This window comes from Tursiops truncatus, chromosome 17, assembly GCF_011762595.2.
Source record: "Tursiops truncatus isolate mTurTru1 chromosome 17, mTurTru1.mat.Y, whole genome shotgun sequence".
Taxonomy (NCBI): domain Eukaryota; kingdom Metazoa; phylum Chordata; class Mammalia; order Artiodactyla; family Delphinidae; genus Tursiops; species Tursiops truncatus.
In genome coordinates this window covers 19174386-19246474 of record NC_047050.1, presented here as the reverse complement: position 1 = coordinate 19246474, position 72089 = coordinate 19174386, and the positions used below count along the sequence as shown (strand labels likewise).

The 72089-nt window shown below is 34.1% G+C and overlaps 1 protein-coding gene across 1 annotated transcript; it reads right to left on the bottom strand.

The window, feature by feature from the left end:
* Positions 1 to 20490: 20490 nt before the first annotated feature.
* On the bottom strand, positions 20491 to 44175 carry HNF4G (hepatocyte nuclear factor 4 gamma). Its single transcript, XM_019925423.3, has 10 exons — positions 44040 to 44175; positions 40820 to 40991; positions 37407 to 37501; positions 34604 to 34710; positions 32673 to 32828; positions 28748 to 28835; positions 26549 to 26701; positions 26184 to 26420; positions 25106 to 25228; positions 20491 to 20714 (listed from the first exon to the last, which is right to left on the bottom strand). Exons 1-10 carry the CDS (start codon positions 44173 to 44175, stop codon positions 20593 to 20595), a joined length of 1389 nt encoding a protein of 462 aa, XP_019780982.2. The 3' UTR covers positions 20491 to 20592.
* Between the last annotated feature and the right edge of the window lie 27914 nt (positions 44176 to 72089).

Below are 72089 nucleotides of genomic sequence, written 5' to 3'. Positions count from 1 at the left end.
CTTGGAGAATCAGCACTTTGCAGCTTCCACAGCCTCTGCCAGAGGTACTGTCCAATGCTCTTGTGGTCGCTGTTTATGGGTCGCTGGTGCGTTGCTGCTGACGGTGTCACTGTTGCTGCTGGCATAGTCACCGGGCACTGGGATGGTGGGTACATCTGCCATTTCCAGTGTCGCCTGAGTTTCGGGCTCTGCTTCCACTGAGGGCAGGGGAGCCAGGGCCGTGGGCGTTTCTGCTGTATCTGAGGTTGTTGGATTTGCAGGTGCTGCCACTGCAAGTGGTGATGCCACAGTTGCAGGTTCCTCCATGGCTGGAGAGGCGGGGTCACAGGTTCCACTGTAGCTGCTGCCCGACTCCTTGTGGCTGCGGGCACTGCTGTAGCTGGGAGGCTAAATTTGTGTGTATCACCGCTCCTGCTTCAACCACGTGCTCTGGGGCTGCAGGCTCAGCCACATAGCAGTCAGGGGGCTAGGATCACAGGCACCACTTCCACTGTTTCCAGGGTTATGCCTCCTCTATGTGATCCAGTCCACCCACCTTTAGATGTACAGATGAGTGGGACTCTGTGGCATCCTGGAATGTTGGGCAGAGAAACCTTTGTTGAGTTATGGATGTTTAGCTGGTTGTAGATTGAAGGGGAGAGACAAATGGAACATCTCATGCAGCCACGTTGCTGACTTAACGATTCAATTTTATTGCTTCTTCTCATATCATTTATACTTCTTTTAAAAAATATTTTACTGGTTACTCTAGAGTTTACAAAGTATATTTCAAAATAATGTGTAAATTAAATCTTCACATACTATACTGCTGTACATGTAGTGCAGGTAACTTTGAATATTCCCAATTCCTCCCTCTCATTCCTTGTGACATTGTTGTCATTCACTTCACTTATTCACGTGCTATAATCATCCATTATATTGTTACTATTGTTGCTTTAAACAGTTATCTTTTAGATCAATTTAAAATAAGGAAAATAAAACACTTCACCTTTATTTCTTCTCTAATGCTCTTCTTTTCTTTATGTAAATCCAAATTTCTGATTCAAGTTACCAATTTTCTTCCACCAGAAGAACTTCTTTTATCATTTTTTACAGAAAAAGTCTATTAGCAATAAATTTCCTCAATTTTTGTTTGTCTGAGAATGTCTACTTTTCTATCACTTTTGGAACATAATTTCACTGGCTATAGAATTCTAGGTTGGTGGAGCCTCCAGGATTTTTAGCGAGAATTCTTCTATACTTCTCAACCTCTTTCTTATAGAGGTAAATTTTTTTCCTTCAAGATTCGACAGAGTTATAAAGGAATATTTCTTGAGGTTCTATGAGAACCTCAGAGTGTTCTAGAGGGAAAACCCAGAAAAGTATGGGGCCCTCTCTAAAACCATGGTCTCCAGGAGTTTCTCACTTTTGTGCTAATCCATAATCAGCCTCCAGCAACTCATCAAAATTCTACTTTTGATAGTCCTACCCGTTTATGACTGTAGCATCTTCTGTTCCATATAAATCAATTTCACATGCTACGTGTCTCTTTATGAACCTGTCTCTCCGATTTTATGGTGTCAGTTTTCTGTACCTCCTTCCTCTCCAAGAAAAGCTGTTGATATTGTTTGTTCAGCTTTTTTCTTGTTGTAAGGATGGGAGTGATGACTTCCAAACTCTTTTTAATGTAATTAATTAATTAATTTATTTTTAAAATTTTTTGGCTACATTGGGTCTTCGTTGCAGCAAGCGGATCTTGACTGCAGCATTACAGGATCTTTCGTTGTGACACGCAGGCTCTTTTTTGTAGTGTGCGGGCTTCTCTCTAGTTGTGGTGTGCGGATTTTTCTCTCTCTAATTGTGTTTCACGGGCTCCAGAGTGCGTGGGCTCTATAGTTTGTGGCATGCAGGCACGCTAGTTGAGGCATGAGGGCTCAGTAGTTGCAGTGCGCAGGCTTCATTGCCCTGCGTCATGTGGGATCTTAGTTCCCCTACCAGGGATTGAACCCACATTCCAATGCATTGAACAGCAGATTCTTTATCACTGGACCACCAGGGAAGTCCCTAAACTCTCTTTATGTACGAGATGAAACTTAAAGTCCTCCTTCTTGTGTTTTTAATCTTGCTGTAAGATAGTTTTATTGGGTGAAATAAACATAAAATGGATTTCTGTTTCAGACAATCTAGATTCAAGTCCTGTTTCTCCACTTAATAAGTGAGTGACTTGAGACAAATTATTCTACCAAGCATCAGTTTCCTCATTTGAAATTGGGCTAAAAATTTGCACCTAGGACTTCTCTGGTGGGGCAGTGGTTAAAAATCTGCCTGTCAATGCAGGAGACACGGGTTTGAACCCTGGTCCGGGAAGATCCCACATGCCATGGACCAACGAAGGCCATGCGCCGCAACTACTGAAGCCCGCACACCTAGAACATGTGCTCCACAACAAGAGAAGCCATCACAATGAGAAGCCCGCGCACCACAGCGAAGGGTAGCCTCTGCTCTCCGCAACTAGAGAAAGCCCACGCAGCACCGAAGATCCAATGCAGACGAAAATAAATAAATAAATAACAAATAAATTTATTAAAAAAAACATATGTACCTAGAGTGTCTATTTTTGGCAATAGTGCACTAGATATTTGCAAACCAAATCTTCCACTAACAACACTAGAAAAAAGAGAGGGGAAAAAAAAAACATTTAAAAAAATTGAAGGCATTAAAATAGTGAGGAATTGTATGACTACAAGCTAAGAGGGAAGGGAAGCCAAAGAGGGACCACCTTTTCCCTCCAGGTAATTACTAATTCCAGAGGTGGTGGCTGAGAAGCTGAGAAGCTAAGCAGAATTTTTGTTAGATTCACAGACAGTGGAGACTGAAAATTGAGTTCAGGGCCCTACAAGCAAGAGGGGTCCAGGAAAATACTCTAGGAGTTCGACTGAGACCTTGAAGTTTATTCACTCCAGCCACAAGGGTAACTAGACTACTTTTCAATTGGCCTTCATCTATTATTGGATTAATGTTATTTTGGAATTCATTGTGTGGTTTCAAGCTAGCAGGCTTGTTCATTTTTGTCAATTTTGCTTGAAGGATGTAAAATTAAAAGCTTGTTGAAGTACTTGTTAGGAGGCCAAAAAAAGGGCATGTATATTATCATAGGGTTGAGGAATCTCACAAAGTTGTAACAGCCTACTTCAGTGCGCAAAATAAAATAGATTTTGTCACACAGTGATTTTGAAACTGTGATTAATATGCAACTGCTTTTGCATATTTGGCTTTCAGTCATTCTTCCCCCTAATGTAATTCCAGGTAACAGAATTATGAAGAACACTGGTACAAAGCTTAAAGATTAACTATGTTGCAGGATTTTATTAGTGGGATCTAAATGCCTAACACTTGTTATGGAAGAAAATGTTCAAAATGTTTCAAAGTTGAATTTGAAAAATCCAAGTCTATTTGGAGATCACTTCTACTCCTTAAACTTTTCCCTTTACTCCACCCTATCCAGGCCCTAACTTCAATTCTCTTTTTTATTTTGCTTTTCATGTATGCATATTACCTCATTATTGGGAAGATCATCTATACAGTTATTATGTAAATGATCATAATAAATGTATAATATATAATTATATTTATAAAATTGTATAAATAAAATAATATATATAATCATATATATGGCTTATAGATGTCTCAGATATTTAGTATCATATATAAAACCTTAACTTAATTGAACACTACGCAACCCAAAGTTTTCAGGACTGGGCACTCCCAAGCCCAAAGTCCAAATCTGACAAGTGAGTCACAACTGAATACCAAGTAATATTGTCAGAAGGCTATTTTTAAACCAATTAGTCCTTCTATTTTTATTCAAAAATTGTAAATTCACTGCTTAAAATTATTATGTCTATACATTAAACTAAAGCAAGCATCTGATTAATAAAGGAAAATACTTTTGATTTATTTGTGTAGCTATTTTCAATAAAGGCAATTACAAGGTTGAATTGCTGCAGTGATTATCTAGGTTTTCTAATAGTTTTACCTAATTAGACATCCAGTTTCGACTCTACAGAGTCCCTTTCACCCATTTCAGATCACTTCCCTTCCTGTTCTTGGTTTCTGTTATCTTTTACTCTCCAAATTAGAAAATCTCCTACTGGGAATTAGATACTAACAGAGATTCTTTCAGCATACAGTATTATAAGAACAAACATTGATAACTCTCTTGATCAGAATATTGGTATGAAAGGTTTAGCCTAAAGTTCAAAAAAGGAGAAGATTTATATATAGGTATAAAGAGCTTGAAAACATCTTACTGGAGCTACAGAAGACCTAGAGTGTACTTTAACTGTCAGTTGGATATGAGTGTATGACTCTTTACTTCATTCAATGATGAAAATACAAGATACATCTGAAAGTGAAAGCTGGATAATAGTAAAAGAGAGAAAATTATAGATTTAAGATATAGGCTTGGAAAAACAAAAGGATAACATTTCACAAATTCTTAATTAGCTAAAAAAAGAACTACTGCTAGTCAATAACTTCAGGAATTATTTTTTAGAATGCTAACAAGAATAAATTTTCTTTCTTAATTGTACATCCCTAGTTTTTCCAGTGAGATATGGTTTAACATTTGGAGTTACTTCAAGCCATTATGATTTCTTTGTTTCCTAATTTCAATTTATAACCACTGCCATTCAGTAAAATTCACACTGAACTTGGAAGTATCAAAACACTTCCAAGATGAAAGACTGCCAAATTCAAAGACTACTTTTTTTTTTCTCCTTAATGCTTGAGAGCCAGTTTTATTGTGATTTGTTAAATATCTTCATAGTTTTGAGTGTGTACATCCAAGAGTCTTGTTACAACTTCCATGGCTGCCAACACTAAAATAGTGTTATGAGCACATTGCTTACATGGGATGAAATTACTCAAGGTGGAAGATGATCTGATATATTATTTGGAGCATTATGTTTCTTTAAAATATGTTCATCAAATTGAGAAATACAGTTCTGTGCCAGTAAAGGAATGAGTAACTATTAATGCAATTCCTGGAAATTTAAACTTAAATTTACTAGTATTCCCAAATTCCTTAGAGTACTTTTTCCTATAATTAATAAAAGATCAAAGAATCATAGAATGTGAATCTGATTTTCAATATCTGTTTCATCAGCTTTATTTAAGAAGTTTCCAAAAATTTCACTCTTAAACTAACAAGACTTCCTGTTGGTGTGTATATGCTGTAATAAAACAATCAAAATCAGTGTATTTTTAAAATTAATGGCAATTGAATGACAATACCTTTAGTATTTACATAAAAATAGATACCAGAAAGAGGAAGTGATCCACAATGTCACGTTTTTATGTTTTCACCTATTGGAAAGTAGTATTTATTGATAAAAATTACAAAATGACATTTTAAAAGACAATGTCAACAAATCAGCTTTTACAATTAACATTTTTATCATAAGCATTACTGTAAGTGATGTAGACCACAAAACTGAACAAGATTTTACGTGTTCATTTCAGTTGATTTTCTTTAAAAATAGCTGGTCAATGATGACACACAATATATGAACTCAAATCAAACCACAGCTGGAGTACAGTGGGAATGAAGATATTGCCTTACTATGGTCTTGAACTGAGTTACTGGAAGCACACCGGCAGAAAATTAGCCAATTATTATTTGCTTTTTTACCTGCATGTTTCCATCGTGGAAACCTCCATCATTATACATTTTTCAAAAGTTTTTATTTTATTGTATTTTAAAGCAGGATTAAATCTTTATTTTTTAGTGCAATATTAGATTCACAGAAAGGTGGAACAGAAAGTACAGAGAGTTCCCATATACCCCTTACCCCCACTCTGAAAAACCCCCATCCCTTTTTAATGTCTCCCACTGCAATGGTTCATTGATTTGGTACAATCAATGAACCTATGTTGATACATCATTATCACCCAAAGTCCATATTTTACATTAGGGATCACTCTTGGTATATTCTGTGGGTTTTCACAAATGTGGAATGAAATGTATCCACAATCATAGTATCATACAGAATAGTTTCAATGCCCTAAAAATCCTCCCTGCTCTGAAATCCTTCGTGCTTTGCCTATTCATCCCTTTCTCCTACCAACTCCTGGCAACCACTCATCTTTTTTCTGTTTCCATAGTACATTTTGCCTTTTCCAGAATGTCATATAGTTGGAAATGTACAGTATGTAGCCGTTTCATATTGGTTTCTTTCACTTAGTAATGTGCATTTAAAATTCCTCTGTGTCCTTTCATAGCTTGATAGTTCATTTCTTCCTAGCACTGAATAATATCCCACTGCTTGGATGTACCAAAGTTCATTCATTTGCCTACTTGAAGGACATCTTGGTTGCTTCCAAATTTTGGAAAATTATGAATAAAGCTGCTGTGAACATCTGTGTGCAGATGGCTGTGTGGACAAAAATTTTCAACTCCTTTGGGTAAATACCAAAGAGCATGATTGCTGGATCACATGGTAAGAGTATGTTTGGTTTTGTAAGAAACTGCCAACCTGTTTTTAAAACTGGCTGTGTAAGTGTATATACTACCACAATGAATGAGAGTTCCCTTTGCTTTACATCCTTGTCAGTATTTGGTATTGTCAGTGTTCCAGATTTTGGACACTTTAATAGGTATATCGTGATATTTAATTGTTGTTTTGAAACGCCTTTCCCTGATGACACATGAAAGATATATCGTTAGGGAAAGGCGCCATATGTTTATCATTGCTTATCATCACCATATGCTTATTTATCATTCATATATCTTCTTTGGTGAGGTATCTCTCCAGGACTGTTGTTCATTTTTAATTGGGTTACTGGGGGGAAGTGTTGCATTTTAAGAATCTTTGTCTCTATTTTTGATGGGTCCTTTATCACTATGTTTTACAAATATCTTTTCCTAGTCTGTAACTTGTCTTTCTATTCTCTTGACAGTATCTTGCACAAAAGTTTTAAAAATTTAATTAAATCTAACTTATCAATTATTGCTGCCATGGATTATGCTATTTGTTTTGTATTCAAAAAGTCATTAACATACCCAAAGTCATCTAGATTTTCTCCAACATTATCATCTCAAAATTTATAGTTTTGAGTTTTACATATAGGTCTATGATCCATTTTGAATTGATTTTTGTGAAGGGTGTGAGATCTGTGTCTAAATTCATATTTTCCCATGTGGATGTCCAGTTGTTCCAGCATCGTTGGTTGAAAAGATTATCTTTTCTCCATTGTATTGGCTTTGGGACCTTTGTCAAAGACCAGCTGACTATATTTAAGTGGGTCTATTTCTGGAATCTCTATTACTTTTCCCTGATCTGTCAGTTCTTTCACCAACATGACACTCTCTTGATTACTGTAGCTTTGCAGCAAGTCTTTAAGTTGGGTAGTGTCGTTCCTCCAACTTTTTGTTTTTCTCTTTCAATACACTGTATTGCGTTGGCCCAGAATGTGGGCTGTCTTGGTGAATGTTCTATGTGAGCTTGAGAAAAGTGTGTATTCTACTGTTATTGGATGAAGTGCTCTATAGATATCAATTATATCCAGTTGATCAATGATGTTGTTGAGTTCAATTATGTCCTTACTTATTTTCTGCCTGCTGGATCTGTTCACATCTGATAGGGGAGTATTGAAGTCTCCAATACAACAGTACATTCATCTATTTCCCCTTGCAGTTCTAGAGGTTTTTACCATATGCATTTTGATGCTCTGTAGTTAGGTAAATACACATTAAGGATTGTTATATGTTCCTGGAGAATTGCCCCCTTTATCATTATGTAGTGCCCCTATTTATGGCTTATAATTTCCCTTGCTCTGTAGTATACATACTCTGTCTGAAATTAATATAGCTATTCTTGCTTTATTTTGATTAGTATATCTTTCTCCATCCCTTTACTTTTGATCTATGTGAGACTTTATATTTAACATAGTTTTCTTGAAGACAACATATAGGTGAGTTTTGCTTTTTGATCTACTTTGACGACTTCTGTCTTTTAATTGGCGTTATTTAGATCATTGACATTTAAAGTGGCTATTGATATAATTGGATTTGGTTGTCTTTTTTCCTGCATTTTGTGGTTTTAATGAGCAATTTATGTGATTCCATTTTCTTTACTATCTTAGCATATTAGTTATAATTTCATTTACTTTTTTTCAGAGGTTGCCTTAGTGTTTTCAGTATGCATTTAAAACCAATCTAAGTCAACTCTCAAGTAACACTATACCATTGCACAAGTAGTACAAGTACCTTGTAGTAACCAAAAAATTCCTAATCCCTCTCTCCTGTCTCATATCATTGCTCTCAATTCATTTAACTTATCATTTAGGTACACTCAGGGAATACTGTGTTGTTACTACTATTTTGAACAAATGATTTAGTATTATATCAATTAAGAAAAGAATAAAAGTTTTTATTTTACCTTCATTTATTACTTCTCTGATGCTCATCCTTTATGTAGATCTGAGTTTCTGACCTATATTCATTTTCCCTCTTTCTAAATAACTTCTTTTAACATGTCTTGCAAACTAGGTCTACAACTTTGTCTCTGAAGTTGAATGTCTCTGTCTTTTAATTAATTAATTAAACAAATATTTGTTATGTAAGCTACATTCTATGTTATTCTACTAGGAGTACAACGATAAATAAATTCAACATGATTTCTTATCCCAATAGCTTAAATTCTAAATGGGCTGGTGGGGGGAGAAAGAGTAGGCAAATGAACAAACAACATAATAAAATGATTGTTCGTTGAGATACATGTTTAAAGGCATTCATTATGGTAATGAGGAAAACGATACCTCAGGGGACAGAGTAAAGATTCTCTGAAGAGGTAACATATGAGCTGAAACACGAACTGTTAACAATGTATTAACCATATGAAGAGTATTCTGAATAGAAAAAAAAGCCCTAAATTACACTAAAATAAATAATAATGATGATGATGCAAGTCCAGTGTACTAAGTGAAGAGGATTGAATGGGAAATGATTATGTCGAAGAGATAGGGTGTGTAAATTATCTAGAGCTTGGTGGGGGCATGGCATGGAATTGAAATTTTACTCAAAGAGTAGTGGGAAACCATTAGAGGTTTCAGAGGGGTACTGCCATGATTATTTATGTTTAATTATGGCACACAAATCCGAACTTCCAACATAATGCCTTTTTCATTTAGCCTAACATTCGATTTTACAATTTACCAAGGCATCTTTCTGTGCTAGATTATCAGAGAAAAAAAATGGCTACCCCTTTCAAAAGATATTTTTGAACAAACCAAAATATTTTCATGTGTATTAATTGTAATTTCATTTATTAAAATATACCTTTAAGTAAATAACTTCCTTTTTATATTTATTGCTACTAAAATTTTATTATTTTTTAGCTGTTAAAAATGCACAAGTTGAAGAAATTGTTTTGTAGTTTTTCAAAGGGTTTTCTAGGGAAAACTTGTTTTTGTGTCTGATCTTATCTGAATCCACCTGGGAGTCAGGAGACAGTCTTGGCCCCAGAATGAACTGCTGTGAATACTTGGCTGGATCTCAAAATCCATGTGTGACTAGCACTTTGAGCTTTCTGTAATTACAGAAAATTCTCAACCTATAGGAATTAACTTAGAGTGATTCTCATTTATAGCACTCTTGCAATTGCACCTGTGTAATTATTTATGACACACAGAGGAACAAGAGCACAGACTGGCAGTCAGGCTGTCTAGATCAGGCTGTATTGCCACATAAAACTTGAACTTCTGGGCTATGTCCTTGGGGTCATTCTAGATACCTGGTTCAGGTGCACCATCAATTCCTGGATAAGAATTAACCACTTCCTTGCATGTTCACCATTCTCTTTCCAGCCAGGCATTTCTTATATTATAATAAAAATATGTATTAAAGTAGATATTGTATATCCTTTTTAAATTATTATTTATAAATTCAAGAAGCTTTTTGCTACTACATATACATATATTTGTTGGGCTTTTTTTCATAGTTCAATAATGATAGTGTTTGTAGTCATGTTGATAAAATGTTGGTCAGTAGGTCCTTGGGTATTTTACATAACTCTCTATTGCAATGCTTTACTAGAACATAACATTGTCACATTAGAGTGACTTATAAAAGAATACTCAATATATTTTAAAATTCCTGTATATATTCAAGTTATGATCAGTACAAGATTATGTGGATCACTTTTTAAAGGAGGAATATAACCTGAGTGTTTATTTAATTGGTTAAAAAAATGGATCATTCACCTATGTTCTAATAGAATTATTAAGATGACTTATCATAAATAGCCTGACAAAGAACCTCATTGTTTTTTAAAATGATATTTTAAAGATAAATTCCTCCAAAATATATTCTAAGAAACTAAGGGAAGGTCTATGTCAATGTCAAAATATACTTAAAACAAATATCTAATATTTCCATTAGATCATGATTTTGCATTAGTTTTTGATGCCTTAATTTATCTGAAAATAGAATAAACTCTCAGAAATGTTTCATAGTTTTCAGTGTTTCAGTGCAAACATTTTTCATTAGATTATTTTATAAATTTGATTTCTGATGTAATTTATATTGATTTTTACAAATCTGATTTTTACAAATTTTATTTTTAATGATAATATTTAATTTATATGGTTAATTAATTTTATTTTACCATTACCTATGATAGTATATAAATATGAATTAATTCTCTATGTTGTTTCAGATTGGGTTCCTAGGGATCAGACTCTGAATTTAGCATGTAGTATATTTATTAGGGAAGGCTTTCAGGATCTGAAACAGGAGGAAAGGGGACAGGGTACAACCTTTCAAAGAATGACGTAGCCACAGGACATGAGAAAAGATGGTTAGAACCAATTAGGTCCAAGATGGCGGAAGATTCGACTTCCAGTGGACCTTGAGCCTCATTATACACTCATTGTAATACATTAGCATATGCTAAATGACACACCCACAGGTGCCAGGATAGTTCTGAGGCCAATCATAAAAGGTCAAAAAGTGGGAGGTGGCCCAATTCCTGGAAATCTCCACCTCTTCCCCGAAATAGTTGGAATAATCCTCCCACTCATTAGCCTAAGAAATTACCCAGCCCATAAAAACTAACCACGTCATATTTCAGGGCCTCTCACCTTCTGAGATGGCCCACACTCTCTGGAGTGTATTTCTCTCAAGGCTGTTCTCACCTTTTGAGACAGACCACATTCTGTCTATGGAATGTGCATCTCTCTAAATAAATCCACTTCTTAACCTATCACTTTTTCTCTCACTGAATTCTTTCTGCGATGAGACATAAAGAACCTGAGCTTCATTAAATCCTCAGACCAGGGGTGTGATCTAAATTAAAAGACAGTGGGTTCAAGTCCCCTGAGTTGTGGGGTTTCAGATCTACACTCTTAAAGAGGATAGAGGTGGGCTTCCCTGGTGGCGCAGTGGTTGAGAGTCCGCCTGCCGATGCAGGGGACGTGGGTTCACGCCCCAGTCCAGGAGGATCCCACGCGCCACAGAGCGGCTGGGCCCATGGGCCATGGCTGCTGGGCCTGCGCGTCCAGAGCCTGTGCTCAGCAATGGGAGAGGCCACAGCAATGAGAGGCCACGTACCACTAAAAAAAAAAAAACAAAAAGGATAGAGGCAAACTTTGGGAAAGAAGAAGCTGTGATGCAGACTCAAAAAAGACCTCAGTCAATCCCATAATGAGCTCTGAAACTGGACAGCTGTCCAGAGTTTTCCTAAGTTGGGGGAGGAGGGCTAGGCTTCTATGCCCCTGCACTGACCAATCCTTGGATGCAGGCTGCTCTCGAGGAAGAAGGTATGGTGATGAATGAGGTGACTTTTCGTAATTTTCAGAGATCTCTGCCCACTGATTGTTCTTAGCCAGCTGCATTCCAGCAACTGGCAAAATACGTCCTTCAGTCTACGGTGTACCTTGTGCCTCTCTGGTGCATATCTTCCTCTAAATTTAGTTAGCAGCTCCTCTGTGATTCTGGAGAGCCCCTTTTCTGGGGGAAAATTAAGAAAGAAAGGTAAGTGGAGTAGATTTGATAACGATACCAAGCAGGACCTTCTGGGGGTCCTGGGAACAAAAGTCTTTCTGTGTCCCCCATTTCTTCATTACAGGAAATAGGCTTCATTCAGCCTCCGTGACCTTCCCTGAGTTCCAAAGAGCAGGTTCAAACATTTGCTGATTAGGGAAGGGAGGGGATGTGAGACAAGGGAGGAACAGTCAGAAGAAACAATAGTACAGCCTTGGGGTAGGGTCCCGGTTCCCCCTCAAGGGATACACATAACAATACCTTTGAGCTGTTTTGCAGATACTGAAACTCCCACCTGGTGGGAGAAGTTAACAGTGCGGTTGTCCACGAGCACGTAGACCAGTTGGAACCAGAAGGTTGATGATGCCGACTCCCACATACCTCACCACCAACCACTCAGAAAAATGTCCAGGAGCTGATAATGCCCTCTTCTTTGAACCATTACTGTAAAACTCCTCGCTACCCCTTCCAGGTCAGGACACATACTTGTGAGGGCATAAACCTGCTATGGTTCCCTCATGCCTGGCAAAGCAATAAAGCTATTTTCCAATTCACCCAAAACTCTGTCTCTGAGAATTAATTCGGTGTTGGATTACAGATGCCAGATTCAGCTTCAATAACCCACAAATGAAGATGTCCTTAAGGCTGCAGCTGATCATTGTGCCCCCTTCTTCTACTACCTAGAGTCTCCTCACCTTTGGTTGAACCACTGTAGTCTCAGTGGCTTGCATGGCTGGCGTGATCCAGACCTTCATCTCAGGGATCTGAGTCTCTAATTACCAAACTCTTCCCAGGCACTGGCTGTGGAACTTGTCCATTTTCGTTCACAGATGGGCAACGGGGCACCAAGAGATGCCCAAAGGATCACCTGCTCTCTGCTCCCACTCTGTAGCAGCAACCCTACTTCCTGATAATCAGGGGCAACTACCCCTGCTCAGATAGTGATTCTTCTTTTAGTGTCCTGGTCTCTTGGAAATCATATAAATAGAAAATATTTGTAAATGGAAGTCTTCTTCAGAATTACCTCTTTAGAGCCAATACTTCTAATCACTGAGAGCCCAGAGTTATGGGCACAGAGAGCACAAATTCCCCAAATGGGCTGGGAATCATTTTTCTACCATTTGATTTCCAGATCTAATGATTTTACTTTCTGGGGATACAGTTAGAATGTAATGTATCCTGAAGGATAGACTCCTATCCTCAGCATTTATTATCTGCAAGCTGTTTCCTCTGATGGATATTCAAGAAGCCATTTCTTCTCTCCGTAAACTCAACAGCTTCTGGCTGAATAGGAACCAATATCAGGTTTGATAAGATATCAGGCTGATCGAGATATCTTCTGACCATATTATGGCAAACGGCAGGAAAGTCAACATAGCCTTGGATCAACTCTGTCAATGTAGATCGTTGTCTGTTCCAAATGATAGGACTAAACAGTTTCTGATCCGGCATCCTGCTGCAGCTTGGAGCCAAGCTGCCCCGGGGGCAGGGCGGGGCCTGGCAGGTGGACAGACACACAGACCCTCGGACCAGGGACTGCAGCACCACCTCCTTCCTCCCCTGATCCTTTTTTTTTTTTTTTTTTTGGCGTATGCGGGCCTCTCACTGCTGTGGCCTCTCCCGTTGCGGAGCACAGGCTCCGGACGTGCAGGCTCAGCAGCCATGTCTCACGGGCCTAGCCGCTCCGCGGCATGTGGAATCTTCCCGCACCGGGGCACGAACCCGTGTCCTCTGCATCGGCAGGCGGACTCTCAACCACTGCGCCACCAGGGAAGCCCCCCTGATCCATTTTTGACCAGAATGAAAAAGAATGCATTCATTAGATCAGTAGCCACATACCTCATACCTGTAGCCATGTTAATCCACTGCAATTAAGGCTACTACTCTACTTGGTTGAAGTTTGTGGCAGTCTACTTATTCTCCAGGATTTCTCTGTCTTTTTAGGATCCATTTTGATGAATTAAATTGAGATATAACAGAGACTACTATTCTTTCATTCTATAGGTTTTTAAGGGATAATAATATTTGTTTCCTCCCCCTCTCCCACACCAGCTTCAAATATGATATCCTTTTAGTTACTGACGTTTTCTGGAGAGTGGGAACACTTTTCTAAGCTTCCTCTTGGCTTTCCCCACTAAGATAGTTTTTATCCAGCAGGACAAGGAACAGATGGTTGGATTCCGACAACCTCAAAGTATGTCCAACCCACTGAGGTACTAGAGAAATGATTATCAGATTGACCTTTGGACTCAGCAAAATCACTGTATCAGTTAAGATTCAATCATAGAAACAGAAACACAAGAAGTTATATACAATTATGAACTTATTTTAAGACTTTGATATTACATAGTTTTAGGGCTGGTTTAATACTCTACATAAAATTGCTGCTTCTGTAAATAGTTCTGTGGCCTGAAGTCAACAAGGTATTAGTTGGAAAGGAAATATGGACATAATGGGTAAAAGCAAGGACAGACTGGAGTGTGTGAAGATGAGTTGGAATCCACAAGGGCACATCAGAACTCTTACTGATGACTCCTTGCCTCTAAGAATCCAACTGCTATCAAGTGAATGACGTGCCTGAGGATCTCGTGTCATTTCTCAAGGAGCTAACCTTGCTCATGGCCTGGGAGTCAGAGAAACAATGGCAGCAAAATCAGCCAGAACTGAGGGAAGTGAACATGACTACTTCCCCACACAAACAAGGGCAGCCAGCGATTAAGTGACAGATGTATGAGCTGCAAATGCACCTGGTACCTCGTACTAATCTTCTGAGCATAGAAGGACATGGCTGCTGCTTCACTTACGCTTTCCCAATTCACACAAACAAATTTTCTCTTGTGGCCTGAACTAACTCAGAAATTCAGGGAAAGGAATTTTTGTAACATAATTTCAGTTAGTTATTTTGAAACAAATCCACCACACTCATTGTGGGCCGATCCTAGGCCATGGCTCTATTTATTATCCAGCTTCCTTATGCTACCATTCTAACAGGGGTCCATGAAGATGCTTCAGGTTTCCAGGTATCAGTGTCAAGCAAGAACCTCTTGCAACAATTCCAAAATGTTTATTTTCCTTCCTCCAGGGAATGTTTATCTGAGTAAATGGCCATAGGTCTGTTTGGAAAAGGACTGGGGGAATCCTTAAAATATATACCTGCTATAGAGATATAGGGCCTGTCTGTCCTGGGGGCTCTTTTTCAGTCAATGAATTCTGGGTTAGAAAATAGACCTAAGTCTGGGAACTTGGCAAGATACTGCAATTTAAAAATTTTGTTTGGCAACCCTCAGCTCATCATCCTTGTTTCTTCCTTCCTTCCTCCTTCTTTCTGTCTCATTTTTCTCTTCCTTCTCTCCTTTCCTTCTTCTTTCTTTCCTTCCCTCCCTCCCTCCCTCCCTCCCTCTCACCCTGCCTTCCTCTGTTCCTTCATTCTTTCTTTTTGATTGCATAGATTGAAAAATACCCTTGTTGGCTATTTATCTTGTTACCGCTATGGTCTCTTTGGGTCTAGCCACCATCTCCATAGCTCTTTGCAGATCAAGCCCCTTTAGGTACTACTGTAAACTTGGTGCTCATTAAAATGCTTGTGCTTGTCTGCATCACCACTCAGCCGCCATGATTTTAGGGTTCTTGCCAGGAGGCTAAACTTTGTATCCTAGTAGGTTGTTTCCATATTAATATAATCTCCCTTATTCAGCTTTTTGTTATGTCCCTCCTGGATCCTACTCCCTGGAATCCAGTTCTAACAGAACCAACTTCCTAACTGCTGGCATTATATCTCATTATGTTGGAGATATAATTCCCCCTTATTCTCTCAGCAAGCCTAGCATTTCCAAGACCCGGCAATGTTGTGACTTAACCCTCAATATTGGTTTAGTCAACAGGAGAGGAGGAGGGGATATGTCCTGAGGGGCATATGTCTTGTCTGAAGAAAAGGCCTTTGCTTGTCCTCAAGCAGTGAGTTCTCCTTACCAGAAAGAGTCTTACTCTCTTTTTTTTTTGCGGTACGTGGACCTCTCACTGTTGTGGCTTCTCCCGTTGCGGAGCCCAGCCTCCGGACACGCAGGCTCAGCGGCCATGGTTCACAGGCCCAGCCGCTCCGCGGCATGTGGCATCTTCCCGGACCGGGGCACGAACCCGTGTCCCCTGCATCGGCAGGTGGACTCTCAACCACTGCGCCACCAGGGAAGCCCTAGATTCTTACCCTTAACAGCAAGAGTAAGGCATTTCTGCAAAGAGTTCCAGAATATTTGGGAATTCAAAATTTTCTATAGAAGTTCCTATCTCAATTTCAAGGTCCCATTTTTCCCAGTCAGGGCCCTTACCCTGGTGTAGCTGACTTGCCTCGTTTGAGAATTTAACCTCTCTGGGAACTGTGCTTACACTTTTGACTAAATCGTGGGCATGGCTTAAACCTTCTCTGTCTGCCCGACTATTATAGTACTCTGAAGTTAAGATTTCTCCATCCTTTCTGTGACTGAATGCAACTCCTCTCACTTGGAAATTGCTGTGGCCCTGACCCTCCTTCATTGATCAACATTTCTGCCTCAAGGGAAATCAGATGAATCTCACTAGGGGCCCTCTATACTGGGTCACTGCCATAGCCCCTTATGTTCTTTGATTTGACCTTCATTGACTACTGCATGCTCTTCCTTGGTCTCAGCCTCTAGTGTTAAATCATTGAAGATTCTGAGGTCTCTATTTGCAGAATTTCACATTACTTTCCCAGAAGCACCATTATGCCTGTGCTTAATCATAGACTGGTCTACATTTCCTTTACTCTGATGTCATCACCCCCTATTTTTCAAGAAAAAAATTTTTTAAAGTTTCAGTACCTGTATAGCTTTTTCTTATTTTTGAGAAGTGTTTCTCTGCGCAATTCAGTGGGATTGGAGGGAAAGAAGAGACATAAGTTAAAAAAAATCATCTCAAATAATCAAGCTGAAATGGATGTCATGTCACACTCAAACATGGGGTTATGATAAACTTCACTATTAATATATTTGATGTGTTTTCTTTTTTCTAAGTCACATTCATTCTGTGAACTGGAGCTAGGACTATTCTTACTTCTGCTATAAGATTAGGGTATATATCTTCTATGCTCCACAGAGATATAAAAATTACCTGTTTCATATTTTAAATGATGGTTTGAAAATTATTTAAATTGTGACTACTAAGTAAAAATATTGATTTTTTTTTAAGAAATCGGGAGAATGTGGTGAGGATGAAGTGTCTGTATACAAAGAAACTCTAAAAATGAAAAAAAAGTGCAAAATATGATTAAAAAAAACATGTGCTTTCAAATCTTGGGGAAAAATATCAGCGAAAATAGCTGCAATAATTGAATAAAGTTACTAAAGAGCAGTACATGCAGAGCAGGCGAGTGATGGGATGGAAGATGGCAGGTTTTCATTTTACACCTTAAGTATAATTTGTGTTTTAAATGATGTATACATGTTACCCTGATAAGAGTGAAAATAAAATAAAACCTAGTAGAATTCTATAAAAATAAAATCACTGGTCTTAATAATATAAGAAATGGTACAAAGAAGCTTTAAATGTGAACGAAGGATACCAGGAATTAAAACATTTAGGTTAAAAATTTACATGCCAGGGCTTCCCTGGTGGTGCAGTGGTTGAGAGTCCGCCTGCCGATACGGGGGACACAGGTTCGTGCCCCGGTCCGGGAAGATCCCACATGCCGCGAAGCGGCTGGGCCCGTGAGCCATGGCCGCTTAGCCTGCGCGTCCGGAGCCTACGCTCCGCAACGGGAGAGGCCACAACAGTGAGAGGCCCGCATACCGAAATAAAAAAATAAAAAATTTACATGCCAAATTTATGTACAGTGTTTAAGTCAGCCTAGGGCATCTGTTTTAATTATTGGGACAAAACTTTCAAGCAAACCTACATAATTAAAGTGCAAATATGAGGCTCTTCCTTCAATCAGTGTCCCACTCTACAATTATTTGAAGATGTGCTAATTAATTTTGCTCTTGCCTCTAAAGACCAGTATTTTGCACACTCTATGTAAATTTAAGTGACAATATAAAAGACACCATCAGTATCTCTAAAATTATGAAATCATTTTTGAACCCTAAGGAAGGACCACATTTTAGGTTTTTTTTTTTTTTTCTCAATTTTTATTTAGAAAGTTCAGTGAAACAATATGGTATCACAGTTTAGAAATATTTTAATCTCACTATAATTTAACATTAAAAAACTAGTAATTTTTGATTTTCAACAATGAAATTTATAAAAATAATTTTACATTTATAAAATGAATCATTATTTCACAATAAATTATTCTTTTTTATTACCTGAAAAAAGGTTTGTGCTATATAAAAGCAATAACTTTGCTTATCGACATTTTGAAGACATGCTGAAAACTTCAGTTCCCCTTTGTCCAGCATTTTTGGCAGTTAAGTATACAAAAATATTATATTACACATTCCCTGACCATAGTATTTAAAACAAATTTGTTAGCAATAATTTCTAAAACATGGCTGTTTAGTAAATACATGCAGATAAGTTAGAAGGTTCACTAAAAATGAATTATATGTTTTACATTCTAAAGATTTTTTTAATGTCTTCTGAGAGAACAACACAAAAAATTAAACAGAAAACTACAAAATATATTTCCATTTATAAAAATCAAAAGCATTCTTATTCATGAAATAGAGATACTAGCGTAAATTTTTTAAAAAATGAGTTAATTTTTTTTTCTGTCCTCACTCTCTCTCAAAGATATATTTTACAGTTTCCAGGTACCAGCTCTGCAAGGAATTTTATTGATTCTATTAAATCAATGATAGCTTCTAAGTAATCATTTTGCCTTTTTAAGAGTTAATAAGTTAGTTATAGTTAACACAAGCTTTTTATTTGCAGGGTAAGTGGGGGGCTATGAAATCATAATCATAGAAATTTTGAAAGGTTCTGTAAAAATCATTTAATTCAGCCTCTTGCAGCTTGGAGAACCCTTTTTATATCATTAATAATTACTAAATCAGTTTTCCCCTGCTTCAGCAAATGAAGTGTGTGTGTGTGTGTGTGTGTGTGTGTGTGTGAATGAGAAAGAGAGAGGGAGGCATCACTGTTTCTTGAGGCAGCCTGTCAATTGTTTTAAATGAGCTCCAGATTTAGATAATATCAAATTGTCAAATAGTTTTGGGCTCCAATGAACTACATTCCTCAGTCCACTGGATTTTTTGAAAATGTGCTGAGCCACTGATTTAAATTTGTCTTTGCTTTCATCATAACCTACCTGTTATATATTTTAGTTTCTTTAATCCGTTCAAAAGTGTTTTTTTTTTTTTTTTGATTTGTTTTTAGGAAGAAGATTCGTTAAAAGTACAAAAGTGGTTTCTTATTCATGTTGCAACAAATTTACACTCATTTACATGTAAATATGTGTTAACAGGTAACACAATGGATAATATTCAATCATCACTCAATTGCATATATTTTAAAACCACAGTAAGAAGCTCACATTTTCATTCTATACCAAAGATTTAATCTCCTTAAACCAGACCTGGACTTGAATATGGCTCTCCTACTTTTTAGGTTAATGAACTTTGGTTACATTATTGAAACCCTCTAAGCTAAAGGTTTCTTCCCTTTACAAGAGAAAGATAATTATACCTCTCTTACAGGGTTGCTCTGAGGATTAAGTGAGGCAACACGTGTGTGATAGATGGCTACTTTGTCACCCGATAGCAGAAGCCCAGTGATGTACAATTTTTGTTGGCACAAGGCTTTCTACCTAACACTCCCAGCCTCCCCGAGAACAAGATGGGGGCATGGGCTGAGTTCTAGTCAATGGATGTCTGCTTCTAGATTGTTTTAGGAGAGGGAAATAAATGTCTGTCTTGGTTGAGCCACTCTTTTAAGAGTTTCTTTTTTACAGTTTAACCTGTATCCTAACTGATAAAACTAACATGTTTTATTTTAACATACATCTTCAAATATAGGCAGATTTCAAGGAATACCCAGTCATCTATGGAATGCCTATTTATAATCTTCTAAACTTTATATAGGCATATTTAACTGTGGGCCAAAAAGATACTTCTTAGCCACGGGATACCCATAAGTGATTTTTCTTCAAAGAAATATACCCTATTCTACACTGACTGCTTTATTTTTTGAATTTGCAAGTTTAAAATTTATTTAAAAACTTGGTTCATTTAATATTAATCTGGGATTTCTGATCTACTGTTCGCAGTCAAAAAAGAATACTTAGCTCTGCATCACACCACCATAAGCAATTATTTACAGATTTAAATTAATAATAAGACAACAAATGAAAGTAGTACATAAGATTCAACTGGTTCATGCACAGTACAAGTTTATACTATATAAACATATTGAAGCTCAGATATACATTGGTTGCATCTAAAGGTTTTAAACAATAGCAACAACAAACAAAATGAGCATATAAACAAGAAAACAGGATACCATCTTATAACAGCACCATGAAGAAGCCTTGGCTAAGAGTTTGCCAAAAGTGCTATCCTGAGATATTTCAAGACCAACAACTTTTCACATTTATGCAGTGCCGTTCAGAAGTAAACATATTCTCACAATTGCTTCTGTTTGGAGAGAGGCTGGTGTGAGATGACTGAAGCTTGATTTGCAGCTATTTTGTACGGTTCTTGTCCAGAGCCTTGAGGTGGGGAAGGAAGTGGGGTTTCTGGAGTTGCTAAAAAAAGAATCAGAGAATTGTATGTAATGGTGACAGTCACCTTGGCCCATCCCATTAAGTCCTTCATGACACCAATATGTATTACTTTATTTTGGATATGTTTTTAAAAGATCATATATAAAGTAGTGATTATAATACATTATCAGGTCATTGACATACTATTGGAGATGCACTCCCATCTTACTGTCCCAATTAGCATTAAACTAAATCATACTTAAAAATCTTGACAGTCACTTTAAGGTGTCTTCTTACTTTCTTAATAGCATTTATGAACATCTGATTCTCTCATAAACCCAGCAGAAAAAAAGTTAAAATGAAAAGAATTAGTTTTTTCCCAAATCTTACAATATAAATTTTATATTGTAAATCAAAATCGCAATCAAAAAAGCACATAAAATAAAACATATTTGGTTTAGATTTTACTAATTCAAACATTAGATGACATAAAAAAATTAAGGTAAGATAACTTTTCAAGTGCTTTGAAATCTATGTTGTAGTTAAAAGCATCTAAAAAATACTGGTTTTGTCACTTCCAAGTTATTCTATCACAAATACACTTGGCAGTCCCTTCCCTGTCAATGCAAAGAGCACTGAGTAATTTAAAAAAATAAGTTACAGTTTGAATACTTCATTGTCAATAACAGTATTTCTTTCTATTGGCAAATTTTAACCATATTACAAAATAATCTAGAAGCCATTCTATAATTTTTAAAAGCTTGAACTATTTTAGTACCCACATTATTATTCCGTATATTTAACAGAACAAATAGAAAATGTTTAATGATCAGACTGAGGCATTGCAAACTTCTTAGATTTTTTTTTCCCAAACAGTTTTTAAAAATTCCATACAAAATGAGAACAGTCCCTTTTTGCCTGGTTTTCTTTAATATATTAACTTTATATTATTAAGTGTGAATTAGCAGTTACTTAGAAACAATGTCTTTAGATATAATTTAATTGACAAAAGAAACCAAATTTGCTTTAAAAATTATTCCTGGATATTTAGGATGGATCTAACACTCAAGTAGTCTGCTCTAAAAGACCAAGAAAATATGCATGAACTTAAATATGTGTGTATATGCTTGTGTTTAATATTTTGCTTTGTGTAAAATATAAACTGTTCCAAATGAGCTCAAGCAAAGCAAAGTTTTCCTTTACAAATGAATTTCTTAAATATTATGTTGAGAGAGGGAAAATAAAAATAAAAAGTGTGATGATGTGATTCTAAAAAGATTAGGGTCAGCAAACATCCTTTTAAAATACTACAAAGCTAGCATTTAAAAAGTAAAGGATTTAACCACCAGCAGAATTGTTAAACTTTCTTGTCAGTTGATACCTACAATGTTCAATGTGTTGTTAATGTGTTTTATTTTCCAAGTTTATGAATAACTGATCTCTAAGAGACACAACTTCATAGACTCTTTGGTATGGTATTGGGCTTGCCTCTCTCTGCTCTAGACTATTAATTAAATGAAAGTGGTAACATCTGCTTTGCAAGAATGGTCCCAGTATGGTTCCTCAAAAAATTAAAACCAGAACTTCCATAGTATCCAGCAATTCCACTCCTGGGTATATATCTGAAGAAAACAGAAGCGCTAATTTGAAAAGATACATGCACCTCAATGTTCATAGAAGCTTTATTTACAATAGCCAAGGTATGGAAGCCACCTAAGTGTCCATTAACAGATGAATGGACAAGGAAGATGTGAAAAAAAAATATATAGATATATTTATATATATTGAATATTATATATTATATATATGTATCATTTATATATATATGAATATTACTCAGCCATAAAAAAGAATGGAATTTTGCCACTTGCAACAACTTGGATGGACGTGTAGGGTATTATGCATAGTGAAATAAGTCAAACAGAGAAAGACAAATACTGTATGTTTTCACTTATATGTGGAAGCTAAACAATAAAACAAATGAATAAATATAACAAAGCAGAAACAGACTCATAGATACAGAGAACAAACTAGTGGTTACCTGTGAGAAGTTGGGGAGAGGGAAGGGGAAGACACAAGAAGGGGATTGAGAGGCACACACTACTAGGTATAAGATACAAGGATGTGATGTACAACACAGGGAATATAACCAATAACTTTAAACGGAATATAATCTATAAAAATATTGAATCACTATGTTGTACACCTGAAACCAATATACCCTCATAAATCAACTGTACTTCAAGGAAAAAACAAAAGAGAATGTTCCCAAATTAATGTCTTTCAACTACCTTGGGACCCACAGATTAAATGTGCTATAGTATACATCATTTGTATTTTTTTCTAACAATTTCATTTCTGCCTCTGGCGTATACTCATAGAACTTTGTGTTTCATACACTATTTACACATAGATCTACCAGTGTGTGTGTCTAAAGAACAGCAGTGATAGTATGCATTTCTGTGGCTTCTACTCTCCCTACCACTAGGTAGCAGTCAGATGGAATGGTACTCACTTAATTTTGTCGCATTTCACTCAACATTTGGGTAAAACAACATTGTAGCTAGTTATTAAGGGCACTTGTAAATTCAGTACGCAATGCTGGTACCCATAATAATTGTATCACAATAACTGAAGGCATCTCAGTGAGGTAGCTGGTTTAGTGTTCAGAGGCAATAGATCAAAAGTAAATCTGGAATTAATTAGTATGAATTCAGAAGCAATTAATTCTAGATATTTTTGTCAAATAGAGATTTTTTTCATCTCCAATGTGACATATAAAAATAAAATTTGTGTTAAATCTGCAATAATATCAGATTAACTATCTACTAGCAATCCCTAGTATTTATATAGTCATTTCAGTTGCAAAGAACTAAAGGAAGCCTAAGGAGCCCACGCTTTGCACAATTATGATATACATGAATGTCAGTTGTCACAGCTTAGTTAAATAGCACCAGTCTTTCGAAAACATGATTCAAATTTCAGTTAGCATGCTAACTCTAATTAACTGTGAGTATTGCATAAACTCACAAACTTCACTGTGTTACAAACTTCACTGATAACTCTTCAGTCTACTAATAATTACCTAAAATAATAGACGTGCATTTTGATCAGTGACCAATCACATCACATCCTTCATTCTGTCCATGATTATTCAATGAACATATTTCCTTCCGTTCATACACTGACAACAAACTGTGTAGTTGTGTTGCCTCCTCGTCTCCCTCTCAGTGACAAATCCACATGATAATTTGCAAAAATGGACAGCTGAAAGAGAACTGGCCAAAAGGGGAGAATGTGCAGTAAAGAAACAAAAAGTGATAATGTTGGAAGTGAAATTCAAATCGAACATAAATGGAGTTATAGAAGAAAGAGCTGACGATGGAAATGTTGACACTACCATTGTTTGAGTCCCTAAAAATTCAGCCAAGAACTTAGTGAAGGAAAGCTTGTCAACAGAAATGAGGAACCAGTTGCACGGAAAAGGTTGAAGAGGTCCCAGAGGGAGTGAAACTAGCAAAAAACTTCACATCAAATGGATTCTCAGAGATATTTTAGGACATTAAAAATGCAAAGGATAAAATGTTGGAAACTGACCCAAACTTCCAAAAGAGTAAAATCCATCAAAGATGGTCACTTCCTCTTGTAAGTCATTAGAAGAGAACATGGCAAGCAGTGTTTAAACTACTCTTCATATTTTTTTACAAAAAAATAAAACATATTAATTCTCAGTGTTATTAATATTTTAAATTATGGTGCACTGAGAGTTAAAACTACTATTTTTTTTAGTTTCCCTATACATTTATAACCTATAGCTAAAAGAGTTCTTGATGTTTTAACAAATGTATTTAAAGGTCACAAGCAATCATAATTTTCCTGTTGATTATTAAGATTCCTTTGCATGGTTCCACCTTGTATAGTTATTTTTATGGTCCTGTACTACCAGGCAAAGCTAGGACATCCTGTATGTTCTTTTGTGCTCCTAAACCTATGAAGAAGAAAGATTTAGTACTCACATCTCCATTTTAGGGAGAAAACTCATACCTAAGAAGAATAAGTGACTTGCTTCACAATCTCCCACAATTAAATCTTGGAGAAGAAATTATATCCAATTTTTATAATTTCTGGGCACAAATAGATTCTTTCCCCAAATTCCACCTTTTCTCAGGTAATTAAGTTTAAGAAATACTATGTTTCAAAAGTAGCCCAGGGGGCTTCCCTGGTGGCGCAGTGGTTGAGAGTCCGCCTGCCGATGCAGGGGACACGGGTTCGTGCCCCGGTCCCGGAAGATCCCACATGTCGCGGAGCGGCTAGGCCCGTGAGCCATGGCCGCTGAGCCTGCGCGTCCGGAGCCTGTGCTCCGCAACAGGAGAGGCCGCAACAGTGAGAGGTCTGCGTACTGCTAAAAAAAAAAAAGTAGCCCAGATACTTACAGATCTGGTCTGTATGAACCAGTGTTGACATTGGACCCAAAAGTATAGTTTGTCCAGTTAATGGATCTTGAGATAAATGTGGGTGCATTGGATGATGGAGATGGTTAGCCTCACTGGAAGCACCTACAGAAGATAAAAAGATGCTTGCATGAGTGATATTTAATCAGGAACAGCAAGTTTACCTTGGAACAATTGTTTTGATTGACAGCTTGAATATTGCTATTTTTGCAAAGTGCTTTTTGGAAATTCAAAAATAAATTAATAGAGCCACTGCCATGTTAAAGACAATGTCAGCTTTCACTGTACATTGGTTAGATTAATGTTGTGTCATATTATGTTGTATATTAATAATGGACCTTCTGTGTAGTTTCCTGGAATCATTAGGTTTGCTGCCTGTTGTTAAGGCAATTCCAAGAATCACTTACCTTAAGTTTACAGTATTTGGGATCACCCTACTAGCATAAACAACTTTTATTTCAGAAAGATATCATTAGAAACACATTAAGCACTAGAAAACTAAAATTAAACTAAACTAAAATAAAGTGATTTTATAAGGAAATTTAATCTAGATCAGAATACAAAATAAATGATTTCCTAAGTTATTCCTGACATCTACTGCAGCAATGAAATCTCGTTTTTCCCTTTTCATTGTGTTGTGTCACTTAATTACTTCAGGAGCACAATGTTTATTTCTAAAGTATTTACTATATATATTTTTTGGTTTTGTTGCAATTCCAATATCCTTGAGCTTTTAGAGGAGTCAAGGCATAGAAAAATATAATATACTCCAAGAAGTACTAACAATAGGAGATATAGTTCTATTTACCATATTTGGGAGGATCTGAAAATTGAGGAAAGAGGGACAGGGTAGAGTAAAGATGGTGGAGGTGAGTACAAATGGAGGGGAGGTTTGAATGTGTTCAAGTATTTCTGTTCCCATCCAATGGGTTTTGCAGACTTTCTAAATATAAAATACTGAGTTCATTACATCATGGACAAAAGGTAAACAGGTCAAGTTGCTCTAAAGTACTGTAGTATGATGTTAATAAATAAAATAGAAATTCTTAAATATACTCACCACCCAGTAACATCTCCTGAAGTAAGTTGTCGATTTTAACCATCCCAAAAAGTTTAACGAATTGTATCTGCTCAATCATTTGCCAAGTGATGCTCTGCAGCGTTGGCAGGAGTAGAAGCAGCTCCCCAAACCTGCCCCGGGAGTCGTACTGCCTGTCGTTGATGTAGTCCTCCAAACTCAGCTGCACTTGGAACCTCATGTTCTTAATCTTTACTGGATCACTTAGCCCTTTTGCATCTAATAAAGGAATAAAAAGGGCAATCTAAATACTTAACCTTACTAGAGTGCAACAGAAAATATTCCAGTATTTAAAAAGTAGTTTAATTTTCACTGCAATTAGTTTTAACGGAACTTTGGAAACAAACCTGGATCAAAAAATACAATTGCCTTCAAACAAGCATATTCATTGTCATCAATCTGAATTTCTTGAAATGGTCGTACCAGCTCGTCTAGAACCCGGTTGGCCACACGGCTAATCTCAACTTCACAGCTGTTGCGGTGAATAATGTAATTGTTTCCTAGGTAAAAAAATAAAATAAAATAATAAAATAATCACCTTCCTCACACACACAAAATTGTCAGACTTTGCTTAATTTTTTACAAACCAATATTTTAAATGGTCTTCCCTTGAAGAAACAGGAATAGTACTTCCTCTTTCAAGAACATTGTTAGTTATGTTAGAAAAACTTTAGAACACTTACAGGATCAATGACATTGATAATATGATCACATGCATTTTAACAGCCTCGGTCACTTGTGATAATACTAAAGTACAGACTAATAGCAAGCTAATTATTGACAAGGGAGAAACAAGATATAATGATTAGCTTTCCACAATATCAGTTATCTATTAGTGTTTTACTCATTCATGAGCATATTACAAAACCTAAAGAATCTCTCTTGCTTACAGTGAACTAAAAATGGCATTCCTTTAGTGGTCTAGGTGTATATACATGTAACAACTACTGAGACACAATTTTAATAAACCTAAGTAGACGAGGCTGATTTTTGAAAATTAGCATGTATATTCTCATGAGTTTCCTCATTAAATAGTAAATTCTCTCTTCCTGGACTTGTTTAAGTAGAAGCGGGATGATCACTTTACAGGGCTGTATTCAAAGGAGTTCAGAAATTGGACAGAGAACTGGACCACCTAATCCCTAAAGGCATTCTACCTTAGAAAGTCTGGGGCTATAATATGATATTATTATAGCTTCTAAAACATTAGAAAATTGGAAGCTTATTTTAGCCCCTAAAACAGCTCCTAAATTTTTTTCTGGTTTTATAAAAAACAGAATAGGGCTTCCCTGGTGGCGCAATGGTTGAGAGTCAACAAACCAGAATATTCTGACTTCTTTCACTGCAGGCAAAGACAATCTTCAGTAGAAATAATAATGTGCAAAATTATTCAAAAAATGTAGCCCTGCTCTTCTTATGAAAAGTGAAAGTACCTAATTATTTAGGGTAAAACAATTTAGAACTATGTAGTAAAACTGTTTTGATTTCTATGTATATTGTATTCAGATTTATAATGAGAACACTATTGCAGGGGAACTAAAAATGAGAGAGAAAGTTTAACAGAATTTAAAAGCAGTCATATCATGTGGTTTAGAATCCTGGCTCTATCCCTTACTTGCTTTGTGACCTTAGGTAAGTTTTCTTGGCCTTCATTTCCTCACCTACGAAACAGGCTGAAAATAATAGTACATATCCCTCAGGGTTATTGTGAAGATTAAATGAGAGAGTGTATATATAAACATGTAAAGCACTTAAAGCAACGCATCGTACATAGTAAGTCCTCAGTAAATATTAGCTATTGTGATATTATGCTCAATTTATTTATATTTGGGACAAAATATCTATCACAAAAACGGAATAAGACAAGTTAATCATCATTTCACACAGCCAGAGGGAGGTAGAGCTTATAAACATTAGAGGGATCTCAAACATCCCAACAGGAAACCTAACTTTATACGTTAAGTAGGGTATCAGGGCACTTCCTTAATGAAGACACAAGCTTTTCCTTTGTGTCTTATCCCACCTGCCATCCTACTTTTGTGTGTTATAGCACTGCTCTTTAACTCTCAGAATTTTTCAGACATTGTCACAAAAATTTTTTTTTAACTGGGGGTTCTGTAGCATATCATGGGCAATGAGATCATAGGAGATAAACACGTTCCTTAGAAGAGTATAAAATAATATATACTATAATTATTAGGTAGACACTGAGAGTATATGAAACAACACTGGGACTCCATAAGATGGTGACACAAATCACTAACTCTTTGTCCTGATATGATTTAAACATACCTCAATGTTATGTTTATTGAGCAACATCTTTTATTTTTAAATCTTAGTGCACCCTGAACATCCACTCTGAACTTCCCTGAATTAACGGCAAGGAAAAACAGGGCTTGAGTGAGGACCTGACCAACTAAGTCCAATTTGTGAAGTGACAGAACCATTTCGCAGTGTCTATGAATGCCTGGTACATACAGAATAGGCCCCATGGAAGTACGAAGCATGCATAATTTTTTCTCAAATTAAAAAAAAAAAAAACTTACCCAAAAGCAAAATATCTTTATACACCATGGATCTCTTTGTAGCTCCAAGCAGTAAATGTTCCCCTGCGTGAGCTCTCAACAGTGCCACCTTAATGAAAAATTCCAAGTTTAACAATTAATTATAAAATATAATGATTAAAAGATTATATAAGCCTGATTAATTTAGTATTCTTTAAGACTGGGACTTTTTTTGTTTTAACAACTACAGTACTCATAGATTCTTGCCATGATTAAGGCTTCCATTTTTCTACTTTTAGCATATCAACAGAGTTTTACTTTTCAAAATTTCTAAAACTAACAAGTCAATACAATGGCAGCAAAAAAAAAAGAAAAAGAAAAGCAGAACAGTTTAGTGTTTGGGAGTGAATGATGTTTGGGCATAGAGTCAAACAAACCAGAGTTCAAATTCCGGCTTGGCCACTTACTCTTCTTTAACCTTGGGTTAGCTGACCACCAGTATGTTTGGGACTTATTTGTTTTCATCTATCAAATGGACATAGTGATAAAAATCTGAAAGTGTAGCTATGAGGACTAAAGGAGAAAATATATGTAAAACAAGATCTCTTATACATAATCAACTGAATAAACAAAAGGAAAACAAAGATTGGTGATATAGCGAAATGAGTATGGGGGATCTGGGTTCTGACACTTTCTAGATTGAACCTTTAACTCTGCACTAAGCTCTCAAAGGAGCGCCATTGCCTGCTGAATAGCACCAGTAGGAAGACCAGGAAGCATTTCAAATTTAACACATCAAAGTAATGCTTCTCCAACATCTTCATCTCCTTAGTAAATGGCACCATCATCCAAATGCTTTTTCACACCAAAAACAAGGGTCTGTTTGGATCCCTCTCTCATTGCACAGCAAATCCTAGTGTTGCTTCTCCATTGCTACGGCCCCTGGCCAAGTCTTGGTCATTCTTCGCCTGGCCCACCAAAATACACTCCAAAGAGCTACTAGGTATTCCTGCTTCCTTTCTGGTTCCTCCATCCTAAGTCCTTCTTGCCAGAGCTTCTACAATGATAACTTGTAATAATAATAATCACTTAATATCACTCCTCTGCTAAAAACTCTTCACTGGTTTCTTACCGTCCTTAGAATAAAACCCAAAAACCTCAACCATGGCCTCCCGTGAGGTAATGGCTCAATGCTTTTGCCCCCCTGCCCACGTCCCTGGTTTCATCTTACAACATCCTTTGCTCACTTTTCTCCAGGCACACTATGCCTGCCTGCCTCAGAGCCTTTGAACTTGCATTTCCTGTACCCAGAATGCTTTCTCCTCAGATCTTGACATGCTTAGCCCCTTGCCACTCAGGTCTCAAGAAAAATCTTCTTTAATCCCCAATTTAAAGGATCTGCTACCACTCCACTCCCAGTCATTCTCCAACAACTCATCCCATTTCATTTTATAGAACTCTTCCCCACCTAGAATTAACTTACTCATTATCTGTATATTTTTATTGTCTGCCTCTCCCAAATAGAATGCAAATTTTATGAGAATAGTGGTGTAATCTGTATTTTTACCGCCGGATACTCACAGTTCCTAAAACTGAACAGTAATCATAAGAAATATTTGTTTGATGAATACACTGAGTGAATTTAACTGATATATGGTTCAGTTTTAAAAGCTGTTAAGTTTTTAAAGAGATTATAAAACTTATGCCACAGAGCTCCCAAGAGTATTAAATAAAATAATGTAATATATAATGCATTTGAAGCCCGAGTGCCTTATCCATAATAGACATTCACCAATCCATGGCTCTTAATGTTATATTAAAGTGTCAGTTAGTAAATGAAAATTATTATTGACAAGTTACAGGATTTCAATTTCCCAATTTTAAATCATTGTCTTAATACATGTCAGCAACTTTTTTAAAAAAAAGAGTGGTAATAAAAATATAAAACTGATAAATAACATAACCCTACTTATATGGCTTGGGGTGAGACAAGTAAGTTTTAGCAATTTAGCATTATTCACTCTGAAATAACCTTCTGAGCCAAGCTATCTTTACGATATGTCCACAACCATGACTCATACCAGGAAGGGAGTTACAGAACATTTTAAGAATGATTTCAGATTTCACAGTATTTTCTTTTTGTAACCAGGTGAAATGCTCTCCTAGAAATATAACTGCTAACTATCTGTGATCACTTATTTTCTGGTTATATAAATATTTTGCCCTTCTTTGATTTTTAAACAATCATGTACTTTTCCCTTTGATTGTTTCTTTGTCTTTGTTTATCAGTGATAAAGAGCATTGGTCAGAGGGTATAAAAATAGACACTGGTTATATTATATATCATGCTTTATTTAACCTGGGGGAACTGGAAATTTTCAAATTATTTACATCTACAGAATATTATATACTACTTAGAAGAGTTAAAAATGAATCTGAAACTAATAATCTAATCTTTATAGACTAATTAGAACATTAAACTTCTTAACTACTTTTTTTTTTGTTAAGAAAGTGGATCGCTTTATTAGGAACAGTGAATATAAAAAGGAGATTGATTTCAGGTAAGAACTCTTTAAAAATATTTCAAGACTATACAAGTAAAAACTTTTTACAAAGATGTTCAGCATTCCTTTTCCCTTGGTTCATTTTAAAGAACCTAAATATTTTATTTACTTCAAGACATCAGAACGTTAGACTGCTGGTGAGTTAAGCTCCTTGAGATAATTCAAAATATCAAATATCTCAATTTTTGAGAACTTATATATTTGATGCTAGTAATTAAAACATTATATTATATTGATATACTTTTTTTTTTTTTTTACTGATTTGAATACAGTATGTTGATAATCTGAAGTGTAAGGTCACTTGAGAAATGAGATCAGCTAATTTTTTTAACATTCAAGTTGTATTTTAGCCACTAAGTTCTGTTACAATTCTGGAGGTTCAAAGAAAAAGTCAGATTAAGTCTCATCAGTGCCCCTACTGCTGGTCATTTTTATGGGTAACTAGCAGTTTCCCCCTCCCTCTAGAATAGTCAAGGTTTATAGACCTGTTAACACTGATTAAATGGCAGTACTTTCCAGTATGTTTACATTTACAATAAATAATGTAATAATAAATATAAAACAGATAAACTTGAAGGTTGCTTACAGGTTAATTTATCAGACAAACTCCAATGTGCATAACCTTGCAGAAAGTCTGGGGAAAATTAGAGTTCATAAACCATGAAAGGTAGAGGCAAGTATCTTAGCTACTTCTTTAAACATATTGGAAAGTGAACTTTTAACTATTAACTAAAATATCTTAATATACATATGACAAAGTATGAAAATGTCTATATTAGGAAAAGATCACTACATCTGAATTCTATTTTCAGTAGATTTCAGAACACAATTCTACAGATCTTTTTTTTTACCAGATTTATACTTTTTATACAGTAAATGCTAGAATAAAACTGACAACATGAAAGGCACAATTTTATATGTTAAGTGCATAAAAGTGCCTACAAAGACACCAACACAACCTGTGTGGTTTCTGTCTAGAAGTGGCCTGGTATTTCTGAAGAATTTTATATGCACCTTTAGTAAACACTAACACACAGTGGGGTACCATTTGCCTTCCAGACATTTATTCTTCCAATACTTTATCTCACAATGGCAGTTATCTACTACCTGTCTTTCTCCCTTACTTAAGCTTTTTAAACCTCAGGAGGGAAGAACATAGGCTTGATCAACCCTCATCCTATCAATAAATTTATAAGACCCCTAAAATAGAATTTAAACAGTCTGTTTCTCAATAGACTGTTTAACTTCAAAGAGAATGAACAAGAAAACCAATCTTTCTCTCAGATAATTTAACCTTTGTCCAATATAGTAAATCTACTATAAATATAATTAACAGAACTGAAAAACTTAGCACTGTTCCAAAAACATTTTTTTAAAGCATTCATAATCTCTTTAAATTATACCTGATCATCCAGTGGTAACTCACAAAAGGCAGGAATATATTTAGCCCATTCCACCAAGACTAAGAGCTGCTGTTTCATGGATTCACAGACATCACCAATACTGGCAATTTTCTTAATATTTATGTCAGTGCTCACACCAGGGCTTGAGACTGAGATCTAGCATTAAGAAGAACATTATATTAATTCATCACTGAACATAACACAAGACCACTATGTCTCTTTTTTCTACAACTGCAATAAGTAAGCCCCATTGAAGTGGGCACTGTCATTGTCACAGTATCTTGAAATATACTAAACATTTAAAATTGAGAAATCAAATACCTATCAATTCAAGTTAAATTGAGAACATTCGCTGCATAGCACCATGGTCTGGGAGTACTATCTTATTTTCTGGCCAAACCTGTAAATTAAGTTACCACAACTTTCAGGGAGTTTCATAATTCAAGATGACTATACAAAGAGCTATGGAATATCCACATGAACTATGTTGTATGATTTTATTTTTAATTGAAGATGATAGTTCCATTAAGAAAGCCCATCTTTAATTTGTTGTAATTTATGAAGGAAAGTTTCCATTGGATAAAGTTTACCAACTGAGGAGAAAAGATTTAGATGAGAAGTTGCTGCATTTAATGGAAGCCCACCCAAATAAAGTTAAGAAACCAATCTTTGACTCAGCAAGTTGAAAATCTTAATGTATAATGATACATTTTTTAAATGATATATAATTTTGAACTATCTAAGATATAAGTAGTGTTCAAATGCCTTTCTGCTGAAAAAAATCACTTTCTAAAAGTTCTTCTAAACTTAATTTTTGAACATGTGTGTGTGTGTGTACATGTCTTTCTGCAGTGTATGTCTATTTCCTCACAGTTCCTTTCAGGCCATTCTCGAAATACTTTGTAGGACCATCAAGTAATCTTCAAATAATGATGATGATAATGGTGATGTTAACTTCATCATTTACCCTTGTGTTAGCAAAAATGAAAGTAGTTGCATTGACTCATTATAGAACCTGATTAATAGCTATTTCGTTGTTTGCTTTATAATAGAAAAATACCATTAACATTTCTAATACGGGCAATGGTAAAACAAACTTTCTTCAAAAGGTTTCTTTATTTGATTCTTAAGTGATTTACTTTTATTTATATAACTAATCACTTATATTTTTAACTTTAGAACTGATATCCTCACTCTAGAAATTTCAAATAATAAAGTTCCTGTGTTTTCTAAATTCTGGTTCTTCCCTTAAATACCTGTTTCCAGGGCTTCCCTGGTGGCGCAGTGGTTGAGAGTCCGCCTGCCGATGCAGGGGACACGGGTTCGTGCCCCGGTCCGGGAGGATCCCACGTGCCGCGGAGCGGCTGGGCCCGTGAGCCATGGCCGCTGAGCCTGCGCGTCTGGAGCCTGTGCTCCGCAACGGGAGAGGCCACAACTGTGAGAGGCCCGCGCACCACAAAAAAAAAAACAAAAAAAACACACCTGTTTCCAAAGCAGATGTTAAGGTGAGTTCTTGAATCTAGAAGTCATTTTCAAGGAAGGAAGCTCTAATGATAGGACTCAACTAAACACCCCCAAAGCTGTGATAATTGATTTCCAGATTCAATCAGTAAAACAAGATACTGCTCCCAGGGCATTGTGCTATGCATTAAGTATTTTAAATCAACCTTGCAAACAAACTTTTAACACTCAGACTGAAATGCATTTAATTTTTCCATTTAAAAAGTAGGAACTTGCCCAAGAAAAGTTAAAACTGAGTCAACAGTCCAACTAATATTTTCAAAGTAAAATTCTTCAATTTGCATAGGTGTAATTTATTATAGTAATGAGCACATTTGAATGAACTTAAATCATTTTAGTATTATGCCTAAATAAACATCTGATTCTATTAAACAGGGCTGGATGCTGGTGCAGCAGTAATGCAGCAGTACCTGGCGAGACCGAACTTCTGCTTGTGCCAGTGTGTTAATGGAGGGGATGTTGCTGCCATCAAATGTGCTTCTTCTGGTGCTTATTCTATCACGTTCGTTTTGCACAGCTAGGGGAGAAAATCACAGTATTTACTGGTCAGTTTTCTTCGATATATCTCAGAATATACAGTTTGAAGTAAAAACAACGTTACTATAAAAGGAGAAATGGGATGCCTCTAAAAGACCTTGGAGGGGGGGGTGCTTGAGGCAGGGAGAAAAGTATGACTGAAGGTATGTTTCATTCTGTACCATTTTTAAAGTAGAAAGAGCCAGGCTTGTCACTACAGTTCATAAAATATTGCCTTTTGGGACTTCATGATGGCATTCATGTTAGAAAGTGTTGGGTCAGCCAGTTCAGCCATGCTGTATTTTTACGAGGTTGGTTTTCCATTCTCTCAAAGTTAATAAAACCATAAGATAACTAGAGGAAGAGTACAACCTGTGAGATTGACCAGGTCAAAGATAAGAGTGTATTCACTGTCAGAAAATATGAGTCATACATTTTGAAACTCCCATTTTTCTTTTTCTTTTAAAACACTAGCAAAAATGGAAAGTAAATTTATTTTAGTTAAGGTGATTTTCAGATCGCAATCCTATGATCTCTTATGAAACAATGTCCTCAGGACAGTTTACAAACATTAATAAGGCAAAAATTGCAGCATGTAGGGGTCTCTCTTGAGAACATTGAGATTAGAATATCAGCATTTTGGAACAATGAAGAAATATTAAGTATTTATATGAAAGTCTTCTAAGAAAGAGATCTCTTTGTTTCAGAAAGGAAAAAAAAGAATAAAGTGTATCCCCAAATTTTTTATTGAAAACTAAATTTTTAAAAATAAGGAAGAGGGAGAGGGTTAGTATGAATTTGTATACTTGTAATACATAGAATAATAGAAGTCAGATGTCAAAGTTGGATTTCAAACGTTAAAAGGTAAAATTATCTTCTCTTAACCAAAAAGAATGGAAACAAAATCTGTAGCCCCTAAATTATTTACACTAATGCTCTATCCAATTCTGCTGGAAAGATAAGACATTAAACTATCAGAATTTTTTTCTGTAATTATTCTTTTATTAAAGAAATTCACCAATTTCTATGCCAAAATCTGCTATCTAACCAAACTTACTATTAACTATCAACTCCACTAATTTGAAAGAGAAAATATTAAACTTCTTGCCTTTAAGAGTGAGTAATCTTTAGTTAGAGTGAATCATTAATATTTTATTTTTAAATCATATTTACTGGTAGCTTACTTCCTCTCTTTCCTTTTTTTTTTTTTTTTTTTTTTAGCAAATATTGTCATTGACTTTCAGCCTAAACTGACTCATTTGGAAATGTATACATGGAGGTAAAAAAATTAAAATGTAAGTTATGCTTTTATGAATTTCGTTTACATGACCAATCTTTAGAAAAATGCTAAAAGATATTGTGAACATTTGTAATTATCTTGCAGCTACCTTTTTTGACATGTTTCCATCTAACTAACCTTAATATTATGCTATTAGTGTAAATAAGAAAAATATATCTACTTTGAAAGCTAAAAGTTACTTCCTAATCTATTTAGGAAAAATTAATACATTATTCTATGAACAGTATAAGATATACTTTCACTGTTTTTGAAAATAATTTTATTTAGCAGATTGTAAAACTCTTAATGGAATTGTAGAATCGTGGTTTGCTTTTACATTGGTAGGAGTGAAGCAGAGGTTCAAGTAGAAATGAATGAAGATAATTGACAAAGCATGTAATTAATCCCATAAACTACCAAATAGGCCACTAGAAATAAATCATGTTGAAATGAAAGTGTTTTTCCTTTAACTTTGTGAACTTTATTTTGCCTTCTTTTCTGAGGCTAGCAACTGAATGAAATGAATGGAATTTTTGTCTCTTGAAAATACTGAGTGACAAAGAAAAAAACTATGTTTAAGATCGGTTTGATATTTTTCACATATCTGATTTAATTTTTTAATAATATATGAAACAGTTCTGAAAAATATCTCTTTGTATGTGATAGTGATAGGGATGAGCATGTGGCAAAATGGTAAACAGAAAATTGTATAGCAGCTATTCCCTGCCAAACATTTAAATGTGCTAAACACATTTGTTTTGCTAAATTAACCATAGTTAGAACGTAGGATAATATAATTAGATTATTTAATATGTTCAAAATGAAATTAGTGCACATTAAAATAGAGCATCTAGTCCATTGTCTCTGTCTTTGAATAGAATATAAGTTCCCTGACAAAGGGGATTATTTTGTTCAGTATGTTCACTACTGAAACCTCAGCACCCACAACAGTGTTTGGAGAGCAGCAGTGCTCAATAAATTTGTTAAATAAATAAATGAATGCATGAAAAGTCAATGTTCAGTTAATGTTTATGAAATTAATAAAGATATTAAACTGTTATTGAGAATGAAAAATTTAAAATTCATTTAAAATTCATTTATAATTGTATCCTATTAATATAGTTTACCATTTAGCTTTTGAACAAGACATTGGAATATTTTTTCAGACAATAATTTTCTTGCCAGGGATTACGCAGTAGTGGATAGAACATGTCAAATCGGTCAGCAGGTAAAGACGGGCTCTACCACTCACCAGTGGGTATCAGTGTCCTTGAGTAAATTCTTAAACTCCAGGAACCACAGATTCTTCACTGAGGATAATCAGAACTCATGTAAAGGTTATTGTGATTAAATGAGAACATGTGTGTATAACACTTTTCATCAATAATGTTAATAATCATTATGTTATATATTATTACCTTCTTTTTTCATTCCTGCTCTAAAGCACTTTCTTAATCGACAGTATCTACATTGATTCCTTTTGTCTTTGTCAACAACACATTGCCGACTGAACCTACAACACCAAAAAAATATATTAGTTTGCAGAAAACTGTTATTTATCAAAAAAAGCAGATAGACTTTAAAAAGTATAGTCAAATTTAGATCAACAGAAAGAATGTATAAGAACAAGTAACTATGACTTTTCTAATCTCATGATCAACATGAAAATACAAGCCTCACCTCTCATGCAGTCTTTCTAATAAAACAAAACTGAATGATATCTCACTTTTGGCCAGTATCCATGATCATTTCTCTCTTGAGCCATGAAAGCCAAACCTAGTTTAAAATTTGTGGCATACAAATTCTAATGCTTACTGCTAAATGATTTCAGTGTGACGGGGAACTTCACTCCTCTGAACTTTCATGCTTTTCTCTATTTAAAAATTTTTCTATTAATTTTACATCATATCCAATTGGAGTTTACTCTAAATTCCAAATTACATATCAAGAGGCAATTGAATAAAGTATAAAGAGTAGAGTCTCTGAAAAATTAGGTACCACTTCACACCCACTACAGTGGCTATAATCAGAAAAAAACAGACAACAGCAAATGATGAGGTTGTGGAAAAACTGGACCTCTCACACACTGTTATTTATAATACAAAATGATGTGGCTGCTTAAGAAAACAGTTTGGCAGTTTTTCAAAAAGTTAAACACGAGTTACCAAATGACCCAGCAATTCCACTCCTAGGTATACACCCAAGAGAAATGAAAACATATTCACACAAACACTTACACACAAACGTCCATAGCAGCATTATTCATAATAGCCAAAAAGTGGGGACAACCCAAATGCCCATCAGCTGATGAACAGATAAACCAAGTGTGGTGTACCCACACAATGGAATATTACACCTGGCAATAAATAAGGATGAAGCGCTGATACATGCTACAACATGGATGAACCTTGAAAACACTATACTAAGTGAAAGAAGTCAGAAAAAAAGGTCACATATTGTGTAATTTCGTTTATGTCAAATGTGCAAAAGAGGCAAATCTGGGCTTCCCTGGTGGCGCAGTGGTTGAGAGTCCGCCTGCCGATGCAGGGGACGCGGGTTCGTACCCCAGTCCGGGAAGATCCCACATGCCGCGGAGCGGCTGGGCCCGTGAGCCATGGCTGCTGAGCCTGCGCGTCCGGAGCCTGTGCTCCGCAACGGGAGAGGCCACAGCAGTGAGAGGCCCGCATACCGCAAAAAAAAAGAAAAATAAAAAGGCAAATCTATAGAGACAGAAAGTAGATTAGTAGTTACCTCATATTGGTGGGGAGGGAGTTGGGGGAAATGAGGAGTGACTACTAAAGGGTACTAAGAGGTTTCTTTATAGGATGGTGAAATATTCCAAATTGAACGTAGTGATGATTGTACAACTCTGTGAATATAATAAAAAAATGAATTGCATACTAAAAGAAAAAAAATGTACAGTCTCTGGAATTAAACCTGAGCTTGATTCCCAGGTCAACATTCACTGTCTATAGAACTTGAAAATGTTATTTAACTTTCCAAGTTAACCCACAATTGTAAAATAGGGAAAACTTGCCGTCACAGGTTGTTAACTGAGCATACTTAAAAGACTATGAGATCAGCAAAACCTGAGCTTAAAAAACCTTTTTGCCCCTAAACTTACATCAATATAATATTTTCCAAATGGAAAATCATGGCATTTGCTTAATACCAATACATGTAAAAAAGCTAAGTTGGCAGCAGTATTCATAATGGGAAGGTGGGAGGAGTAAAGCCATACATGTCGTTGGAATAGTTTTTAAATTTCCAAAATTTGTTATGGGAACGTTTCTTTCCCACTTTTCTCATACAGGAAGGGTGGAAATCTTGAAAGCTCTGTGTGCTGACATTCTCTGACTCTTAAAAGTTCTTGCTGGGGTGTTCAACTCAATATTCTGTAATAACCTCTATGGAAAAAGAATCTGAAAAAGAATAGGTATATGTATATGTATAACTGATTCACTTTTCTGTACACCTGAAACTAACACAACATTGTAAATCAACTATGGTCCAACATAAAGTAAAAAATTAAATTAAAAAAAAGTTGCTGTTGGATTTAGTTGCTTGGATGGTCATTTTTCATATACATATATATATATATATTTCACCTTCAACAGAACACATAACTTAAAAATTGTAAAAAGTATTGTTTACATGTTATTTTGTATGTATTTTAGTTTTAATCTTTTAGAAGCACTCAATATTTGATGTAATCATAGAGAAAATGCTTTTGATGAAGGAAATCCGCTTGATTACTTTACACCTCTCGAGTCTGGCTGTATATAAAAGCAAGAACATACTCTTTTTTGTTTACCAAGAAGCTTTTAAAGTGGATGATTTAGATTTTTATACCTACTTTAAGCTCTCCTAAAAAAGTTACTAGAGGACACTAGTTTAACTTTTCCCACATCCCTAGAAGTCAAATGGCATCATATTGGAAGAGTTAACTTCTTCCCAAACAGCCAACTTGTACCTAAAACACCTTAACAATCCTACACATGACTTTCAGAGACAGAGCACACACAGATATTTTTCTGTTAAAGTCAGTCATTTTTTAATAACCCGTATTTAACACAGATATAATCTGTATTCAAGAACTGTCATTCTGAACACTCAAAGGGAAATATCTAACCCTAAATCATGCTATGATGTTGACTTTTTTAAAAAAGCCTACTAGAAACGTGTGATACATAAAATATAAATACATTTTAGACAAACATTAAATTCAATTACAAAATTGTGCCACGAGAAATACATCTAAAACTTTAGAGCTGAAAATTTCATTTTATTCAGTAACATCAACAAGCTACCAAAATCATCTGCCTTTTTATAATTTTGTTCCAAGACTCAGGACGTGATGACGCTAAAAAGATAAGCAATATGCAGAAACGTACACGCATTGTGAAACCATTTAAATACAGATTTACATATGGCTCTTGGTATATGAACACGTGGAGAAACAATAAAGAAACACAAGGAAAAGACAAACACCAAAGTTCAGATGGTATTTACCTCTGGGAGAGAGGGGAGGAAGAGAAAGTGATAGGGGAGGTGTTCACTGGAGGCTTCAATTATATTGGTCTAAACTGGGTGGTAAGCATGGGGAGTTTTTAATATACATTTTATAAGTCTAAGATGTTTCATAAAAGAGAACCACCCGTGTGACTGCATGTGTATACACACCCACACATCCTCACTTTTCATGTCGCTTATAAATTTTGTTCTTAGAGTTACAGAAATTTGAAAGCTCTGAATTTTATTCCTGTACTTCTTGCATGGCATTTTGAAACACCTCTAAAGATCTCCTTCTGGGAAGGAGCATTTCAAGTACCTGCAGGAATAAACGTGACTCTTGCGGATGCTGCGTCTGAAGAAGCCCTTGCACCCGTCACAGCTGGAGGCGCCATAGTGCTTTCCTGTCGCTCTGTCCCCACATATAGCACATAGACAGTTGACACCATTATCTGTGGTATTCATACTTGTTGTCTCTGGGACAGAACTATCTGTTAAAGAAAGACAAAGTGGTAGAGTGCAAGTTAGTACTGAGTATTTCTTACATAAATTGGCCTACTAATTATTCATGGGAGGGAAATAGTCCCTTCCTCAACTTCTTGGAAGCTCCACACCAGTGCTCTCCTTTTATCCACTGGCTGTTTCTGCCAGTCTCCGTTCCAAACTCCCCACTCGTATTTTGGAGGATTAAAATTTGGTATACCATAGGGCTCAGTCCCTCAACTATACCCTTTCCCTAGGGAAGCTCATCCAGTCCCATGATATTAAATATCATCTGTATGATGAAAAATTCCCACATTTTATTTCTAGGCCCGATGTCTCCCACGGGTATCAGTCTGAAATGCCCAAATACCTACTGAACAACTTCACTTTGGAGTTTAATAAGAATTTCAAATTAATGTATCAAAAATAGAACTCTGATTTTTTTTTTTTTTTTCTCCTAGAACTTGTTCTTCCTTCAGTCTTCCCTAGTCAGTCAGTGGTACCATCTGGCACCTAAGGCCAATAATCTAGCCTTTACTGAATTCTCGCCTTTGTTGCTCACATCCAATCCACGAGTCGTATTTAAAATACATATCGAATCCACACCTTTTCAGCCTTTTACCATGGCCACCGTTATCCAATCAAACATAATCTTTTCCCTGCATTATTGCAATAGCTTCCTACCTAATTTCTCGAATACTTCCACCCTGGTTCCCCTACCATTTATTATCAGAAAGCCGGCAATGTGCTCTTGGCATAAGAAATTCACATCACATTAGCCTTCTGCATCCAACCCTTAGATACAAAATAAAGCCTACACATATTCCCATGGCCTACAGAGCCCAGAGTGAAAAGGTTCCCCTTCCATCTCTCTGATCCCATTATCTGGCACTACTTTTCATCCTGTTCACTAGTCTCTAGTAATGTTGCCTCTTTTTTTTTTTTTTTCTCCTTGAAGTCTGTTCCCATCTCAGAGCCTTTATACTTGCTAACCCTTCTGCCTGGAAGGGAAGCTTTTCCTCAAGAATTTCTATGAGCTGGCTACCCAGTTTCTGCTCAAATCTCACATTTTCTGTGAAACATTCTGTAAACACACATCTAAAAGAGTCATCTCTCATTTGCCCTTCAAGTAGAACCTAGTCCCCTGCTTATATTTTAAACTAACCACTTCATTTTCTAAAATTATAATATGCTTTGGTCTGTTCATTTATTACCCATCTTTCCACATAGAATAAAAACTTCATGATGTCAGAGGATTTATCTGTCTTAGTCACCCCTCTGCCTTCCAGCTCGTAGAACTACGCCTTCCATAAAGTGAGAAGTAATTGTTTTGAAGAAAGACGCTTCAAAAATCCACATCGATATTTTTACTTAAATATTTCTTAAATTAGTTAATATTGTTTACTACATCTTTACAATTATCTATGTACTCAAAATATATTAAATAAATAAGAATATATTATACACTTTAATTAATAATAAATTATATAATAATGTAAATATAACAATTAATTATTATATTTCCAATATAAAAAGGATAAAATTAAAGACTGTTATGTCCAAATTACATTGTGACAATATATGTATTCTACTTACTAATACTTCTGAGTTGACAAATATTGTCATATATAACTTCATAAAGTTACAAAAATCTTCAGTGAGAATATGCTTAAGGGTAATCATGTGACATTTTAGAATTTAAATGCTAGTAATTTTTCTTTTGATAACATAAACAAAATAGATATTAGAAATATGGCAGAAGTGTTAAGGATTGACTGTGTTCTGGAAGATTATATGGAAACAAAAAAAAATATTCAACTCTTGCTTCCAGTTTAATGTCATACTTACATATTATTAACAAGAATTTACATATTATTACAAGAAAACAAGTTAGACAACACTTTGGAAATAGCCATATAAGTCAGTTGTTTTAGTAAATATTTATGATAAATCTGTCCCTACTATTTAGTAATCTATAGCCTTTAAAAAATTCATGAGTCTATTGAGGTAAATACTTTATTAAATACCTTAGTCAAGTCTAAACATAAGGATTAAAAATAGTGACTTCCTGATAGAGGCACTGTCAATTGATTTTAACCCCTTTGTGCTAAAATTTCAGAATTCATCTTCTGAAAATGTTTAGAAATCTTCCCACTAATAAATTATTGTTGTTTATTGCAAATATTACAGCTATAGCAGTCACTGAAATTGTACAGCATAGTAGAACGTTAAGATATCCTGAGTACAAGATATATTCTCAGTCCTGAGCTAAACACACACACACACACACACACACACACACAGAATTTTCCAAAGCATACATAATTTGCAGATTTTATGAGTTCTAACAATTATAACTGATCTTGGACAAAATTTTTACATGAAAAAATATCTAAATTCAAAGTCAGTAGTAAACTGTATTCTATAAAGACATGAGCCCTAAACAAGTCACGTCTTATTTAAAGTTAAAATGTTACAGTATATAAATACCAAGAGCTTTGTGAGGCTAAACATTAGCTTGTCAAGTGCAGTTATAATATAAACCCTTATTTCTTTTCATATTTGTGTTCAATGCAAAAACTTGATAGTAATGTTAAATACAGTTTCTCATCAGCAGCAGTTGAGAACTGGAATAATGAAAGAAGGCAACCAGTAAAACTCTCCAGTGTTCTAAGGACAATTTTCCATATGTCATTTTAAATGTTGCATAGAAAATATACTTTACAGCCAACCTGCCAATATTACTCATTACTGTGATTTACAGTAAATAAAATAACTGCTGAAACTACTCTTTCTATCTAACTGGCCCATGACAGAATTCTGAGGTTACTTTATTATGCATAGCTAAGCTTTTTCTATCTCAAACATAAGATAGCCATAGCATTATTAATTTAAATTTTGCGATGAAGCGCAAAAACCTCAGATTTGTGGCCTTAAAAAGCAAGCCCTGAATTCTCCAGCAATAAAACACATGGAACCACCACCTGGGAAGCTCAGTTTTCCTGCTCTTATTATACTTACTTTTCTTTTTTATCTACAAGCAGATGAGAACTCACCATTTGAATTATACAGAATCTGCATAGTTTCAAACTCCAAAGTTGTGTAAGTTGGGTCCAAAACTTCACTGTAATTTGCCATCTCCATGTCCAGTATCGGTTCCGATACCCTCATCATTGATTTAGATACACACATACGAGTGGCACCACAGGCCCAGAGTGTGTGATGGCTGTTGGGCTTTCAATCTGTGAGGGATAATCCAAAGTTAACTGTAACTGAGTGACTTATGTGCTACAGTGGGAGGAGCTGTAAAACTGTAAACTCCTTCAGCAGGCCATATTCTGCTTACTTCTTTTTCTTTTATGGTGTACGAAAGCAATTCATTGTGATAATGTTGGAATGCTTCATGAAATCACCTTATCTGAAGTGCTTAGTGGACTAACATGATTTCCTAAATGGATTTCCAGTAGACAATAAATGATGTCATTAAAAGGATTAAAAATAGAAAAGAGAATACCTCTGATTTTGAACTGTCATTATAGCATCATTTCTCCCATTTAAGCGGCTGAAATCTCATGCCCCATGTTCTAAAAAAATGAGAATCACTTTACTGTTATAAATAGGGTAAGTCAAGACTGTAAGCTAACACTTAACATAAGCACTTAATAATTTCAAGTTTCCTTAGCTAACTTTATGTTGAGGAAAAACAAATTTTCAATTTGAAATTACAGGGATTTATGATATATTCCAGTAGAAGCCTGGGCATAGCCCTAATATGGCCTGAAACACATTCTCTTTAGTTATCAATCTATGAGTCAGTGTCCCTTGCATGTCTGTAAATGTTCCAAGGGCAGAACCAGTGCAGTTGCTAGTATCTTGTAGGCATTCGATAAGTAATTGTTAGACAACCACGGTGAGATGCTGGGAAGCTTGCCATGGCATGCAGCCTGAGAGCCCTTAAAAACTGCTTCAGGGAGGCCCCTTGGAAAAGATGTGCAGGAGGCTGAATACCAGTGTGCACTGAAGACAGGGTAGGAAAGAAAGCTAAATCCTCATTCTCCATAGTGGAGAGTCAATGGAGAACATTAAAACCGAAAGTACAAGAAGCAGCATGTCACTTAAAGTCATGGGGTAATAGTGGGGGGAAAAAAAGAAAGAAAAAAGAAGGCTAAAATAAATGCCTCTGAGAACGATGTCCGTTGACCTTTTTTGTTTGTTTTTTGTTTTGTAGAATTCTTGGGAGAAACTTTGTAGAATTATTTAATTCTTAAATCTATGTGCTTTTATAACTTTAATAAAAATAAAAACAACAAAAAAGGCAAAAATAATAATAAATAAATAAATGTTACATGAATAAGGTTTCATATATTTTTACTTCTGATGTCAGTTACATTCTAGACATTAAACTGAACATGTGTAGATTTACACATTCCCATCATCAACTTTCTCATACATAACATCTATAAAGCACACTATATCTTTTACGTGTATGTATGACAAGAAGCATTTAGAGTGTGGGGAAATTTAGAAGATAATATTCAAAGATTATATTTTATTTCTGAGAATATGTTTATTGATTTTATCTTCCAAGAAAGAATTCCAGCCACATTTACATTATAAAGTCAGAATTTCATTTTCCACATTTGTTAATGATTACTGCAAAGTAATATTTCTTATTCAATTTCTTAACACCATAGACTTTGTGACTACTGTATCTTAGAAATTATTATATTTTTCATCAGGGAAGACTGGCCTCTTAAACTCAAAGCCATGTGAAGAAAATAGCAGAGTCATTTCAGCAGCCAGCATCACTAAATCAAACAGGGATCACTGGAATAGTCCTCTTGCCTTTATATTCTGTAGGATTCTTAATTGTGAGGATAATATTGGGGGGATAAATTTCAGGGACTGATTTTGTTTAGAAGGTTAACTGTAGTAGTTGTTTTTGAAGGGCACAACATGAAAATCCTGTGGTTTTCATTTACATGAAGTGGTTCTCATTTGTGGTGAAGTAGCACAGACCTGTTGTGTTTCCTGTGTGAACACAAAGAGGGCATTGTGCATTGCCCACAGTCTTTCACATGCACGTAGTGACGAACCGATGCTGAGGTATGTCACCAATGGGAGTGTACCAACAGAAGGAAAAGAAGCAAAGAAAAAGGTCGAGAACCATTCATTTATAAGACTGCAAAACACTTAAGAGAAATGTGATAAAAAGAGAAATGTGGATATAGATCAGGAGAACAATGCTGTCATAGTTTTATTGGTCTACTCCATCCTGTGTCCATAGGTGGCATCACCATGGATCAGGGCACTGCACTCAAAAGTGGAAGGAGCTTTAAATTCATCTCAGCACAGATCCTCAAGTAGCCACTGGCAATTAGATCTGGTTTTCAAGATGAAACATATTACTGTAAATTATTTTCTTCACTTTATCAAGTAAAAACTTGAGAATTTCCAGAAGATACAGAGGATTGAAATAGCAGGCATATCTCTTTAATGGGGGCAGTCTGTCTTAATGATCTTCAGATGTGGAAACTCCCACAGAATTCAGTCAGCCTCACTCTAGTGAAGGAAAGATTCTCTTTGTTTTTGTTTTGTTTTGTTTTTAATCTTCTAAGACATTACAAAGTAGAGTAGAAGTCCTCTTTTCTTAAATTCTAGAACTGGTAATTTACTGAACTAGTTAAGCAAATAAAATAATTGAAACAAAGAGTCATAAAAATGGTATATCTATACTTAATATGTATAATTGTTACTGTTTTGTTGGATAACCAAGACCTTTTATTTGTGTAAGAATCCAGATAAATGGATTTTTTCTTTTTAAATTGAAGTATATATAGAATATACATACATATATTCTTTTTCAGATTCTTTTCCATTATAGGTTATTGTAAGATATTGACTATAATTCCCTGTGCTATACAGTAGAACCTTGTTACTTACCTATGTTGTATAAAGTAGTGTGTATCTGTTAATCCCAAACTCTTAAGTTATCCTTTCCCACCCCACCCTGCTTTCCCCTTTGGTAACCATACATTTTTTTTCTATGTCTGTGAGTCTGTTTCTGTTTTGTAAATAAGTTCACTTGTATCATTTTTTAAGATTCCATATGTAAGTGATATCATATGATGTTTGTCTTTGTTTGGCTTGCTTCACTTAGTATGATAATCTCTAGGTCTATCCATGTTGCTGCAAATGGCATTATTTCATTATTTGTTATGGCTGAGTAATATTCCATTGTATATATGTACCACATCTTTTTTATCCATTCATCTGTCGATGGACACTTAGTTTTCTTCCATGTCTTGTCTATTGTAAATAGTGTTGCTATGAACATTAGGGTGCATGTATCTTTTGAATTAGAGTTTTCTCTGGATATATGCCCAGGAGTGGGATTGCTGGATCACATGGTAACTATTTTTAGTTTTTTAAGGGACTTCCATACAGCTCTCCATGGCAGCGGCACCAATTTACATTGGGGATTCTTTCTTATTATTTTTTTTATAAATCCCATACACTACCTTTGATTTCTTGTATTTTTTTTTAAGTGGAGAAAAAAGTCAAAGGTATCTGTAAAGCAACTGGAATACAGAAGCCTTCTAGAATTTTATACTTTTTGAAATATATTTTAATCAACTTGCTTTTATTCACTTCCAAAGTACTTTCCTTGGTTTTTATAGGGAAATTTTTTTCTTTTAACACTCATATTTCATTAGATTATGTAATATTTTACTAAATTATAGAGTAAAATAACAAGAATAAATGGCATTAACATGCTAGGTAAAAAATACAGGTGATCCTTGATAAACTATATAGAGTTGATGAGATGGTCAGAGGACACTGCGGCACTAATAACAATAGCCAAGGTGGAAACAATACAAATGTCCATAATGGATGAATGGATTAAAAAAAATGTGATATATAATGGAAAACTATTCAGCTTTAAAAAGAAATGAACTAGTGATACATACTACAACACAGATGAGCCTTAAAAACATTATGATAAATAAAATAAGCCCATCACAGAAATACAAATACTGCAAGATTGCACTAATGTGAGAAATCTAAAATAGTCATCCTTATAGATTCAAAGAGAGGAATGGTGGTTGCCAGGGGCCAGGGGGAGGGAGAAAGGGGAAGTTACTAATTAAAAGGTTTAAAATTTTATTGAAGCAAGATGAGTAAGTTCTAAAGATCTGCCATACAACATTGTACCAGCCAACAATAATGTATAACACAACTTAAAAATTTATTAAAAAGGCAGCACTTATGTTAGATGTTCTTAGCACAATAAAATCAAAAGATTTATGATGAACTGAATTACAGTATGGGAAAATTATCAACCTTATTAGTAATCAGAGAAATGTAAAACAAAACAGTGTTGTTAAAAAAAAAAAAGATGCCTTCTACTTAAGGAAAGTAGCCTACCCTGGAAACTAAATTAGTATCTTCTACAAAGGAAGTTGAGAACCTGAGTCAATGCAGGGAGCTGGCTAAGTAGAGATTAGATTTTTCTCTTGAATTGATTTTAACATGAGATAACTTGTTTTTTAAAATTAACTTGTATTCCTCCATAAGACAAATCCCTCCTCTCTACTTTTAAAATTAATTAGGCTTCATTGAGAATATTTTTGTTTGCTTAAAGAAGAGTAAGGAAGGACAATGAGGAGGATGAGAAAGAAAGGAAATAAAGAGATAACGAAAAAAGAAAATGTCACAGAGAAATAATTTTAGTCATGGTTACTTTGGATTTTTAATAATGCATCATAATCAAGCAAGTATCACTCTTTAGTGTTTTGTGTTTTCCCTTTCAATAGTGATTGTGACATTTTCATAACTTAGTAACTTTGATTTTTGGAAACATGTCACTTGGCACAATTGAACAAAAGAAAATTATACCATTTAATTGTACAGTATAAAATGTAGATGTGTAAAACAGTTATGGTATTTGTTTATATATTTTCATATTAAAATTCAGGTATTTCCAGTAAAGGGACAGATGAAAAGTCCAGGGAGCTTTTCATAATTGCTTCATCAAGTACTTCTTACGGATAAATTCATTAAGGCTACATTAGATTAAAAGCTTAAGTAGTCATAAGAAAAAATGTATTAATTTTATGCCTAGGTGATATAGAAATGATTGTCCTTAAATAAATGGGAATTATGTTATTAAACCCTACCTTCAACATAATAAACTTATGAGTAATTTTAAATTTACTTCTTACTGTTTAATTGGGAGAATCATCAAATATTCATGCTAATTCCTAACACAGCAATTTGTAATAATTAACATACATTTTCTAAAATAGAGATATATAAACTTAATCTACATTCAAAAATATAAATATACATCGTAAACTATGATCTACTGAAAGCTCCTTAAACAGAGGTCACTTTGCAGTATCTGTTCTGTATGCTGAACAAAATGTTATTGTTTTTTAGTGTGATCTCATGATTTGCAGGCTAAGATATACCTTCTTACTCCTAGTCAGGTCATATACCTTAGAAAGAAAGACAACATTATTTGTAGATAAAATGTCAGTTTTAAATAGCACAACTAATGTTCTTGAAAAATGTTAAAGCAATGGTTCCTTAAACTGGCATGTGAAATATGATATTTAAATTTCTTTAGAGCAACATAAGGAGAGATGAAAACAACATAGGATTTAAAGAAGACAACAACTCAGTTCACTATTGACTGACTATTCAAGATAATAGCAGAAACATTGCTATCTTATCTGTAAGACTATTAAGCCTGTTAAATAGTTCTATACTTTAGTTAAATCATTCCTTCAGAGCATGATTCAAAATAGAAAACAGGCTAGTAAAAATCAACGTTATTTTCATAAAAGAATTTTCATGAAAATAATTTGGAATATTAACATTAAAACATTTTATTTTAAAGTTTTAGTTAACAAAATTTGTTCTGTAAATGTATTCCTTTGAGATTACTTTTCATTACCAAAAGTACTATACTAATCCCAAAAGTAGTTTCTTTTGTTTCCATGTTCCACTTTTTCAACTCTGAAGATTACACAAATGTGACCACTAAAAGTTTGATGAAGAAGAATAGCAATCCAAATCAACCCAGTATATATGTTTTTTCTTAACATTTTTATTGGAGTATAATTGCTTTACAATGGTGTGTTAGCTTCTGCTTTATAACAAAGTGAATCAGTTATACATATACATATATCCCCATATCTCTTCCCTCTTGCGTCTCCCTCCCTCCCACCTGCCCAATCCCACCCCTCTAAGTGGTAACAAAGCACTGAGCTGATCTCCCTGTGCTATGCGCCTGCTTCCCACTAGCTGTCTATTTTACATTTGGTAGTGTATATATGGACATATATATACTACCACTCTCTCACTTTGTCCCAGCTTACCCTTCCCCCTCCCTATGTCCTCAAGTCCATTCTCTAGTAGGTCTGCATCTTTATTCCCGTCTTGCCCCTTGGTTCTTCATGACCATTTTCTTTTCTTTTGTTTTAGATTCCATATGTATGTGTTAGCATATGGTATTTTTCTCTTTCTGACTTACTTCACTCTGTATGACAGACTCTAGGTCCATCTACCTCACTACAAATAACTCAATTTCATTTCTTTTTATGGCTGAGTAATATTCCATTGTATATATGTGCCACATCTCCTTTATCCATTCATCTGTTAATGGACACTTAGGTTGCTTCCATGTCCTGGCTATTGTAAATAGAGCTGCAATGAACATTGTGGTACATGACTCTTTTTGAATTATGTTTCTCGGGGTATATGCCCAGTAGTGGGATTGCTGGGTTGTATGGTAGTTCTATTTTTAGTTTTTAAGGAACCTCCATACTGTTCTCCATAGTGGCTGTATCAATTTACATTCCCACCAACAGTGTATGACGGTTCCCTTTTCTCCACATCCTCTCCAGCATTTATTGTTTGCAGATTTTTTGATGATGGCCATTCTGACTGGTGTGAGATGATATCGCATTGTAGTTTTGATTTGCATTTCTCTAATGATTAATGATGTTGAGCATTCTTTCATGTGTTTGTTGGCAATCTGTATATCTTCTTTGGAGAAATGTCTATTTAGGTCTTCTGCCTATTTTTGGATTGGGTTGTTTGTTTTTTTGATATTGAGCTGCATGAGCTGCTTGTAAATATTGGAGATTAATCCTTTGTCAGTTGCTTCATTTGCAAATATTTTCTCCCATTCTGAGGGTTGTCTTTACATCTTGTTTATGGTTTCCTTTGCTGTGCAAAATCTTTTAAGTTTCATTGGGTCCCATTTGTTTATTTTTGTTTTTATTTCCATTTCTCTAGGAGCTGGGTCAAAAAGGATCTTGCTGTGATTTATGTCATAGAGTGTTCTGCCTATGTTTTCCTCTAAGAGTTTGATAGTGTCTGGCCTTACATTTAGGTCTTTAATCCATTTTGAGTTTATTTTTGGGTATGGTGTTAGGGATTATTCTAATTTCATTCTTTTACATGTAGCTGTCCAGTTTTCCCAGCACCACTTATTGAAGAGGCTGTCTTTTCTCTATTGTATATTCTTGTCTCCTTTATCAAAGATAAGGTGACCATATTGCATGGGTTTACCTCTGCAACTCAGTATATTTTTCAGTGTAAACTGGAAACCAATAAGAGGAGAACTCCACCCAATAAAATGGATTATTAATTCAAAGCAAAGCCACCTTTCATTTCTCACAAAAAAAAGAGTCAATTAAAAAAATCATTATTTTCCTGGCTGCCACTGTCTTAATCATCAGCCCTTTTTTGAAATAGAAATCTTGTCTCTTATCTTTTCTACTTTCGATGAGGGAAAACAAACATATTTAAAACTTAAAACAAATCAAAATAGGCATTTTAATCTTCAAAGTAAGTTGCTATCACTAACATGCAAAGAAAGAAGTCTGAAATTGGATCTAATGATAGGATTCTATTTTCAAAGTGGTTCATAGATTCTTTCTTAAAGCACGGATTATATATCATTTTTAGATAAACAAAAATAATTTTTCCTTGTCTTTTTTTCCTTCTTCAATCTAGCTGATGATCATGCAATGACCAGCAGAACCACAAAACTCATTAGGTCATTTAAACTAAAGTCATTACCTACATTAAAAAATATACAGTATTATTTTTATTGAAATATACTCATTTTAGAACTGGTGGAAAAAAATTAAAATTAAACTGCACGTTCATAAATTTTACTTACAAAGTTTTCTAATTCCTTTGAAATAATTATAATTATTCCATAGCTTATTGCTCAGTTCATATTGTCTTTCAATTCATGACTATACCCCAAGGAAACAATTTTAAATCCTTATTTTAGATCCACCTTTTATCTGATCAATGCAAACAACTCACATCACTACTAAAAAATGCTAAATAAATAAATTGGACAGAGATACACAGCATCTTGTGAAATACCTGAATTAGTTTAGAAATGTTACTAATTTTTTTGTTTTTTTTTTTTTTACGTTATGCGGGCCTCTCACTGTTGTGGCCTCTCCCGTTGCGGAGCACAGGCTCCGGACGCGCAGGCTCAGCGGCCATGGCTCACGGGCCCAGCCACTCCGCGGCACGTGGGATCCTCCCGGACCGGGGCACGAACCCGTGTCCCCTGCATCGGCAGGCGGACTCTCAACCACTGCGCCACCAGGGAAGCCCTGCTATTTTTTATAATATTTATGGTTTACCTCAGCTACTCATTTCTTTCTATATGCTCATTAAAACATCAGATTGTTATTTAAAACTAGTTATACAATAAGTGTAAAACCCTGAACTAAAGAAGAGTGAAAATGGTATCATAATTAAATCAGTTACTGTTAAGATAGACAAAAGGAGGACTGTGCAGCTGAGACCTAAATGTAACCAAGAAAACACTCTGAGTAAAAGCTTAGAGGTGATATGAGAAATCTGCATATATTAAACCTACCTTCAAGGTCAGTTGCCTCGTGATTCAAAACAGACTCTCCTTTCCAGAAGATAAGGAGCTGATTAGTACTAAATTATTAACTGGAATATAGATTATACTGGTAAGGAAAATTAAAAAAAGTCTGGATATAAGCAACATGTTAGGATTCAACAGTCACTATTTCTGCATTTGGTTTTTACAATCAGTATTATCATTGTTGCCACTGCAAACTCAGCAAAGTTAGTCAGAATATTTAAGATTGTTGTGGCACTCTGATACCAAAGATGCTGTATTATGCAAAATGAAGGGAAGAAAGTTATCAGTTTGAGCCAGTACCTATCTCAAATATGTTCTAAAGTGGTATAATGTTTAATAAAAATAGCAGCAGTTCTACTATGCTAAGTGCACTGACTTGAACATTTTGAATAAATGTATTATAATGACCATAAACTTTTGCATCTGGGAGACCAATGCATACATACATACACATATACACACATAAGAGTTACGGTTTCTTCATTTTAAAAATGTAGTAGTAGATTATACACACAGTCATATCGTCAAGAACAGCTCAACATTCCTCCTTAAAGCTTTCTTACATACACAGGGAGAACAAAATAATTGTTGTTCTCCCTGTGTATGTAATAATGTGATAATTGATTTATTTTATTATTTTATTTATTTGGCTGAGTTGGGTCTTCATTGCTGCGCGTGGGCTTTCTCTAGTTGCGGCAAGTGGGGGCTACTCTTCTTTGCGGTGCACGGGCTTTTCATTGCGGTGGCTTCTCTCGTTGTGGAGCATGGGCTCTAGGCGCGCGGGCTTCAGTAGTTGCAGCACGTGGCTCAGTTGTTGCGGCACGCAGGTCCTAGAGCGCAGGCTCAGTAGTTGTTGTGCACGGGCTTAGTTGCTCCGCAGCATGTGGGATCTTCCCGGACCATGGATCGAACCCGTGTCCCCTGCAGTGGCAGGTGGATTCTTAACCACTGTGCCACCAGGGAAGTCTCTGTGATAACTGATTTAGATGAAACTAATTAAGATTTGCATCTCTATTTAATATAGTTAGGTATTTGGTCAACTCAACTGAAATGTTAAATATTTCACCACAATTTATGTAAATTTCTTTTTGAAAAACGCAATATTGGTTGGTTTTTTGAAAATACCATAATGAAGTGTGTCTTTTGGATTAAGAATATAGACGATTAAAATGATATTAATAGCAAAGAAATATTAATTTAATTTGAGCCAAATGTCACAGGTAAGGTCATGGCTTTTGCCCATGTGCTAAGTTTCTAAATTAAAGTATCAGAAGCTATCGCCACTATCAAGTAAGCAATTTGGAATTGCTTAATGTGTAACATACATTAGGTCAGTGATTCACAAATTCTGCTGCACATTAGAATCATCTGGAGAACTTTTAAAGATCCCAAGGCCCAAGTTGCATCAGATACCAATTACATTAGAATGTCTGTGGTGGCAGTCAGGTATCAGTGCTTTTAAAAATCTTTAGGAGATTCCAAAGTGCTGAAAATTTGGGAAACCATTGCTTTAAGCTGCTAAGTTCTAGAAAGGCAAAGATTTTCTATTTATTATTATGTCTTTAGGGCCTAGAATAGTGTCTTCCACATGGTAAACACTCCACAGATACTTACTGAATGTGTGAATAAAATATATATGCAAATAATTAAATTTGACAGAGTATAGCATTAATATTGAGCACAGAAGTAAATTTTGTATGTAACGTACTTTTCCAGTGACTATTTCTACATGAACAAATAGAGAAATTTCCTGCCCTCATGAAACTTACAATAAAATAATAATAATAATTTATATCTCTATAAAGAGGTGGATAATTGAACCATTGTGTTTCCATTGGATTCACAAAGCTGAATTGAGAAATTCACTGTCTTATACATTTAGACCTTGAAACAGCAAACTTACTGGTATGTAGGTAGATAGAAAGAGGTGTAAACCCTCCTTAGTCTCTGATTCCTCAATGCCTGCTTTAATTCACATTGTTCTTTATTTTTAGGTATTTCAGTAGGAAGTTGCTGCAAGCACTGTGTTAACAAATATGGAACTTTTGCTCCTAGGGGAAACACAGGGTGACCTTCCTGTGAGCTTCTGGTCACAACATTGTCATCAATGGATCAATTCATAAACTTGTTTTACATGGGTTTCTGTTTAAAGACCCCTTATTTAATATCTATATTGTTGATTCATTACCATTGAACTCATTGTCAACAACATTATAACTCATGCCTGAATGACGCTTATCTAACACACATAGTTTCTCTGTAAGGCAAATCATAGCCTTCAGCAATTAGGAACACTAGACAGTACTACCTTTGGGGTCATTTTAAACAGAAAAATCACCATCAAAAAGCACAAAAATGAGGGAAACATGGCACTAAATATGTTGTGAAAAGAACACTTGTTTACAGAACAGAGCTGAAACAAAAAGGTTGTGTTGTCTTATTTGACCTCAACTGGGAATGCCATCATCTAGCAACTCAAACTTTTCATTACTTGGCACTGCAAAAGTGTTTCAAGTATTGATATTGGGGTTAGAAATAAATTTTAGCAAGTAGTCAAATTCACAAACATGGAATCTGCGAATAATGAGGATCCACTGTATATACATATATGCATTATTACTGAGGTTTCCAATATGCAATAAACAGAAGGTTATTCATTGGCTGTATAACGTTAATTTTATTTTGAGGCAAAATAAAATCTTTTGGAGAATTACAAAGTCCTTTGTAGTCTATTTTTTAAATTCCTGTGTCAACCTGTTAAAGTACTACCAACCTTTAAAAAGGTTATGTGAATATATTTTTGTGCCTAATATTTGTTTTAAATGTAAAGAAAAACATTGATATATATTAATAAACCCATTCCTTTTAAGTCTGTCCATTTATGTTGAACCAGCCTCTAAATGTTTACTTTTATTTTTTGTTACAGGAAACTAAATAAGTTTTCAGTTCCAGGGCCCTAAAAGTAAAAACTCTATTTCCAAATCTTTTATTAAAAAACAAAACAAAACCAAAAAACCCTTCAGCCGGTAATTTCACTATGATTTTAGGTTATGATAGTAAATGAAATGCTTGTCCAGCCAAGCACTGTCACATTCACATTAATTAGGGCAATTTAATTTTTCAGTGATAAATATGCATTATAACAGATATCATGTTTTTCTAACTGTTCTCCTTTTAGTTATAGAAGAAAGAGAAAAGAAAAGAAAAGAATGACAACTTAGGTCGGAAACATGAACCTCTGGAAAAGTTTAGGTAAGCCATGAATATGCAGAATTTAAATAAATTCAATATGTATTTGTATCAAAATGCAAAAATATGTTTTACTTAAGTGTTAAGAGCTTACCAGAATAATTTTATAGCGTTACTACTATTTACAAAATGAAATGAGTAAAAATTAATACCAAGTAGAAAAAAAAACAGTATGGTAAAAATGTATGGTAGCCAATCTATTTTTCATGGAAATGAAGCTTATACAATTTTGAGGGCTCTTGAAGAGGAACAAATTACTAGAAACACATTGCCCTAATCAGGACCTTAGGAGAGGCTCAGACAACTGATGAGTCTTGAAATTTAAGTTTCATTAGCTTCACTTGAAATCTACCTCTGACTTACCAAATATAGTAACTGGTTTTATTTAAAATTATATAATCCTGATTTCATCTTTACCTGTGTGACACCCTCCCCATTTTTCCTCATTCTTCTCATAGATGTTCATTCTTTAGCTTGCTGCTATTTTCTTTTCCTTTGGAATCTCATGCATTTAAAATTACTATCACTATTTAGAAATATGAATCCAAATTTTTATTGCAGTGATTACTCCATTGCAAAATATAATTTTATATCCCCAATTTTTGATTAATCCTTTTCTCTCTGGAATGCATTTTTGTCACATACAGTAAAACTTTGCTGCAATAATGTAAGTAGGGACCAAAAATATACAGAATTATTTGTTTCTGATCAGTTATAATCAAACTAAGTGTTAATGAAATGTCTTGGTAATCTTTTTTACTAAATTTCACACTCTCTTTTTAGTATGGACTTTAGAAACATTTTAAAAAAACTCATTGAATCTCTTTACCCTAAAATATTTGCAATAGTTCACTAATTACATCCGCATGCTTACATTCTACTGTATACCAGCTTCCTGGTACATTCAACATACCCAAACTAAGAAGACTCACATAGATACTCTCCACTTTTTCATTTATTTTTCATTGTTATAGTCCAAAATATTGGAACAATTAGTTTATCATACATCTAGCAGGGAGGTCAATGTGTTTGTATGAATGAGGAAAGAAGAAAATGAAATAAAGGATTAAAATTTTTTCTACATAAAGATCTCATTGCAGCAATGGGGGCTACTTAGAGAGCTTATGTGATAATGATAGAGATATAATGTACAAATGCCTTGATTCTAGAAGTCGAATTAGCATCTAGGAAAAGCATGAAGGAGAAGAAATTCATTATCCTGTGGCTTCAAGGACTATTCCTTTGTGTTATCTACAGAGAGCTGAGATTCAAAACAAGCCTTTCTGGTTCCAAAGGCTTTGCTTCTTCTCTTATGCCCTCTATTTGCTGGTATGCTTCAATTCACTTTGTCAAGATACTGAAAGACAAGTAACCAAATTCTAGTGAAAGTATTTCCATTATATAGGCATGACATAATTACAGCTTTATATTAACTTGTATGAAATATCACTTCACCAAAATTTAAGTGGCATATTAAGAAAATCATCAAGCTATAGCAGTGGTTCTCAGTGAAGGGTAATTTCCCCTCAGGGCGGAAATTTGCAAATGTCTGGAGACCCTTTCGGTTGTGACAACTTAGAGACAGCAGTGATGCTGATATACAGTGAGTACAGGCCAGGATTGCTGCAAACATCTTACAACAACAGAGTGATTGCTCACAGCAAAGAATTATCTATGTCAAATGTTAATAATGCTCAGGTTGAGAAAACTTGACCTACGTATGGTAGACCTAGGTCATGTGTCCTCATTTAAAATTCAACATATTTTAAATGAGAATCAATTGTGAAAATATGTTCATGCTTTTTGAAAATTGTAAGGCTCAACTGTGATAACATGCTTCAGCCTTTTGGATATTATAAAGAAAGGATTAATCTCAATTTATTTACTTAAACCTTTATTTATTGAAATATTATAAAATAAATGTTCTTACAAATATATTCTGATGTAATCTAAGCTACATAGACACAACCTCTTATATACTTCATCATAACTCCAGTATCTCCATAGTCAAGTAGTATTATGCACATTAAAAAACGTTTGTTTAATTAATGAACTAATATACTAGCATAACAATTGCAATTCCTGGGCAGAATCTTCTACCCAGGTTTAAAATGAAATGAGTAAAAATGAATACCAAGTAGAAAAAAACTATATGGTAAAACTGTATGGTAATCAATCTATTTTTCATGGAAATGAAGCTTATAAAATATAGCATTTTTTTGGAAAAGAGTTCATTTTAGTAACTCCAAAGTTAATTTTAATAGCTATAAAACTTAAGAAATATTTGTTATTTCAACAGCTTTAAAATTTGATCTGATCATTACCAAATATTTATACTTTTGGATTTGAGTATGTTTTACTGTTATTTCTTATGTTATTTTCCATTGAAAATTATCCATATATAAAATATTTTATTTATATTACATCCTGCTTGAGATAATACTTTAAGAGTTAGATAATAGTAAATGTAAATGAAGCAAACTCAGCATTCTTTACATTTAACATTCCATATGTTAGTACTTCACTCCGGTTCCAAATTATTTATACAACAATTTACCTAAGATACTATCAAAATATTTTTTAAATTACAATCTGTTTATTAAAAAGACTCACTTCATGTTATTTGTAAAAGTCAGCTACTTTTATAGGAAAATAAATTCTGTTAGGCAGAAAAATAAACAAGAAAAGATATTTGGCAGACAAAATAAGCAAAAAGACACAGTAGAAGAGGAAAAAGGAACACAAATTTAGAGCACTAAGTGAAAGTAAAGTCATCATTTAAAAATTTACTAAGACTTAAAAACTTCTTCTATTATATTTGTGTGACTTCCATTAGAAGAATAGATAGTCCTGAAATCACAATGGTGGAAGGAGTTTCTTACATAATTTGACTTTGACTATTTCTTATATAACTAGTACTAATTGAGCTCTTTATATATTCCAGGCACTCTGCTAAGCTGTTTATTACCCTATTTACTATCCTATTATACTATTTATTTATATCTATCAATTACAAATATTTAATACTATTTATCATACTACCATTATAATCCTTATTATACTATTACTAGATTATTATATTATTGTACTACTTACTATATCTTTACATATACTATTTGTTATTTATTTTATTATACTATTTACTAAGTCTTTAAACTATCCAAACAACTATAAAATGTAGGTACTATTACTTTTCATGTTTCACAAAAAAGGAGACCAGAGACATTAAATTATCTCATTGATTCATTTATTCAACAACAAAAAAATGGAAAGACACATTGATGTCTAAGGAGGAATAAAAAATAAGCCAATAGAGGAAGTAAAATGAAATCATAAAAGATGGCCAATTTAGCACAGAGAAGACAGGAAGAGAAAAAAAAAGACACAAAACATAAATGGAACAAATAGAAAATAACTAGAAAAATGGTAGATTTTAATACAGTTGTATCAATAATCACTTTAAATACAAATGGCTTAAACATACCAGCTATAATACAGAGATTGTCAGATTGAATAAGAAAGTAAAATACAACTATATGCTGTCTACAGGAAACCTACTTAAAATATAACAACATAAATAGGTTAGAGGTTAAAAAAAAGACTAATGATATATTATGCAATTACTAAGTAAAATAAAACTGTATTAATTTCAGACAAAGAGACTTCAGAACAAGGAATATTATCAGGGATAAAGAAGGCCTTTATATAAGGCCTATATATTCTTAAGAAGACATAACAATCTTAAATATATATGCACTTAAAAATCTCCAAAAACGTAAGGCAAAATTCATAAATCTGAATAAAGCAATAGCTAAATCCACAACAGCACTCCTCTCTCTGTAATTGGTTGAACAAAGAGCATCAACTTAATAAAACACAGATGACTTAAACAACACAATCAACAAACTCTACCTAATTGAATTTTTTGAATACTCCATCCAACCCCAGTGGAAAACACATTCTTTTCAAGTGCACATGGAATATTCACCAAGATGGACAATATTCTGGATCACAAAATAAACTTTAACACATGTAGAGAGTAGAAATTACACAAAGTATGCTTTAGAAACATAACAGAATTAAACTAGAAATCAATAATAGAAAGATACTCAGAAAGAATCCTTTAATGTTGGAAATTAAGCAACACCCCTAAATAACCCATAGGTCCAAGAAGAAGACTTTATGAAAGAAATTTTTTTGAGCTAAATGAAAATACAACATATCAAAACTGTGGGATGAAACTAAAGCAGAACTTAGAGGAAATTATATAATATTAAGTGCATATATTAGCAAAGAAGAAAAATTTAAAATCAGTAACCTAAGTCTCCATTTAGGTAGAAACTGAAAACCATAGAAAAAAGACCAAAGTCCAAACAAAAAAAAGCAGTGAAATAAGAAATGTGCATGAAGTCATTCATTCAGCTAATAAGCTAATATATTCAGGCAGTATGTCTCCAGAATCTACATGCTTAACTAGGATTGGAACACTGAAAAGACTAGTAAGCAAAGTAGTATATAGACATTGATAAGCATGAACTAAGATAAATAACTAAAGTAATAATCAGCAATAACATTTAAATTAAGGAGGAAGTGATTCTTAAAGAATTTTAAAGGCTTATGTTATTTAGAGGACAGATGTAGATATTAATTTCAAGCTTAAGTACAGTAAACAAGTTAACATTTTAATTTAGTAAGTAAAATAATATAAATATAATATTTAGTTTAAAGAGAGCAAAGGCTAGAAAAGTGGAGAAAAAAATAGAAGAGAAAGTAACTGATCAAAAAGAAAGCAGAAATATTGCTTCTCGGCCTTTTGGCTAAGATCAAGTGTAAAAAGAACGCAGAAATAATTTGGAAAAAAAGAATAAACAAATCACAAAATACAATGACATGTACTGATTGATACATGTAATCATTATAAATGTCACAGTCATTTAGAGAAAATCCAGAAGTTGATAAATTTTCTAAAGCAAAACAATAGTAACAACATCTTGCTTTAGGCTATTTAAAAGAGGAAACACTAATCATAGAAAATTTGAAAGTGAAAGAATGAAAAAAAATATATTAAGCCAACACAAACAAAAGAGAGGGCTATGCTAATATTAGATAAAAGGAACTTCAAGAAAAAAAGCATTATGAAGATGAACGAGGAAAGTATGTAATAGGAAAATGCTACAATTCAACAGGAATATGTAAAATTTCTAAGTTTACATAGAGTTAATGGCATAGACTTGAACATATAAGGCAAAAAGGAGCAAAAATCGATAAAAAGACAAATCAATGCTATTATTAAAATATTTTATGCATATCTTTTTGCAACTGATAGATGAAGCAGGAAAAAATTTAACAAACTAATTGAATGAACATACATATACAAACGTTATCATCCAACAATTAAAAATATGTGTTCTTGTCAATCATTCATGAATGTTTATAAAATCTGACCACAGAAAAAGTATCAAATAAAAATAAAAAGTAATATTAAATAGATCATATTCCCTGAAAAATATGTAATAAAATTAGATATAAGAATCATAGAAATAATAAAAAACACACTTTATTTCAGAAATTTAAAAAATATTCTAAATAACTCAGGATTTGAGTTTGATACTATGAAGCAAAGTAGGGGGGAAAACCTACTTTGTGTGAAACTAAGCTATAGTCAGAGGAAAGTTTAGACTTTTGGTGTCCAATTTAAAAAGTCAGAAAACAAGCAGCAGAAAAAAATATATAATAAATATGAAATAGTGAAAAGAAACATCCATTATTGAAATAAAGCAAAGGTTAAACAAAGAGGTTCTATGTCATCAATTGTTTTTTGAGTAGATAATAAGTTGGAAATAAACATCTGGCAAGTCTTATGAAGAAAAAAGAGAAAACACACAAAGAATATTAGGAATTACAAAACCAACAAAGCAGTTACATCAGATATTTTAAAATAATATGTGAACATTATGAACAACTTGATGGCATTGATTACAAAATCTAGACCATATGGGCATTTTCCTAGATAAATTTAACTTACTAAATTTGATCAGAAGAAATAGAAAATCTGAATGAAGTCATTACTATCTTAAAAATTATATTGATTTATTAAAATCTACCAATAACAAAGTTTCAGGCCCAGCAAGTTTTATAAGCAAATTATATCAGACACTTACAAAGCACACAAACTCAATCTTTTATACACTATTTTACAGCATAAACCAAAAATCTCTACTAATATGTTCTTAATTCTGAAATCGGGCAAGGACAGGTTAGAAGATACAATTCTTAAATAAAAATTAGCAAATAAAATCCAGAAATGTATAAAAATAGAATAAAATATGATCAAGTTGGATACATTGTAGGAATGTTTGGATGGTTTAATATTTAAAAATCTATTGATGTAATCCTAATTTAACTTAAAGATTAAATTAATAAAGATGCTAATGTAAAGTGGAGTCATTTGATAATATTCAATATCCATTCACGATAAAAACTCTTAGCAAACTACAAATGCTAGTGAACTTTTAAAATAAAAAATCACATCAAACATTATTCTTAACAGTTACTGATTAAGATCATTGCTTTTAACCTCAAGAAAGAGATGAGATGGAAACTAGCATTGTTTTTATTCAATCTTGTACTAGAGGCCCTAACCAGAAGAGGAGTGTAAGAAAAAATTCCATAAAAAATTCCAATCAAGTTAATTGTTCAAATAGAAAATGCAAAAGAATTTACAAGTACATTATTACTATTAATACAATCATTCAAACAGTCTGCATATACAAGTATCAATTGTATATGCTATACTGGCAACAAACTGATAAAAAATACTGGGTTTTTTTTAAAAGAAAAAAAAAAAAACTCCCATGCACCACAGGAACAAAAATGTTAATGTACTTAGAAATGATGAAGAACATTATAAAACTTTATTGAAACTCATTAACATCAACTTAAATAAATGGAGACATATACCATGTTCTTGGATATCAACACTGCTCAAGTTAATCTACAACTTTAACTCAACCTTTAACCCATAGCCAGTGGTGTTTTCACTGTATTTGAACAAGTGATTGCATAATAGATGTAGAAGAGGAAAAAGCCCATACAATCCCAGATAATTCTGAAGAAGAACAGCAGAAAGGACTTCTCCAATTAGACATAAAGGCACACTTGCATATTATGAAGGGAGTGTGATATCATTATAGAGATTGTCAATATACAAGTAGAACAGAATAAAGCACTGAAAATAGAGCTATATCTGGATGAGAAGTTGATATCTGAATGCCATTCTAGGCCAATGGGTAAATGATGGATTATTTAATAAATGATCCTAAGACAACTGATTATACCTATACAAATCATACAGTCAACTCCTTAACACAAAAGATACATAAAGTAGATAAATGATTTAAATATAAAAAGTAAATCTTTTAGAAAAAATAATAATCAATTATATCAAATATATTTATTGTGTCAGTATAGGAAATGGAATCATAATAAAAGATTAAAAAAGCATGAAGAAAATATAAATACATCTGATTACATTAAAAAAAACTTTTGATTTGTTTTTGTTTTATAATATCAAAAGATACCATAAGCAAAATGAAAAGACGAAGTGCTAACTGTATGAAACACTAAGCAGCCATATAAAATGGTGATTACAAGAAAATGTAAGAATACTGTGATAAAATTTTAATTTCAAAATTATTTTTAGTTACATAGCCTTCAACTATATAAAACACACACACAAATACACACAGATAGATGATAGATCTGTAGTCAGATGAGAAAGAGGAAAAGAGAGAAACAGAGACATAGAAAGAGAGAGAGATTCATCGATGGGCCATATCTATAACATTTATCTTGTCACCATTTCCAAATGAATCATGATAATGCCTGTCAATATATCAGTGTCCTATGATATCACTATATGATAGGCATTAGAATTCTCAGATTTCTCACCCTCACCCTCAGTTGCTGAATTCCTGTTAGTCTACCCAATCCTGACTTAATACCTCCACTTAACCTCAGGTCCCCTGTCAGTCAAATCTTAGAGCCACAGCACCAGAGGTGGATCCCAGTGTGACTCCCAAACTTTTGCACTTTTTACCACTTTCTCATGTTGGTTCAGTCCTTGGCTCTTCACAGTGAAAACTTCCTCATTACACAGAACTCACTAGAACTGGGAATAAGACCCTAAAATGCTAGCTACAAATATCTCATTCTGCTTCTCTTGTGATGCCCTCTCAGCTGATTTATATGTTGAGTAGATTCCTGTAAGTATGTCTGCCTCCATGGTACCTTGTAATCACTCTCTAATGAGACAATATACTCTTTATGAATTTTCTATTTGTGTATCTTCTCAACTGGACTTTTAGCCCTATAGTCACTTCTACTCAGTTCTCTTTGTGAGTTTTTAGCTGTCAATTCTTACACTCATAAGTTTGGCAATCTCATCTTCTCTCACATAATTGCAATTATGTATATATGAATAATTTCCATGTATATATATATATATATATATATATATATATATATACACACACATATATAAACATCCAGAAATATGTACAGATATAGAATAGGGTTAGGTATAGAGAAAGAGAGAGACAGATAGGGAGAAACAGAGATATTGCTAGGCTAACCCAGACCCACTCATCTACCACTATCTTTGTATCTCAAACTTAACATGTCCTAAATGGAAATTATCTCCTTCACAACCTTCCTACTACACTCCTGAGTCAAATCTAATTCTCCAGCACTCTCTTACTCTATATTGGCACCATCATCAGCCCAGAAGACCAACATCACCTGCCCAGAAGACCAACATCACCAGCCCAGAAGCCCAACATAAAATCCTAAACTTTATTAAATTCTCCCTCTCTCCCATCTACACAATAATCAATTCCTGCCACACTGACTTCACTTTTATCCTTTTTCAAAATGAGGACTTTATTCTGTTTACCATGTTAAAATTAACTTTAGGATCATTTTGACAAGTTTTGCCCAAACTATAAATTAATTCAAAAGCTTCTGAATTATTAACATATGTTAGTTTTCTTACTCAGGAACCTGGTAATGCCATTTATTCCTTTTTATGTTTTCTTCAGATCACTTAATAAGCTTATAATTGTCTTAAACTTGACACACCTCTGCATACAATTTTTTCCAAACACCATGTATTTTTAAAAACACATAACTAAATTTTGATGGAATTAGTTAATACTTTTTGAGTCAGTTTTGTAACTTTATTATAAATATTAGTTTTGCAAAATATATTCTTTGTAAAAAGAATAATGATGCTTATCATCACCATTTCTCTTGCACATTTAATTATAAAAGTCATGTAAGCTTGATTGAAAAAAACCAAAATTTACAGAGTAAATAAATGACAATTTGAAAGTCAATTCTCCCTCTTCCCAGTGTCACTCCCCAGAGATAGGGATATAGAGATAGAGATTGTAATAAAATAGGTAGGAAGGTAAGTAGATAGGTTATATAAAAAATAGATAATTATCTATCTATAATTCCTATATATAATCTATATATAAATACACAAAATATAAGTTTCATAAATGCTCACACGTATACACATATACATGTAAAATTTTCTATACACATAACCTTTTCAAATGGCTACAGAAATTTTCAGCCCAAATAAAATTGTAGTGTTCAACCATCAGGACATGAATATTATTCTACCTTTATACATGGAGATAGGTCTCATTTCTAGTCACTGCATAAAAGGATTTTTTTTTATTATTATTATTTTTTTTTTTGTCAAAAGACATTTCAGTGGTTTCCACCTAGGTCACAAGAATTTGGAAGGGGAAAGTAATCCTTATAGAGTACATTTTGGTTTTATACGGGAGAAGAAAAATGGAATTTAGGAGAAGCCAGTGCATAAACAGCATATTCAAAAAATAATTAGGAACTATAATTAAGTGGTAGTGAGCCAGTTCAATCATGGAATCTACAGCTTTGAATTACAAAGAAGGTTAAAGAGAATGATATTCTAGTAATCAAGATATACACTACCTTGTAGGAATTAAGGAATATGAGAATGAGGTTGTTTGTTAATTATTTTCTCTGATTAGGTTACCTATTTCTCCTCATGTGCATTTAAATATTAATCAGAGATTCACTTTAGCACAAGATTATTCAAAAGGATAAAATGAGGGAAGAGTTCAAGTATAAGATAAACAGCCATTTAAACGGAGATAAGAGTTACCTGCTTACTAAGCTTAGAATTTAATAATTACGAAAGCTGCTTGTAAATTTTATGATCGATTTCATTTTTGCTATCTTATAAACTGAACTTTTATGTTAGTAAAATTAGTTTAGAGTTTGGCTTTCAAACTCAAATTCTTATAAAAATCACTAAATCTTTTACTTTCAGACCTCTGTTACTTAAATTTTAGGCTACACAGTTTCTAATACACTAGAAGATTGGTATGCAGTGGTAGAAAGAAAAGGTACAATTCTCTGTGATAAACGTCTGATCTTAAATTACTTACATAATCACTTTTAAAAGCACATCCAGGTTTTTAAAATGCAAAACACTTTCATTTTCATTAAGAGAGAAAAATCACTAAACTAACCAATTTTAAAAGGGCAATTTTACCACCAAGGATCTTAAAATCTGGAGATGTCTTTCCTAATTAAAAAAATTAATTAGAGTGGATGTTTTAGTTATTACAAACAGATGTCAAGGGTCATTCCACTTAAATCACTGAGTAGTAAGCAGAGTTAATTATTCAGAGTCCATGTATGTACAAAATATTTAAAATGCAACCGCGAGTTAAATGGATTCATCACATTCTTTCTTAGATGATTTTTTAAACTAGATGGAAAAGTGGCAAGAATTCACAAATATATATATTTGCAACTCTTGTATTATGTACTTTTTATAACTTGTATTAAGGAGCTTGCAATATAACTATCTCTAGCATAAAGCACATTTGTATTTGTTTATGAGACAGGACAGTGAAACTGACTCAAAAAGACTATAAGACAAATGTTCTTACATATTTTGCCTTATCTTTGTCCATGTTTTAGTAAGTGAATATAATTTCAAAACATTGGGGGTTTGAGTTTCAAACTTTTGAAACCTTTGTACTGTTTATCTTGTGCTGGAAAAGGATTAAAGAATGAGATTGGGAGAAAATCCAACTCAGTGTAGACCACAGACAATCTTACATGCATCTGGGAATTCCAAAGGTGTACTTGCAGGCAAGAAATGCACGGTATTAATGAATGAGTAGGCACAGCCAGTATGGAATTTAGAGATGTCTCAGGCTAATGCTTCATTTGCGGTCGAGGAAGCAAAGAGGTTAAATGACTCGTCAAAGGTTCACCAACAAGTCAGCAGAAGAATTGGGTTTACAAATCAGTAACTAAATCAAATATTTAGCGGGTAAAAATCCGTACCCACACTCAAAAACTAACATATTTTTAGAGAATGTCAGCATAGAAAAACAGAGACCTTCTTCTCTCTAAACACTAATAAACTACTGATAAAATCTTCTGAAAAGAAAAAAAAATTTCTTAGTGATAGTCATAAGAAGTGTTAAGAGGTGACTACATCCCAGATTCTGGTAGAAATTTCTATAATTACCTACATGAGTGAGGGGAATTAAGAAATATCTACCCTCCTTTCCACTCATGGACCACCAAATATAATAGGTATAATTCAAAATCACAAATTCTAGAGTCAGACAGGTAAGAAGATCAAACTAGTTTCCACAATTAATAATTCACGTTATAAGATCCCAGAGTACCTATATATAAGTAATAAGAGATCATTTTAATTTGTACTAAAACCATCAAGAATCTAATAAATCATCATAAGTGGAACATAAATATACAATTTAGACAAAAGGAAATAAAAATAGAATACCAACCTATGAGAAAATATCCAAATTTGGTAATAATCAAAGGACATTAATCTTAAAACATAATGTTATGCCTAGCAAATTGGTTTATTTTGTAAATGACATTATATGCTGCAGATAACTTACATCACTCATACAATGCTGATAACAATATAAACTGCCCTCCCCTAAGTGTATATATGTATATGAATATGTATAAATCAAGAGATATTCAAATGCTTATAACATTTGGCCTAGTAATACTAGTTCTAAGAAGGTATCTTTCTTGAGATTTAATAAGCAGAGAGGCACTTGGTATTAAAAGCAGAAATACTATTGTTTAATATAAATGGTAAAACTCTGTTTTCTTTCCTGATCATGCCCAGAATTTTACTGGCTTTTAGGATTATGAAGGCAACTTTAGGCTTGTGTATTCCCAAAATAGTCCACAATGATTCCTAGGCCCTTAGAACACCTAGAACTTTCTGTTTACTGACTTTAAACTAGTTCCCATCTATAGCAAAGGATTATAACTTATGATGACATAATTTTCTCATATGTGGCACACTCCCACTGGCACACCCAGAGTTGTCACTAATTCTCTGCATTATGGCTGAGAGTAACTCCATCCCTTTCCTACTCAAAAAATCATTTCATAATTCGAGAGAGAGAGAGTTTTTATAGGCATAGCGCTGATTCAATTCTAACATAAAAGAAACAATCCTCACACTTTGATAAAGTATTATAAGAAACAAATTACAATACACATAATATTGATTGTCACACATCAACTTGTCATGGCACCGTGTACAGGAACTCCTCTGATCTAGACCAGCAGCAATTGTAAGAATATCTTGACAACATCTGTCATTGGAAGCCAAAAACTCTGTACGTTGAATTTTCTTGACCTACTATTACTATTATAACAAAAATAATATATGGCATTTATTAGATGATTACTCTTTGTCAGGCCCTATGTTAGTTTACATACTTTATCTTATTTAACACTTACAATAGCTCTGTAGGTGACCACCATTTTAATCTTTTTTTTTTTTTTTTTTTTTTTGCGGTACGCGGGCCTCTCACTGCTGTGGCCTCTCCTGTTGCCGAGCACAGGCTCCGGACGCGCAGGCTCAGCAGCCATGGCTCACGGGCCCAGCCGCTCCGCGGCATGTGGGATCTTCCCGGACCGGGGCACGAGCCCGTGTCCCCTGCATCGGCAGGCAGACTCTCAACCACTGCGCCACCAGGGAAGCCCTAATCTTTATTTTATAGAGAGGAAAATGGTGCTTAGAGAGCATAAGTAATTGCCCAAAATACAGTAAGCGATAAAATCAAACACAAATATAGGGCTATCTAATGTTCTCATAACCAGTGCTTTTTTTTAACCACAGGAAATTTCTTCAGATATTGAGAATTATTTGCCTAAGAAGTCTTCTATATGGAAAGTAATCTCCTTCTTCCTCCAGATTCCAAATTGCCCTTCCTAGTGGCATCACGACTATTTTGGAGTTATTACGAGTTTGTGCAGAGAAAGTCTATACATGAAAAAACTGTATGTGTGTAAGTGTGTTTGTGTACTTTTTAAATACAAATAAATCAAAATCTACATTATATCCTTCAAATGTCTTTGTTTGCTTGAGAATCTACCCAGGAAATATTTCCATATCATCATATATATTGGGCAATCACTCTCTCAATAGACAGTTAAGTTGTCTACAGGCGTTTGCTCTTACAGACAATATTATCATGAATAGTCTGCAAACATCTTTGCCAACAGTGTATGAGTCTTTCTAGAGACAGTATCCCTGAGTCAACAGGTATGAATATTTTTTTCTTTTTGAGAGATAGGGTCAAATTACTTCAAAGTTATTGTAATAATTTACATATACACCAACACTATATGGCAATAAAATGCCTGTTTTCCCACAACCTCATCAAGACCAAATATTAACAGAAAGTTTTATTTTGGCTAAAATGAAGAGTAGAAATATTACATTGTTGTTTATACTTCCATTTCTTTAATTATTTGTATAGACCAGGCACTTTACCATATGTTTAAAAGTTTATATTTTTCTTTGAGCTACATGCAAATATCCTTTTGCCTATAAAGCTGGTTGCTACTTTCTTGATTAATAAATGCTCTTTATATATTAAAATAAATATTCATCTAAAATATGTTATAAACTACCATTTCTGTCATGCAGATTTTTAAAAAAATTTCACATAGTCAAATTTCATTATTTGTTGTATTGTATACTTTAGTGTGTTTACTGTATAGAGGTATTCTCACTAGAATTAGAGAAAAAATATTCTTACAAATTTTACAGCTAATATTTTACATTTAAAAATTTATTTCATCTGAGATAAACAACAAGGTCTTATTTTATAGCACAGAGAACTATATTCAATATCCTATGATATACCATAATGGAAAAGAATATTTAAAAAAAAGAATATATATATGTATAACTGAATCACTTTGTGGGTATAGCAGAAATTAACACAACTTTGTAAATCAACTACACTTCGGTAAAATGTGTAGTTCCCAGCCTCAAAGCCTATGTCCGTTTGAGAGTTTACAAGTCCCCCAAGTGCTCTCTTCATGGTTACTGAGGCTCTGTCATTCACACATTTGAGCAAATCTAGTGTGAATCCATGTACCCATGGATCCTGTCGGCACTTTTTTTTATTATTATGAAATTCTTAATTTGTCCAAAACCCATTTCCTCCATTTTTTTCTTTTATTAGTCAAAACCTGCATTTAAAAAATGAGACTATTTGTTTGGTTAAAAAAAAATTCACCTGGAATATATTTTGTCATGATATATGAAGTAGGGATGCAGTTGTAATTTATTTTTCCCTGATTGAATTCTGGCCTGTTGTCTACACACGTTTATTGAATAAAACATCTTTTAGCAATCATTTGATATAGTCTCCACATAAACAAAAAAGAGCTGTGTGTGTGTGAGTGTATTCAGGAATACATTTGGACTCTGTTTTATCTTATTGATCTATCATATACCATTTTTTAAGAATTACTGTGGTTTTATAGTGTGTTTTAAAATCTGGTGTTATCTATTACTCCCAGAATATACATATATACACATTTATATATATGTATATATATATGTTATATATACACACACAGAAACAATAAATAAACATATATAACTATAGACATTTAGAGTACATATATATTTATGCATGTATATTTATTTATAATTCAGCTGTTTAATAATATTCCAAAGGTTGTGCAACCAGCATCGCTACCTCTAATTCCAGAACATTTTCATCACCCCCCCCCCCGCCAAAACTACTCATTACTAGCCCTTAGTAACCACTACTCTATGTTTTTTCTCTAGTAGGTTTCCCCATTCTGGACATTTCATATAAATGGAATTGTATGATATTTTGTGTGTGTGTGAGTTTGTCTTGTTCTTTTCACTTAACATAATGTTGTCATGATTCATCTATCTTATAGCATGTATTAGGACTTCATTTTTTGTTTGAATAATATTCTATTGTATAGATCTACCCCATTTTGTTTATCCATTCATCAGTTGATGGAGTTGTGGATTGTTTCCACTTTTTGTCTATTATGAATAACACTGCTATGAACATTGGTATACTAGTTTTTTGTATGAAAATATATTTTAAATTCTCTTAGGTATATACTTAGAAGTAGAATTGTTGGATCATATGGTTAATCTATGTTTAACTTTTTGAGAAACTGCAAAAATTTTTCCCAAAGCAGCTGTGATAATTTACATTCTATCCAGTAATGTATATGAGGTTTCAATTTTTCAGTGTCCTGGCCAATACTTGTTTCTGTGTCTCTTTTTTTATGATGCCCATCATAGGATGTGTTAAACCTTATTTCATTGTCATTCTAAATTGCATTTCCCATTTATGTATCTTCTTTATGAAAGCACCTATTCAAATCCTTTGTCCATTTGTAATTGGGTTATATCATATTATTGTTGCAGTGTTAGAGTTCTTTTTATAGTCTGGATACTAGGCCCTTAACAGATATATGATTTGCAAATATTATCTCC

Bases quoted from the DNA above. Each gene is read 5' to 3' on its own strand.
- HNF4G (XM_019925423.3), bottom strand. From the start codon at position 44,175: ATGTGTGTATCTAAATCAATGATGAGGGTATCGGAACCGATACTGGAC. The intron at 40,992-44,039 runs GTGAGTTCTCAT...TTTCTTTAACAG, and splicing joins GATTCTGTATAATTCAAATG to ATAGTTCTGTCCCAGAGACA. The intron at 28,836-32,672 runs GTATAATTTAAA...TTTTTCATTAAG, and splicing joins AGTTACCACTGGATGATCAG to GTGGCACTGTTGAGAGCTCA.